At 36.1% G+C, this 64471-nt stretch overlaps 3 protein-coding genes and 1 long non-coding RNA gene across 5 annotated transcripts in view; 1 reads left to right on the forward strand and 3 right to left on the reverse strand.

Moving 5' to 3' along the window:
- Positions 1-6479: 6479 nt before the first annotated feature.
- LOC142608581 (putative CoA ligase CCL10) lies at positions 6480-14618 on the reverse strand. The gene is made up of 6 exons (XM_075780272.1): positions 13599-14618; positions 9758-9947; positions 9073-9218; positions 8227-8294; positions 7993-8095; positions 6480-6593 (listed from the first exon to the last, which is right to left on the reverse strand). Exons 1-6 carry the CDS (start codon positions 14616-14618, stop codon positions 6480-6482), a joined length of 1641 nt encoding a protein of 546 aa, XP_075636387.1.
- Positions 14619-28692: 14074 nt separating this feature from the next.
- LOC142611243 (uncharacterized) lies at positions 28693-34492 on the forward strand. Its single transcript, XM_075783301.1, has 6 exons — positions 28693-29008; positions 31346-31446; positions 32357-32473; positions 32554-32655; positions 33523-33666; positions 33838-34492. The coding sequence occupies exons 1-6, from the start codon at positions 28798-28800 to the stop codon at positions 33865-33867; spliced, it is 705 nt and encodes a 234-aa protein (XP_075639416.1). The 5' UTR covers positions 28693-28797; the 3' UTR covers positions 33868-34492.
- A 6850-nt stretch (positions 34493-41342) lies between these two features.
- LOC142610973 (transcription factor RAX2) lies at positions 41343-43901 on the reverse strand. 2 transcript variants are annotated; one of them, XM_075782961.1, is made up of 4 exons: positions 43313-43901; positions 42947-43076; positions 42460-42548; positions 41343-42273 (listed from the first exon to the last, which is right to left on the reverse strand). In XM_075782961.1, exons 1-4 carry the CDS (start codon positions 43446-43448, stop codon positions 41831-41833), a joined length of 798 nt encoding a protein of 265 aa, XP_075639076.1. In that variant the 5' UTR covers positions 43449-43901; the 3' UTR covers positions 41343-41830. The 2 variants fall into 2 exon arrangements, with proteins under 2 accessions (XP_075639076.1, XP_075639075.1); XM_075782960.1 differs by having other exon boundaries at positions 41343-42548.
- Positions 43902-63963: 20062 nt separating this feature from the next.
- The window catches only part of LOC142611171 (uncharacterized), a 14120-nt gene continuing 13612 nt past the window's right edge, over positions 63964-64471 (reverse strand). The window contains exon 4 of the long non-coding RNA XR_012839969.1: positions 63964-64104. This is a non-coding gene — a long non-coding RNA (uncharacterized LOC142611171). The remainder of the gene's footprint in view (positions 64105-64471) is intronic.

Genomic DNA, 64471 nt, shown 5'->3' on the forward strand with positions numbered 1-64471 from the left:
TCCACAATAGTGGCGCTAAAAATTTAGCTATTTAGTTTCACAAAAAATTACTTTATTTATTTTACCTACTCACTTTACAAAGCATACTGCAGCAGTAAATCTATTTTAGCTTTCAGCAAAATAAAATAATATAAATATCACAATAAAATAATATATCTACTATAATAAAATAATATATCCACTACAATAAACAACAATCACAACTACCTGCAACCGCAACCGCTACCGCTACCGCTGCCACTACCACCACTACTACTGCCGCCACCGCCGCAATAATCTTTATTTTTTCTTCCTTTATTGATTCTCAACAATTATATTTTTTAACAAAAAGTGTTACATCCACAATATTTTTTGTAATACTTTCGCAAAAATCATAACAAAATCTTATATTTTTTGAACCCACCACTAAAATTATATTTTTACTCACCAATATTAGCTAATTACTTAAATTTATTGTGAAAATATTGTGGTAGTATTTTTAAATTGTGATTTCTTATTCTTTGCCTTTCTTTCATCCATACGTTTCTTTTTTTTTCTTTTTTTTTTTCCTCTTGCATTTTGTCGACTACACATGTATACCCATAGGATTCCATCCTATCCTTTTTTTTCTTTACTTTCCACTTGATTCCAAAAGACCAGAACCTCCCTCCCTCTTTCTTCCTTCAGCTCTCTCATTTTCTACTCTTTTTTTTTTTTCTTTTTCTTTTTCTACTTGATTCCATAAATTCTCTAGCTCTCTCTGTGATACATCTCACATAATCTTGCATGCCATTTGGTGTCATTATCTTCAAACACACACAGACATGCATGGAGAGAAAGGAGAAATCGCCTTTGCTCCACCACACCACCATCGCTGCTCCTCCTCCTCACTGCAGAGTGCATGCGACCAGGGGTCATATTGGCTTCTATTTTTTTTCCTTGTTCTTGATTAGTTGTGTTTCTGATTTTAGATTTGTTAGATCGGCTTCTTTTTTTTTTTCTTGATTTTTTATTGTTGTTCTAATTTTTTTTTCTATTCTTGATCTGCTGTTGTTGTTGTTGTTTTGATTTTAGATTTGTTGTTGAAATTATACCAATTTTATGAGAGCAAGAATTGTTTTGTGAGAGAATGAGAGAAAAAAAGAAATCCAGAGGAGAGAGAAAGAATTGATATAATAAGAAGCTGGTATAATTTTAATCCGGGCTTGAATAAAAACTTTTTTTTTTTTTTTAGCTCTCAGCTACAGTGCACATCTATAGATACATGTGCACTATAACAATGAAGCAAAAAAAAAAAAAAAAAGCTTTAGCTCCACTGTTGGATGGTGGTTTTTTGTGTTTTGGTGGAGCTAAAATAGCTATATAGCTATTTAGCTCTACTGCTGCAAGTGCTCTAACAATCAATAAAGGATAAGTTACTTGAAAGGCATTGCACTTGATGAGCTCCTTAATTCGGTCCACAACAAATAATTGTCCTTCTTCATCGAAATATCCAAGATCTCCTGTGTGCAGCCATCCTTGTCCATCTATTGTTAGCTTTGTTGCTTGTGGGTTATTAAAATAATCTGAAAGAAGGATTTTGAGATATTGCATGAATCATACTAGCTATATTTAATCTATAAGGAAAAAGTAATTTAACCAATGAGTCTCTCAAGCTGTTTTCTCCCTGACATACTCAAGTAACTCTATCCCAAAGGTTTGCAAGCTGTTAGAACTTGGAATTATGGTTAATCGATTAAATTCACAATTTTTTAACAATTTAAACTTTTGGTAATTTAACATTGTATTATAGTAAGAGATCTTGAGTTCAATCTTTGACTCCACTCTACCTCCACGACCAAAAGAGAAGTCCTTGTAAGAAAAGCAAGAAGCTTTTGGAATAATAGTTAATTTAACACAAGCAAATGTATATAAAATCCCTAGTCACATACTTTGTTATTTAAACATTAGCAATGTGCAAAATTAGTGACACAAACTTTCTTGACTACTGGATGGATTAAGGGGAAAAAAAGTCTGTAAGGTACTTTGGATTGAGAAATCAACATATGCCCTGTCAAATCTAGGAATCTAGTAAGCAACATTGATCCAAAAACTCAACCTTGCATCATATTAGGTCCTCGAAACCAGATTTCTCCCAATTGATTAGGTGGAAGAAATACTTGGTGATCAAGTCGCATACTGGGATCCACGCATCTATTGGTTAGTCACGTACTGGGAGCCGTGCAATACAAGGAGAGATTATCACTACAGAACAAGTTCAATTGGATATTAGGAGGGTTCAACTGTAAGTTGGTATAAGGTATTGGAATTCCTTTACCTGTAACCGTTTGTTTTGATAATAGTGGATTCTCGGGAGTGGTGATCTTAAAATCATCCGGTGGGGTTTTTGCCTCGGAGGTTTTCCCCATTCATAAACAAATCACTGTGTCAATTTATTTTCCACTACATATTTATTTAGTTGGTGATTTGTTTATGTTTCCACGTACATTGCATGATAATTTGGTTAATTTATTAAACTTGGCTAATTAATCAATTAATCCATTACAAGGGGTCAATACGTTTTTGGCCTATCAAGGACCACTGTCTACTAACTTGTTTGAGGCCATAAAATGACTTTGTAAGCTTGCAGACCATGTTGCTATTCTCCCCCTTGCTACCAAACCCTGGTGGAGGCAGCATATACACCTCTTCCTCCAAATCTCTATGGAGGAAGACATTGTTCACATCTAGTTGAGCCAAATGCCAATTTTGAGCTACTGCAATTGCCAAAAGAATCCTGACAGTAACAGACTTCACAATTGGACTAAAAGTTTCATAATAGTCCAAACCCTCCTACTGTGTGTAGCCTCTGGCCACTAATCTGGCTTTGAATCTTTCAACACTTCCATTAGCCTTAAGCTTAATTTTTTAGACCCATTTACATCCAATGGAGACTTTACTAGCATAAGGAGTAAGGAACCAAGTTTGATTTGCCTCAAGAGCTGCTATTTTTGCATTCATAGCTACTTGCCATCTTGGATCTTGACAAGCCCCAAGATATGACTTAGGTTCAGAAGCAACAAAGAGAGCTAAGGTGAAAGCTCAAAGTGTGGAAGACAGATTGTCATAGGAAAGGGCTGACTCAATTGGAAATTCAGGTAGAGTGAGAGTGGCAGAGACAGCTTGACAATGAAAGTCATTGAGATAAGCAGGTGTCTTATGTTGTCTTGTGGAATGTCTTGTAGGTTGAGGGGGTGGAGGTGGAGGTGATGGAGAAGGTGTATCAAAAGGAAGGGAAGTGGAAGTAGAAAGATCAGATGAAGAGTCATGAGTAACAAAAGAGGAAAGATCAGAGATAGACTCTGGTGAATTTGGAACTAGAGGAGGTGGTGTAGGGAAAACAGAACCAGTGACAGAAGAAGTGGACTGAAGATGGAAATCCATGGACTGAAAAGGGAAAATACTTTCATGAAAAATGACATCTCTAGAAATGAAGATGGTTTTAGTATCTAAAGCATAGAATTTTGTAACCCTTAACTCCATATGGATAGCCAAGGAAGACACAAGGAGTGGCCCTAGGATCAAACTTAGACCTATTTCTAGATAGAGTTGAAGCATAACAAAGGCAACCTAGGACTCTAAGATGAGAATAAGAAGGAACAATGCCTAAAAGAACTTCATAAGGACTTTTGTTTTGAAGTAAAGGACTAGGCAATCTATTGATGAGGTAAAATGTAGTAAGTATGTAGTCACCCCAAAATCTTAAGGGCAGATTGACCTGAAATCTAAGGGCCTTAGCAACACTAAGAATGTACTAGTGCTTTCTTTCAACCATAGAATTCTATTGAGGAGTATCCACACATGTGAGTTGGTGAACAACACCCTTAGCAGAATAAAACTCAGGCATGTCAAATTCAAGACCATCATCAGACTTGAAAGACTTGATGCAAGTGTGGAACTAGGTTTCAACAAAAGAAAAGAAAGAATACAAAATGTCTTGTGTATTAGATTTGAATATCATTAAGTAAAACCAAGTGCATCTGCTGCAATCATCCACAATTGTGAGAAAATATCGAAAACCAATGATAGTAGGAAAAAAAATGGACCCCAAATATCACAATGAATAAGGTCAAAAATTGAGGAACACTTATTATTCTCATTAGGAAAAGCAAGTATTTTCTATTTTGCAAGTGGACAGATATTACATGTAGGAAAATCTGAAGAATTGAAAGTAACATCTATACAATAGAATCTAACAATTGTAACCTAGATGGAGAGGGATGACCCATTCTATTATGCCATAAAATTGATTTAGAAATAGAAACACTAGAGGTAGCAATGCTGAAAGCTAAATTGCATGAAGAAGAAACAGCAGATGGGCTGTATACACTAGGAAATGAAAGAACAGTAGGCATGAAGGTAGAGAATTGAATTGGAATAAAGAGAGTAGCATTGCTGGTTTGCTGTAAGAGATACAAACAAACATGCTTTCTACCCAATCCAATCATTCTCCATAGTTGTAAGTCCTAGACAAAGAAAAAATGAGACAAGAATATACAACAAAACTTCAAATGATGTGTTAACTTCCCAATAGAAATGATGTTGAAAGAAAAAGATGCAACACACAGCACAATATCAAGAATTAGATTAGTACAGAGTTGAACTTCACCAATATGAGTGGCAAACACAGATCCCCCATTAGGAACTTAGTATGAAATACCAAGCTACCTACATACCCCTTGAAAGGGATCAAGTCATTACATAGTTCAAAAAATTTTTTTTTACTCTAACTTTTGCCTAGGCCACCTTTTTAAAGGTTTCCAACCTTGCAAGCTTTTTATACCCTAACTTTTGCTTAGGTTGCATTTTTGAAGGTTTTCAACCTATCTAGCTTTTTGATACTCTAACTTTTGCCTAGGTCACCTTTTTAAAGGTTTTCAACCTAGCATAATTAGGATAGCATTATTAAATTAAAATTGAGAAACATGCAAGAATGTCAAAATTCTTGGTTAAGATTTTTCTATTTCCTCCTAAAATGCTAAAATTGTCCTTATTACTAGACTAAAAATGCTATCAATAACAACTAACTTACAAAAATGTTAAAATGCTAAAAATGCTATCAATAACAACTAACACACAAAAAACACACTACATCAAAGAAGCTAATGCTAAAAAATTTTACACCCAGCTACAATGAGTTGCTATAGTGAGCTACCATCTCTAGCAGCTCACTATAGCTGAGTGTCAAAACCAAATATTATTTTTTAATCCCCACACGTGTCCTCTCCTTCTTTCTTTCTTTCTCACACACTGCCTCTTTCTCTTCTCCGGCAACCCACGCCTCTTTCTCTCTTCTGGTTTTCCCTTCCCTTCTCTCATGCCTCATCACACTGCCTCTTTTTTTTTTTTCCCTCCTGTTGGTTCTCCATCAACCCAAGGTCTTCTCTTCTCTCTATGACCGATTCCAAAAACCCAAGCTTAAAACCTATCTGTTCTCCCTTATCTCTTGAGTTGTCATTCTTGAGGGTTCGTGGTTAGTGTGCTTGGCAGGGATTGAGATCGAAGAGGCTAGGCCGCTGGGGGGGGGGGGTGTCATCGGAAAGGCTGGGGAGGGTATTGGCTAGGGTTTTGTGGTGGGTTCAGATCGGGTTTTGTGGTGGGTTTTAGGTGGTGACTTGGGTTTCAATCTTATAGTGGGTGGTGGCTTGGTGGTGGATGCTGTTGTGGTTTTGGGTTTGTGATTTTGGTGGTTAGAGGTTGTTGTTGTGGGTAACGGTGGCAGTGGCAGTGGCAGTGATTGTTGTGGCTATGATGATGGTGGTTGGAAGTAGTGGGTGTGGGTGTGGGTGTGGGTTTGAGTTTGATTTGATTTGGGTTTGTGATTCGGTTTTGGATTTGTTTTTGCTTGTGATTTTGGTGGTTAGGGGTGGAGGTTATGGGTGGTGGTGGCTGTGACAGTGGGTGTGGGCGATGGTGGCTGGTAGTAATGGGTGTGGGCGACAGCAGTGGTTGGCTTTTTAATGGGTTGGATGTTTTTATTTGGGAGAAGAGAGATACACAGAGAAAGAAAGAGGAAGAGATGATATTAAGAATAAAAAATAATAAACAAATCATATTTTAACGAAGTGGTAAAAAAAATAAAATCTTTGACGTTGAGTATGTTATAAAGTATGGTGTTAAAATAGATAAAATAGTATTTTGAATTGCTAAAAGTTATAATTTTTAGCATTCTTGATGCAAATGCTCTAATAAAATGTTTGGGTTTGCAGTGGGTTGGATGTTTTTGTTTAGGAGAAGAGAGATACATAGAGAAAGAGAGAGGAAGAGATGAAATTGAGAATAAAAAATAATAAAGAAATAATATTTTAATGAAGTGGTAAAAAATATAAAACTTTTGATGTTGGGTATCTTATAAAGTGTGGTGTTAAAATAGATAAAACAGTGTTTTAAATTGCTAAAAGTTATCATTTTTAGCATTCTTGATGTAAATGCTCTAATACAAGTATACAACCTTTGTTCCTTTATATCTTGGATCGGACTTTCTTTACGAGCTCTCTTCTCAAGATCTTTCCAGAAGCAGACTTAGGGACACTGTTTACAAAAGTTACTGCTCGTAACCTTTTGTTTGGCGCCACCTATATTAAGCAGAAAAAAAAAATCAAAGTTTAAAGAATGAAAAATCCAAAAGATTTTATAAGTTTTATCACATAATGCTTACGAACTATGTGATTCATGGGTTTCAACCACTTCATGATAAATTTTGAATTTCCTTATTGAGAGTAATGACATATTAGTTTGTAAGCTTCATATGGTAAAACTTGTAGTATTTGTAGCACTACTCTTTAAGAATATACATTCATTTACAAAACATTGTGACAAACTTTTTTATTTATTTTTAAATAATTCAATACTTATAATGATTGAGGAAGAAATATTTGAACAATTTCGTTGTAAATACTAATAGGTGTCAATAAGTTCTTGGCAATATGGTGGCAAAAATTAAAGCTTATGAACTAATGTGAGTGACATCTGAGAATGAATGTGATTGATTGGTTTCAACCACTTCATAATAAATTTTGAATTATCACTTTGAGATTGATGACATATCAGTTTGTAAGCTTTATATGGTAAAATTTGTAGTATTTATAGCACTACTTTTTAAGAATATGCAACATTGTGATAGATTTTTTTTTAAAAAATAATTCAATACTTATAATGATGGAGGAAGAAATATTTGAACATTTTCGTTGAAAATACTAATAGATGTCGGTAAGTTCTTGGCAATATGGTGACAAACTTAATTACACATCTTTAGCACATTTGTTTTTTGGGGTGTTTTTCATTTTGTTCTTAGGGACACATCTATAGATTGGCCCCTGTTTCATTCAATGTTTCTTATTTTGGTGTAGGTTGTTTTGGAGCTTATTATTTTCAGCTATTTGGCTTAGGTGCTCTTTTGTACATGACTTTTCAATTATTTTGAAATTAATTGCTCAATCATCTAAAAAGGACATGACCAGCCAATAGGAGTTGAGCTTGGCAATGTACACAAGCTTCCTTGTAAGGGATTGAGTTCGAGTGCAATAATATTAGATGGCTGGAGCTCATAAGTCACAATTGACAAGATGATGTACTTTATTACTTTCCATCTTAACCTCTCTCTCTCTCTCTCATCCGGTTCTCTCTATTTTCTTGGAAGAAAGATTCCCTCATAGCAATCCCTAATCAGCACTCTATTGTCCCATTCATCCCACACACAAACATCTCCACCATTATTAAAAAAATTCACTCATACTCGAAACCTATCAACCTTAACTCACAAACTCATAAGCACTTATCCTATTCACCCTAGAGCTAAATAGACACATAACCCTTTTATCATATATTAGGTTTTCAGATTGATGTATAAACATATATGATACACTAGATAAGTAATTTAGGAGTGGATGTTCCTCACTGAAATGACTATTCCCTCAAAGATATACAGCATACTGTCATCACTGCAATTAAAATCATCCCCAAAAAAAAAGATACCTGCTTTACAATGAATTTTTGAACATCTTTTTCTTCTAGCAAGCTGTTTGGTGCACGCACAACAAATGCAATTGGGACCTCACCGGCTTTGGCATCAGGAAATCTACGAAAGTTGAAATTGTGATTAAACTGTTGTGCATTGATTCAAAGATAAGGCAACAGATGGACATGTATAACTGCTTATAAAGCATTAGGAAAATTATGACAGAGTACTTATATGACTCTCCTACTTACGGGATCACAACAGCATCTAATATTTCAGGGTGAGAAAGCAGCAGCCCTTCAAGCTCTGCCGGTGCCACCTAACAAACAGTCAAGTAAAAGATGATACACTACCTTTTATAGTAATAATAAGAAACAAAATTTAGTTTACATTGTACTAACAAAATGTGTATAACATTGTAAACATTTTGTGTATCTACAATGTAAGTTTATATTGTTAATATAAAGTAAAAAGTAAGCCTATAAAAGTCCTAATAATAATTCATAATGAAGTGACTAAATTTTAATTTAACTGCCAACCTATAGCAAGTCTCATTTTTTTCTAACTTGGGATTGGCTGTAGTCGATGTATATGACACTGAACACAAGTACAAGCTAATTTATATACTCACCTAACAAAAGGTAAAAAAAATCATACGGAGAAACAGAGACACTGATAAATTAATGACTCATAGGAGAAAGTGTTTTCTGATTTCCAAGCTAATCAGATGACTGGAGAGACATGGTGACAAGTCATCAGTAGTAAAAGTTATATAGCACTTTGGGGGATATTTTCTCAGTAAAGAAAAGTACTTGACAATAGTATCAAATGAAGCAGATTAGCTAATTTTCATTAATCATTAAAGTGATCTAAGAGGCTCATGGATTATTTGCTCACTTGGGAAGAATATGTCTAATTTCTCCAATACTGCTATATGAGCAAATGTAAACTTTCCCAGGGTCAGATGCTTGCACTGTTAGGATAAGTATTGCCAATATAAAATGTAAAGGAAACAAGAAGCTTTAATCTTCTCACAAAAAATGGTTGGAAATATTACATACGCCTTCTCTTTTAACAATCAATAAAGGATAAGTTACCTGAAAGGCATTACACTTGATGAGCTCCTTAATTCGGTCCACAACAAATAATTGTCCTTTTTCATTGAAATATCCAAGATCTCCTGTGTGCAGCCATCCTTGTCCATCAATTGTTACCTTTGTTGCTTGTGGATTATTAAAATAACCTGAAAGAAGGATTTTGAGATATTGCATGAATCATACTAGCTATATTTAATCTATATGGAAAAAGTAATATAACCAATGAGTCTCTCAAGGTGTTTTCTCCCTAACATACTCAAGTAAATCTATCCCAAAGGTTTGCAAAATGTTAGAACTTGGGGTTATTGTTAATTGATTAAATTCACAATTTCTAACAATTTAAACTTTTAGAAAAATCAGTAATTTAACATTGTATCATAGTAAAAAATCTTGAGTTCAATCTCTGACTCTACTCTATCTCCATGACCAAAAGAGGAGTCCCTACAAGAAAAGCAAAAAGTTTTTGGGATAATAGTTAATTTAACACAAGCAAATGTATATATAATCCCTAGTCACATACTTTGTTATTTAAACATTAGCAATGTGCAAATTCAGTGACAAAATTTCTTGACTACTGGATGGATTAAGGGGGAAAAAAGTCTGTAAGGTACTTTGGATTGAGAAATCAACATATGCCCTGTCAAAACTAGGAATCTAGCAAGAAACATTGATCCAAAAACTCAACCTTGCATCATATTAGGTCCTCGAAACCAGATTTCTCCTAATTGATTAGGTGGAAGAGGCTGTAATGTATCCATGCTAACTATTTGGCACTCAACTCCCGAAAGGAGTGTTCCGGTTGAGCAAGAAAGGTGAGATCCTTCTTTTGGATTTGCCAATGAGATGTCTCCACAAGCTTCTGTCATTCCATAGCCCTGCCAGAATACAACATAATGCACTTGAAATCAAGATGTGAACTTTCTCGCTACAAACTACCACAGAGAAGCTTCAATGCTTTATTCTACATGTATTGCTTATCATAAGCTTTTTTTTTTATTGATACCAAATTTAAAAACTTATCCCTTTTATTATAATATGCTTCCATGATAGATGAAGAAATATAAGTTTGTTGAAAATTTGTGAATAAAGTTCGCCTTTTCAGCTTATGGGCTTATCATAAAAAAGTTTGAGCAGGCTTAAAAGATAGCCTAATTCGTTTGGGACGTAAACAAATTTTTTTGTGGAAAAGAGGGGGTGAATTTAGAAAAAAAGTGAATGTAAAATAGAAAAAGTGGCTAATTTTGCACATTTAGCCCCAAAATTTTCCTACATCAGATAGGCTAAAATTGTGTAAATTTACATAGTTGCTACAGTAACCATGTAAATATGCGGGTGATTATTGAGTACTCCCGGAGTACCATAAATGTGTACTCTCCCATTTCACATAATTGTGAGTCCCACTAATTAAATTTATGGTGGGACTTACAATTCATGTGAAATGAGGGAGTACATATTTATAGTACTTCCGGAATATTCAATAATATTTCTAAATATATATGGTTACTATGGCTTTGTATTTAATATTTTATTAATTTCTCTCTCTCTCTCTCTCTCTCTCTCTCTCTCTCTCTCTCTCTCTCTCTCTCTCTCTCAACAACAAAGAACTTTTCTGCAAATCCACCCCACCATCCAACCACCACAACCACAACTTATTACATTACATGATATTCCAATCACAAAATCAACCCAAAATCAAATTCAAAATCAATATAAAATCAAATAAAAAATCAATCCAAACTCATCATTGAAAAACCCAAAATCAAATATTCAATGGAAAACCCATCAACCCAAATCCAAATCGGCACCATCGCCAAGTATGCTGTCATCATCGCCTTGATTAATGACCGTTTCAAAGAGGATATCAACTATCCGGTGAGGAATAGAGAGGTGTAGGTTGTGGCTCTTTGTGAAAGAGAGCTCAAAGGAAGGAGAATATGAGGGAAATTCTTAAGTGAAAGAGAAAATGTGACTTTGTGTGAATGGATGAAATGAGAAAGAGAGAGATGAGAAAAAAAAAACGGTGTATTTGTGGTTTGGGATGAGAGAGAGAGCTAAGAGGTGAGATACTATATAAGAGAGAAGATGAGATAAAATTAATAATAATAAAAAGAATGAAAATTTATTATTTAAATAGAATAATGTAGAATAGATAAATAGAATGGTGTAGAATTATGTGAATAGTTTTGAAAAATGATTATGTAAAATTAAAAAAATTAAGTTATTATACTAAAATACACAAATTTTTATACAGATTAATGCGAATGTTCCAAGACATTCCCACAAACTCTTCTAGGGGAACACATTTTATTACAATTTGTTTAAGTATACATTGCAATCCTCAATTGATATACCACAATCCTCAATTGATACGAAACATGGCAAATATTTTACTGGACAATATATGATCCTATAATTTTTGCATTCTTAAAAATGAATTAGGATCCGGTGCAATACCCAATTCACCTCATTTGTCTCACAATTTTTTTTTTTTACTTTTTACTTTTTGCTTTTCATAAAGTTTTTTTTAACTTTTTTTAATCAATGATTGAAATTGAAAGTAGGAATACCATACCTATTTTACCTCTTGTTAGAAGTAAAAAGTAAGATGTCATTATTGCTCAAGAGGAATAGCTTATCTTTGGTAAGCATTTAAAAGTTTAATTCAAAAGAAATAAATATAGTACATGGAGAGGATATTAATTAATTAATTACCTTTATTAGCCAAGAGCATATTAAAAAAAATGTGTAAATACACATTTAGTCCCTACATTTTGACTTTTTTCCATTTTGGTTCCTATATTTTATTTTTACTACTTTTAGTCCCTAAACCAATTAGTCATTTCCGTCAGCCAACTAGCAGAAAATGTTGACGTGGCTGACGAAGCGAATATAAAATGCCACATCAACATCTATTTTTTTTTTATATAAATAATTTATCAATTTTAACCAAATAAAAAAAGAAAAAACATAATTAAAAACAATAAAATACATCAATTTAAATCTAATTCATTTGAACAAGAACACACAAGAAGAACATGATCACAAATTTAAACATCAACACAAGAATATAAGAGCACAAACCTAGAAACAAACACAAACTTAAATTTAAAAACACAATAACAAACATAAACTATATACTCTCAAAACACTGACTTGCTGTTCATACCAAAAGTCTCAGACTCACAACCATGTGCACTTTAGAAAAACGCGGCAACCACTTCATCCTAACACTCATCGACGACGATCACGAGCATCGTCTTGGCCAACACCTCATCGACTCTCTCCTCTTCGCTCTCTCCCAATTCAATACCTAATCCATCAATGGCAGCTCCGCTCTCATCACCACCGCTCATGGCAAGTTCTTTTGCAATGGCGGACTCGTCCTCGCTCTCGTCGTAGGTGGTGGGTAGATCTGGGTTTTCTGGATCTGGATCGGCTAGGTCCATTGATGTGAAACCCATAGACCAAGCCCAGAAAGGACTCACTGCCGTTCGTGGCTATCGTGGTCAACAAAGAAGGATTGAAGCTTGAAGAGCTTCGGCCTGGGTTCTTTGCAATGAAATAGAGGTGATGGATCTGGTGGGTTTGGAGGTTTCGAATCAGTGGTTTGAGTTGAGTTTCAGATTGGTGGGTCGTTGATCATTGGGTTTCAGATCGTTGAGTTTTGTGTTAGTTTAAGTTGATTTTGTGTTGGTTTCTCAGAAAGATAAGAGAATCATACTCTTTCTTTTCTTCTATTTTCTTTGGTGCCAAATTTTTGGGTTTAAAGTTTAGCGTTTTTGTGTTTGGGGGATAGAAATTCTGGATTTGAGTTTTGTGTTTGATGCTTTGGTGGTGTGGGGGTTTGATTTTTCGAATTTGTTCATGTTTAATTTTGTGTTGATGTGGATCCAATGCTAATTTTTTGGGTTTTAAATTTTTTGGGTTTGTCTTATTGTTCAAATGTTTAATGTGTTCGTGTTTAATCTCTTGTTCATGTTTAATATGACGTGGATTTGATTTTTCTGGGTTTGTATGATTTTTTTGGATTTGTGCTCTTGTGTGTTCTTGATGGATTTGTGTATGATTTTCTGGATTTGACTTCTCAGTGTTTTTGGAGTAATTTTGTTTTTTTTTTTATTTAGTTAAAATTGATAAATTATTTTTAAAAAAAATTAGATGCTGATGTGACATTTTATATTTTTTTTTATTCGCTTCGTCAACCACGTTTTCCTTTTCTGCTAGTTGGCTGACGAAAATGATTAAAATGAGACGCGATAATTGATTTAGGGACTAAAAATAGTAAAAATAAAATGTAGAAATCAAAATATAAAAAAGTCAAAATATAGAAACTAAAATTGCATTTAAAACTAAAAAAAAAAAAAAAAATGATATGATTAATCCATACCAACATATTTCGTTTTTAATTTTTTATTACCCCCATTGGCCGTGCAGTATCTTATTTTATACGTCATGCCCAAACGATACGACCTAAAACAAAACAAAAAGAAAGAAAGACATATCAGAGACTATTATAATATTATTACCTGACAGATATCAGCACGAGGGATATTTCTTGCACACTCCTCCATCACATCTCTCCCAAGAGGTGCTGCACCGGACCTGACCTGTTTCAACGACGATAAATCATACCTCTTCATCACCGCACTCTGTTTCACCAGCTCAACCATCACCGGCGGAACCACGCACAAATGGGTCACCCCATACTTCTCCACCGCCCGCAACACCTTCTCCAAATCAAACTTTCCCATCGAAACCACCGTGTTCCCTCTCCGAAGCTGCGAATACATCGCCACCGACAGCCCAAACATATGAAACATCGGCACGAAACACAGGAACACGTTTCTCGGATCCCCGTATCGGTCCTGATCGGCTGTCACCATCAGCGAAGTCGCGATTAAGTTCTTGTGCAAAGCAATCACTCCCTTACTCATCCCGGTCGTGCCGGACGAGTACATAAGCGCCGCTATATCGCTCTGTGCCACGGTTTTATCCGGTAATTCACACTCCATGTTCGACATTTCTATCAGTTCAGGGTAATACCAAATCTTCGAACTCGGCGTTTCTGTAAAAGTCATAGATTTCGAAGAACCTATAATTATGGAAGGCAAGTTTAGTTCTTTGATTTTGCGCCAGAGTTCAGGGACGGTGATAACGAGCTTAGGGTTACAGTCTTGGACTTGCTTTGAGATCTCGGAAACGGTATACGAAGGATTACAGGTTGAAGCAATTGCACCGAGAGCGACAATGGCGAGGAAACACACGGGGAAGTGGATTGAGTTGGGAGCGACGATGAGGACGACGTCGTTTTTGTGAGTGTTGAGATGGAGCAAAGAGTGGGCGAGCTTGGAGACCTGGAGTTTGAGCTGGTGGAAGGTTAGGGTTTCGTCAGTATCGGCGTCGATGAGAGCGAGGCTGTGTGGGAAAGAAGAGGAGTTTTGGAAGAGGAAAGTGGTGAGAGAGAGGTTGGGATTGGTGGGGAGGTGAATTGGGGGTCTTGGGGATGTGTAGGTTTGGGTTTTGGGGTTGAAGGTGGCTGCTGCCATGGGTGTTTGGAGAGTGGGAAAATGTGGGAATTGCTTGTTTCCCCGGAAAGTAAAGGTTTGAACTTTGGAGATGGGAGGTTAATAAGGCAAGGTGAGAGTTGAGACGTTTTTGATGGATTGTTAAGTGGGTCAGTAATATATATTCGCATGGCCGGTGGAGAAATCTTTCCTCCCCGAAAATGAAGGATAAGAAGAAAATAAAATGCAAAAAGGGGTGTGCACATGTGATTAATGCAAGGATCGTGGCATTGTCTTCTATTCATTTCTTTTTTTAATGGGGACTTTATATGTTATATTATATCATTTCTTATTTAAGTCAAATTTTCTTACTTCTTTTTAAGATAAAAAAAATTACTAACTATTTTTTCATATCATAAATTAGCTAATATTTCTTTCAATTGGCTTGTTTCACAAAAAAATTGTTTATGTTAGGATTTGTGCCCTTAAATCTTATTGTATGATGCTATGTATGATATTATGTATGACATTATGTAAGATATGATGTATGACTTAATATTGTGATTGATAAAATTATTTTATTATTATCTAAAATAATGGTAACATGAATATGAGACATTATCATATAGTCCATGAGATGCATTGTATGTGATTTATGTGAAAAGTCACAGAAGATGTAAATCACAAGTTCTTTGTAAACTCAGAATTTATAGTTCGTAGTCGGTGATGAAATTGGGCATTTCATCTACGAAGACTATAATGTGTCAACTACGATGATTTGTCTTGATCATGGAAGTGGAGACTTCTAGTTGATATGTTGATATGTTTTAAGAGTTAAAACATATTGAACAGGACCGCTGTGAGATTTATTGTTCTCCTAATGACTGTCAAATGAATAATAAATCTCACAACTTCTATTTGCATGAACTCTTAATCCTGAGAGAATAATGGACCTGATCATGAAGTGTAGGTTACTTTGATATATCAGGAGTGAGATCTGAAGTGACGGTCAAAATCTCAGTATGTTGGGCAACTACATTTAGTGTTGATGGAACATATATTCTCAAAATGGAATTCATAGTCTCTTGATGGAGATATAAAATATTCCCTTGAGATAAGTTTAATGGTTTCAGTTATTCAGAGAGTTAGGCCTAACCACTTTAGTAAGAAATTACTAAAGTATATATTTATGAAATTGGATTTCATAAATATATAATGAATAACTTTAAAGAATTAAACCGGGTACTCAAGGATAAGATGTAGTAATTTACAAAGTGGCAGTCTACATTTATGACTTTGTGTTACTACGAATATTTTATGAAGGGGTTACGTGCATAATAAAGTATTGGGATATAATTTATTAATAAGGCCTAGAGTGCAATTATATTTATATAGTGGTATTAAATATAATTAATGGTAACTTTGGACTTGTCAAGAGTTGACGAAAAAGCCCAAGGCCCATTGGAGCTAGTGTCTTATTGGTCCCTTTTGGTCTCACTCCAAGCCACATACTAAAGCCCAATTGGAAAGGCCCAATAGGCCAGACCAATTAGATAATCAATTAGTTATAAAGGAAGAAACATACAGAATTTTTATTAGAAGAGATTAGAAAAGAAAAAGAAACGGTGTGTGAGAGAGTGTGAGACATACTTTCATTCTCCCTTGAAAACTGATTGAGAGACCACACATCTTGGGCGTAAAGTGGAATTGGAGTGAAGATTAAAAGTGTTCCCAAGTGCTTCTAATATTTGTTTTGAATTTCTCCACACCAAGGTACACTATCTTGTTCTTAAATTCTGAAATTTACATTGTGCACGTTATCAATTATGAATGAAATAAATCCTTATTCGTTGCTTCCGCTATGTGTTTTGTATGAGACACAAAACCAGATTTTTTCCTTCAATTGGTATCAGAGCCAAGTTTTCATATCATGATGGTATAGCGTGTGATTGAATTTTAGAATTTAAGAAAATCGTTATCATTGTCTTTCAATTTTATACATCAAGTTATGATGTGGTGTCATGGGTTTTAATATTCATGAAGTTTGATATGAAAAACGTTGAATCCGTATGAAATCTTTTTCATGCTTTGATCTATATGGATTCAATGCATTTATTCCATATTATTGCATCAAGTCCATAACTGTTTGTGAGTGTGTTAACTGTTTGTGTGTGTGTTAACTGTTTGCACCGCTTGGCATTAAAAGTTTTGGCTTGATGGCCATATTGAATATACGGATTCTTTATGGCTAAGAATGAGCATCTTTTTGGTATAGCCATTGACTTGTGAATGTAACCGTACTGTGCTTGGAATGGGAATTGTTGATGGCCGAATATTATATAATGCATGTATTTTTTGGCCGAATGGGTTTTGTGAATGCATCTTTTTGGGGTCCACGAGATCATGCATAAAGCCAAACCTTTTGAATGCAATAGTTGTTGAACTAGCATACACGGATTGAATGCAATAACTGTCATGTCCATTTGTTAATGCACTGCTTGGTTTTTTGCTTGCACCTTTTGGACTACATGACAATGGTTTGACCATTTTATTTATTTTGAAGAAAGTGAATCCGTGTGGATTCTAATCTTCTGACAATAATATATATATATATATATATATATATATATATTATATTATAATATATTTAATACATATATATAATATAATATTATATAACGTAATGTAATTAAATATATATTATATATATTAATTTGTATAGATTTTTATATATAATAAAGTTTTTTATTACGTTATATATATTTATATATGTTAATGTTAGTTTAATGAAATTTATTCCTAACGAGATTAGGACTATATTTTTTCACGTGTCTAGCATTATTATTGTGGTTCTTAATCTTAAAAACCTTTATTTTAAAATATCTAGTGGGAGAGAGATTCAAGGGTTGGATCTCACGGCCTCCATTGTTGGTTCATAATAGTGTGAAATATATACTTTGTCTTTGCCTCGAGCTTAGCATTCCATGCGGAGAGTATCTATTTCATGGTCCTACAAGATTGAATTTCCTGGTTTATAGTGGTTTGATAAACACCTTGTCTTAGCTTCGAGCTTTGCATTCCATGCGAAGGGTGTTTTATCATGGTACTACAAAATAAGCCTGTTAAAGGGATGAAATGTGGTTACACATAATTCTAGACAATGGTATACATTAGACTAAGTATTATAGTATCCTCTAGGCTGAGTTCTTACTATTATTACTTAGAGGCTAAATGTAAAACATCATATTATTAATGTTTGATAAGAGTTATCATGATAGCACTAATAATGAGAATAGTTCTCAATCAATCATAGTATTTTATGTTCACTCTATGCTGAGGGATATTGAATATGAGATTGGGTTGTCGTTGCATATGTTATTTTATGGTTTTATTTAGGTTCCATATTATATGCTTTTATGCTAAATTGATAATGTCCAATTTACTTATTATATTCATGTTTATTATTTTCAGATTTTGTCATGGCATCATTTAGCCCACTTGTTTCTATTCTTAACCAAAACAAACTGACTGGATCCAACTATGTTGACTAGAAAAGAAATTTGGACATTGTTCTTACTGCTGAAGAGCACAAGTATGTGCTTACTCAACCATGTCCTAAATTTCCTTCATTAGATGCTCCTCTTGAGGAAAAACAGTGATATGATCGTTGGCAGAAATCTAATGAGATGGCCAAGTGCTACATCCTAGCATCTATCTCAAATGTTCTACAGCATCAAATGCAGGATGTAGAACTTGCTTCGGACATAATGCATAGTCTGAAGGAGATGTTTGGTGAGCAAGGCCGTTTTGCAAGGCAAGAAACCATGAGACAAATTTATAATACCAAAATGGCTGTAGGAAGTTCAGTGAAAGAGCATTGTCTTAGGATGATTGCTAATCTGAACACATTAGAAGTTTTAGGTACCGACATTGATGGAGAATCCCAAGTGGATATGATACTCCAGTCACTACCAGAATCATTCAAGGAATTCAGACTCAATTATAATATGAACAAAAAGATTTATTCTTTGTCTGAATTAATGAATGAGTTAGTGGCGGCGGAAGGCATCCTTGGTACTTCTAGTGTTGAAGCCAATGTGGGTGAAGCTTCTACTTCTCAACCTAAGTCGAAAGGCAAGGGTAAGAAGAAGAAGAAGAAGAAGAAGGACTTCACTAGGAAAGATGGTAAACAAATTGTCTTAGGGGTTGCCAACAAAGGAAAGAAAACCAAAGGAAAGTGTTTCCATTGTGGTGAGAAATGACATTGGAAGAGGAATTGTCCAACATTCAAGGCTGCCAAGAATAAGGGTATGAAAAGTTCATTTCTTCTTGAAATATGTTTGATACAGAATCCAACAGATTCCTGGTGTGTGGATTCAGGTTGTACTAATCATATCTGCAATTCTTTGCAGGGATTCCAGGAGACCAGAAAGTTGAATGAGGGAGAACTATTTCTTACTTTGGTTGATGGGAGTAAGATTCCGGTTGAAACTGTTGGAGTGTTTAATTTGTGTTTTAAGTCTAGAGTTTTAATATTGGAAGACTGTTTGTATGTACCTAATGTTCGTAGGAATTTAATTTCTGCAATTTACTTAGGTAAACATGGATATTGTGTTATCCTGAAAGACAATGTTGTAATAAAGAAGGATAAAGTGTTTATCTGTTCTGGCAATATTATGGATGATCTTTATATTTTAACTCCTGATAAGCATGAATTATACAATTCTGAATTAGATAGTAGCTCTCATGTAAAATCATTAAAGAGAAAGTTTCCTTCTACTAGTGATGCATATCTATGGCACTTGTGTTTAGGTCATATCAATTCAAGTAGGATTCAAAGACTAATCAAAGATGGACTTTTACAGCCCATGGACTTTGATGATTTCCCAGTTTGCGAATCTTGTTTGGAAGGTAAGATGACCAAACGACCTTTTAATGCAAAAGGTAGAAGAGCGCAAGATTTGCTAGAACTAGTACATTCAGATGTATGTGGTCCTATGTCAATCCAAGCAAGAGGTGGCTATGAGTATTTCATTACTTTCACTAATGATTACTATAGATTTGGTTATGTGTACCTAATGAAACGGAAGTCCGAAGCCTTTGAAAAGTTCAAAGAGTTTAGGGCTGAAGTTGAAAATCAATTGGGTAAACACATAAAGGCTATTCGATCTGATCGAGGTGGCGAATACCTTCTTGGTGATTTTAAGGATTACTTGACTGAAAATGGGATTATATCCCAGTTGACTGCACCTGGAACTCCATAGCAAAATGGTGTAGCAGAAAGAAGGAATAGGACTCTTTTAGATATGGTTTGGTCCATGTTGAGTTATTCGACTCTACCAATTTCTTTTTGGGGATATGCCTTAAATACTGCAATGTATCTTCTGAATTTAGTACCTTCGAAGTCTATTCCTAAAACACCTGTAGAGTTGTGAAATGGGCGTAAGCCTAGTATGAGACATCTCCACATTTGGGGTTGTCCAACACATGTGTTGAAAGAAAAGCCTGACAAGTTACAGTCTAAAACAGAAGTGGTATTTTTTGTAGGGTATCCAAAAGGAACAGTTGAAGGTTTATTCTATGGTCATAAGGATAACAAAGTGTTTATTAGCACAAATGCCAAATTCTTGAAAAATGACTATATGAATAATTTTACTCCTAGAAGTAGAGTTGTCTTGGCTGAAATGAATGAACCGATAGTTGAACAACCAATGGATGAAACTAGGGATGATGTGACTGTATTAGATACACCACAAGATACTACTCATGAGATATCTAGTACACAGGTGCCTCGTCGTAGTGGGAGAATTGTTCGGCCTCCTATAAGATTCATAGGTTTGGGAGAAACTTATGAGGCTATCTCAGAAGAGGCTGAATCGGATCCTTACACTTATGATGAAGCAATGAATGATATAGATGCACATCATTGAGTCCAAGCTATGAAATCTGAATTGGATTCTATGGATTCCAATCATGTATGAGATCTTGTAAAGGCGCCTTACGGCATTAAACCTGTTGGTTGCAAATGGGTTTACAAGAGAAAGAGAGGGATAGATGGAAAGGTTGAAACCTTTAAAGCAAGACTAGTGGCGAAAGGGTATACACAAAAAGAAGGTATTGATTATGATGAAACTTTTTCGCCAGTAGCCATGCTTAAATCTATCAGAATTCTCTTATCCATTGCTGCTCATTATGATTATGAGATTTGGCAAATGGATGTCAAGACTGCATTTCTTAATGGCAATCTTGAAGAAGAAATATACATGTTGCAACCAGAAGGTTTCATAGCAAAGAACCAAGAGCATATGGTATGCAAGTTGAATAGGTCCATTTATGGACTTAAACAAGCATCTAGGTCATGGAACATTAGATTTGATCAAGCAATCAAGTCATTTGGTTTTGAACAAAATCTTGATGAACCATGTGTGTACAAAAGACATCGAGACAAAGTAGTAATGTTCCTAGTGCTTTATGTTGATGATATTCTACTCATTGGGAATGATGTAGGGGTAATGTCATCGGTTAAAGTTTGGTTGTCAAGCCAATTTGATATGAAGGACTTGGGTGAGGCTAACTTTATTCTAGGGATCAAGCTTTAGCGAGATCGCAAGAATAAGATGTTAGGCTTATCACAAGCTGGATATATAGATAAGGTCCTAGAACGGTTTAGCATGCAAAACTCCAAGAAAGGATTGCTTCCTTTTAGACATGGAGTTCCTCTGTCTGATGACCAAAGGCCTAAAACTCAAGAGGAAGAAAATATGATGAGACAAGTTCGTTATGCTTCTACAGTGGGAAGTCTCATGTATGCCATGCTTTGTACTAGACCATATATTTGTTATTCAGTTGGCATGGTCAGCCGATATCAATCAAATCCAAGACCAAAACATTGGCAAGCTGTAAAGCATATTCTCAAGTATCTTAGGAGAACGAGAGATTATATGCTTGTTTACCATAGTGAGGATTTGATTCCCATTGGCTATACAGATTCAGACTTTCAGTCAGATCTAGATTTCAGAAAATCCACTTCAGGATGTGTTTTCACCTTGGGAGGTGGAGCCATAAGTTGGAGGAGCGTTAAGCAATCTTGTATTGCGGACTCCACCATGGAAGCCGAGTACGTTGCTGCTTGTGAAGCAGCAAAGAAGGCTGTTTGGCTCAAGAAATTCCTTTCTGATCTTGGTGTTGTGAGAATGGAGCAAGTTCCCATCACATTGTTTTGTGACAATAGTGGAGCGGTTGCACAATCCAAAGATCCAAGGAATCATAAGAAAGGAAAGCACATTGAAAGGAAGTACTACATCATTCGAGACATTGTTGCTCGTGGAGATGTTGTGGTAGCAAAGATTGAAAGTGCAAATAATCTAGCAGATCCCTTTACCAAAGCCTTGCCTCAAAGGACTTTCGAGTCACATTTGAAAGGAATGGGAGTTAGATTAGTACACAATAGTCTTTAGGGCAAGTGGGAGATTGTTAGGATTTGTGCCCTTAAATCCTATTGTATGATGCTATGTATGATATTATGTATGACATTATGTAAGATATGATGTATGACTTAATATTGTGATTGATAAAATTATTTTATTATTATCTAAAATAATGGTAACATGAATATGGGACATTATCATATAGTCCATGAGATGCATTGTATGTGATTTATGTGAAAAGTCACAGAAGATGTAAATCACAAGTTCTTTGTAAACTCAGAATTTATAGTTCGTAATCAGTGATGAAATTGGGCATTTCATCTACGAAGACTATAATGTGTCAACTACGATGATTTGTCTTGATCATGGAAGTGGAGACTTCTAGTTGATATGTTGATATGTTTTAAGAGTTAAAACATATTGAACAGGACCGCTGTGAGATTTATTGTTCTCCTAATGACTGTCAAATGAATAATAAATCTCACGACTTCTATTTGCATGAACTCTTAATCCTGAGAGAATAATGGACCTGATCATGAAGTGTAGGTTACTTTGATATATCAGGAGTGAGATCTGAAGTGACGGTCAAAATCTCAGTATGTTGGGCAACTACATTTAGTGTTGATGGAACATATATTCTCAAAATGGAATTCATAGTCTCTTGATGGAGATATAAAATATTCCCTTGAGATAAGTTTAATGGTTTCAGTTATTCAGAGAGTTAGGCCTAACCACTTTAGTAAGAAATTACTAAAGTATATATTTATGAAATTGGATTTCATAAATATATAATGAATAACTTTAAAGAATTAAACCGGGTACTCAAGGATAAGATGTAGTAATTTACAAAGTGGCAGTCTACATTTATGACTTTGTGTTACTACGAATATTTTATGAAGGGGTTACGTGCATAATAAAGTCTTGGGATATAATTTATTAATAAGGCCTAGAGTGCAATTATATTTATAAAGTGGTATTAAATATAATTAATGGTAACTTTGAACTTGTCAAGAGTTGACGAAAAAGCCCAAGGCCCATTGAAGCTAGTGTCTTATTGGTCCCTTTTGGTCCCACTCCAAGCCACACACTAAAGCCCAATTGGAAAGGCCTAATAGGCCAGCCCAATTAGATAATCAGTTAGTTATAAAGGGAGAAACATACAGAATTTTTATTAGAAAAGATTAGAAGAGAAAAAGAAACGGTGTGTGAGAGAATGTGAGACACACTTTCATTCTCCCTTGAAAACTGATTGAGAAACCACACATCTTGGGCGTAAAGTGGAATTAGAGTGAAGATTAAAAATGTTCCCAAGTGCTTCTAATCTTTGTTTTGAATTTCTCCACACCAAGGTACGCTATCTTGTTCTTAAATTCTGAAATTTACATTGTGCACGTTATCAATCACGAATGAAATAGATCCTTGTTCGTTGCTTCCGCTATGTGTTTTGTATGAGATACAAAACCAGATTTTTTCCTTCAGTTTACAACAATGATAATATAGTAAAAAAGAAGTATATATAAAAGTTTGGGCGTTAACACCTAACTATAAATAAGAGAGAGATAGAGAGTGATTTTCAACTTCAGTGCAGAGATGTTTTATGCGAGTCCAAATCTTTTGTCTCATATTTTCTGCTCCACTCTATACTCCACCAATAAAAATTTGTCACGTGTTCACCTAATTAATTAAATACTATCATTATTGACTTATTAATTCTACTATTATTAATTAATAATAGTATTTAATTAATTAGGTGAACACGTAACAAGTTTTTATTGGTGGAGTATAGAGTGAAACAAGAAAAATGGGATAGAAGATTTGGACTCGTTTTATACTTCATTTGTTTTGACATTAATAAATTTTTTATAATTTATTAAAAAAATTATCTTATTTTTTTTATATTTAGCAACAACTTTTAAAATGAGTCCGAAAACAATCTTTTAACTTACTTTATTTAATTTGACGTAAGATACAATTGTTTTCATTTTATGAAAAACAACTTTATTTCACTTCAAACTAAATAAGAGAAGTTGATAGATAATTTCCGCATAAAGTTTTTTGTTGAAAAAAAAAAATTGAGCGCTAATGGAAAAACTTATGTGAAAATAGTTTTTCGTATTTTCCTGTAATTGGTAGTATAAAAAATTGGTCTTAGAAAAACCATTTCTTCACTTCCTTTATTTTTCTTGGCATGAGATAGACTCATTTTCCACTAAAATTTTATGGAAAACAACCCTATCTAACTTTATCTTACTCAAAGCTAAATAAGAGAAGCCGAGAAATAATTTTTTAACTCATTATGTGGTCGTTACCAAACATAAAAAATGAGATAAATTTCTAAAAAATACTTTTTGAAAAATGTTAATGTTGAAATAAACATAGCAAATCCAAAAGATTTTTATTTTAGAAAATGCTAAAGGTACTAGTAATTTTATAACATAAGCATGCACAAACTATTTCATAACATATTTACAAACTGTTAATATGACAAATTATTACTAGTTTTCATTTGGATCTACTACTAACATCATTTTTTTTTTTTACTTATTAATAATCATTCATCATATCAGCAAATTGTAAAATAGGTTGTGACTTTAACATTTTCCTTATAACATTACGTTTACAAAGTCACAAGGCAATTAAAATGGTTGGTAGATTTTAAAAATATAATAAATGAATGTTGACTGACTAATTAACTTGTCTATGATTAGTGACACATTAAATGGTAAAATATCATGTAGTAAAATTTGTAATATTCTTTGTATTACTTTTTTTTTCTTTAATAATTTTTTTTATTGATTAATATTTAGAGCTTAATTAATATTATGCTCTTACTTATAAAGACAAGAATTTAGGCCTTAGTTGATTGCCTAGCTAATATATGGTTGAGCTGACACTGAGTATAAGTGTCCGTTTGGGACAAGTTGAAAATTTCAGCTTATTTGTAATTTCAACTTATTTTTACTACTATTTATGAATCCCACTTCAGGGAGTCAATTTCGTACCGGGGTTGTACTGGTTTGATAAGTGAAACGATATATTTCGGAATCAGGTAAACCGGTGTACCGTTTTGAATTTACCGCAACTTACATATATGTGTGTGTGTGTGAATTTATATAAATAATTAGAGTTTATTAATCTTAAAAGATAACTTAATATATTTAATTAGAACTTAAATTCCTATTTATTTTGTTTATGCTACTAGCCCATGTCCAAGCTATTTTAAACCTCTATCCAAGCACAATATTTTATTTGCCTACCCAATAAAACTTTGAGAGTACAAGCCTATAATATTGATATTGAATGATAAACAATTTCCCATGAAACAAGAGTGGGGGACAGCTATTGGAGTAATATTTGACTATTTGTACAATTTCTTATAGTTCCAAGAAAGCTTTTTAACCATTCACTTCAATTCAAAAACAATTAGCCATCACGTGTAGGTTCAGTAGAATCAGACTCACGCTAGTCACACACTCACATGGCAAGCAACACATAAATTAAGACCTGTATAAAACAAAAATAGAGAAGAAAATAAACCAGAGGAGCAGACCAAATGAATAAGAAAAAGATGGGAGATAGATCAACAAGGTGAGGGTGACAAAGAAGCATGTTTACTGCATAGGCGACGTGATCGACGCTAATGCAGTAAGTTATTGAAAGGAGGGAGAGTGACTTTTAGATTTGATAGTTAGCTTCTTGTTTTTTTTTTTTTTTTTGGTCCAGTATTCATTTATCGGCCGGAATCTGGTATTTGGTCCAGTATGACCGGATCAACCTGGTAAGACTGGTACTTAATCCGGCACAAAACATAGGCATTTCTGTACTAGAGTAGGTGCCGGTATGGAAATTACTGGTCATACCGACTGGTATGGTACGAGATTCACTACCTTAGTCTCACTACACTTTTTGATACTATTTATAAGTTACACTATATTATTCAGCTAATTTTTACTTTTATCTACCGTACTTTTAATAAAAAAATTTATGTTTCCAGTTAAATAAGTTGTTTCCAAAGGGACACTAGCCTAACTAAATCTAACTTGGGATGGTCTTCTTGGTTGATTTGAGATCCATGAATTTAGCAAAATTCCTAAAATAAAATAAAAGATTTTGCGATCTATGATGCTGAGAAATCGCCCAATATCATAATTAAGCCACGTTTATATTTCTTTTGAATTAAGGGACTGTACAATATTGACTACTGGGCTAGAGCCATGACAGACGAAGGCTTTACTACCAAGCCAATCCATATGCGTCAACCAGATGGAGGCTTTAACTCCATCCTATATGAAATAAAATAAAGAGGATAGGAGGGAAGCTCTAGGGTATTAACAATGGTGGCATGTAAGAAGCAACAGTCACCAAATCAAATCTTTTGTAATTTTTTCTTTTTTTTTGGGCTCTACTTTATAGTATGTATTGTTTTTACTTTATAAAATTAAAATTAAAATTGGGAAAAAAAAAATCAAACTTATGGCATAAAATTAAGGCAAAATTATATCATGGTCCCTAAACTTTACCTATTAAGCAGTATTAGTCCATTAAATTTCAAGTAAGCATTAAGAAGCTGCACCAAAGTTGTGAACGGGTCAACATAAGATTAGCCAAAGAGTAATTCTAGGACCATAAAATATTATTCCACAACTTTTTTCTCATAATTTTGATGTGGTAGATTGTGAGTAGTTTTCAAAATGTTGACCCGTTCACAACATTTTCAAAATTTTCAAAATGTGACTGAACTATGAACTTAGTATGTTGTTTTCACTTTTAAAAGTTTTCAACTTAGCGGACTTTTTATACCCTAACTTTTGCCTGGGTTGCATTTTCAAAAGTTTTCAACCTGTCTAGATTTTTAATAACTTTTGTTTAGGTTGCATTTTTAAAGGTTTTCAACCTAGCATAATTAAATTAAAATTGAGAAACATGCAAGAAAGTCAAAATTCTTGGTTAAGATTTTTCTATTTCCTCCTAACATTTTATTTTTCATTTGAACTTTTTTCCCCTTTTTTTTTTTTTTTTTTGGAGAGAGTTTCAACTTATAGCGTCCACTCTTGATGATAACAATTTATCATCAGACCAAGACACCAATCAGTTTTTGGTGTCGGCGGGAATTGAACCTCAGATCTCTTATTTCACCATCAGAAACTTTACCAATTGAGTTAACTGGTACTCACTTTTTTTCCCTCCATTTGAACTGATGAATTGGTAGCAGAATGTCAAAATAATGCAGATATAATATAGGAGTGGCCATCGATCTATCAAAGTGTACCTATTTAGAGCAGGGGCCATTGCTATTACAAAGATGCACCAATGTGTAGCATAAAGTATTTTGTGCGCGTTTAGATCAGCTTAGTTTGTTTAAAAATATAATTGTACCTAAAAAAGAAGTTACAAAATGTTGTCCATAAGCTATAATCAGCATATCCAGTAAAAACTTACTCATTAATATTGTATTCAAGAAGTGAAAACAAAATCAAGATTTAAGTGATAATCTAGTAATAAGGACATTTTTTGTAATATCTAATGTTTGTAATTCAAACTTGCTATCCATTCTTTCACTGTCTATCTAATAAATAATTTTTTTTTAAAAAAAGAGTTTATAGAAAAAAATAATAAAAACAGAGAGCAAAATTTAGTCCCACTCTGAACAAGGTTAGCCCATAATAAGAAATTGGGCTGCCAAAACAAAAGCAGTGAAGAGAGCGGGCTGCCTTCAGACCCCAAAATTTTTTCTTCGAGCGTATGTATTGGGCCTATTTTGCTGTCAATTGTTATTTTCTACTATTTTAATTTGGGTTAATATTGTTCTAGTTTCTGTCAAAAAAAAAAAAAAAAGTTCCGAGTAAAATACCAAAATAATTCTCCAAATTTGGGCTAATGCAAATGGAACCGCTTGGGTCCAATGTGTAACGTGGACATTTGTCAAATACTTGCCACCCTTGCCCAATACAAATAGTGCCTTTTTAAAAATAAATAAATAAAAATAAAAATAAAAATTTCAATTAGTTCAATTAATAAAGTTATTTAATCTCTGTTTATAAAAAAAAAAAATCAATTAATATCTTGATCTAATAATAAAGAAAACAATCATTAAAAGTGTGCGCTATATATTGAAATTCTATTAAAAAAAATAACAAATTACAACTTACTCACTTTCATTTGTAGTTTAACTGAAATTTAAGTTGCCTTTTGTAATTTAAAATTTGACATTTTACTTACCTAAGGTTAGCTCAATTAGAGTTTGTAACTCACTTTTATTAAAAATGTAGTTAAATATTTAATTTTACTCCACTTTTATATTTACCTCCTCTAAAAAAAACATAAAAATACAAAATCAAAAAAATAAAAAAAAGAATCCAATTTATTTAAATTTTGGTCAGGTTTCAAATGGATAAAGTATCAAATTTTTTATCCATGTAACTTAAATGTCGTTGAAATAAAAAAATACCAAAAAAAAACTAAAAAGAAAATAAAAAGGAAAGGAAAAAAAAAACACTGTGGATAAATGTTCACAGCCAGATGTGTAATTTCTGTTTAGGACAAGACAACATTGAATATTCTGTTCTGTAGTCGGAAAGACCAAAGGAACACCAGCCCAACCGTCTCAAACGTACCGTTATGCCACGTGGCAGATGTCTCCACACATGTGTCGTCTAAGTCTGAGATCTCTCTCTCTTGTTAGTAGTTTTTCACTTTTCCCTATCTTTCACTTCTTTTTAACTTTCATTCCTCTGTGATTCTGTGATTCATTTCTCTCTCTCTCTCTACAAGGAATCTCTGTCCTTTTCTCTCTAATGGCGGAAACTTCCGCTCTGTGCTTCTCGCCCTTGGCTTCGATCCCATCGATTTCTCGCTCCGCATTCACTTGCTCTTACAAATCCTCAGTTTCTCATTCTCCTCGTCCCTCTCGTCCTCTACGTTTCTCTGTCAAAGCTTCTTCAGATTCCGGCAACTTTTTCGCCGACGATTCATTCGGATTCTTCCCTTGGAGCCAAGGTGATAGCGGTAATAACTCATCTCATCTACTCTTTTCTCATTTTTTCATTTCCCAGATTTTTTTTTTCTTTAATCTCTTGGAAACCCCGTGACTATTAGATCCGAAGATAAGTCAGTTTAATTGAATTAAGCTTTGATTATGGCATTTTAGTTTTGGTTCTTTTGATTAGATTGTAAATTATTTTATTCCTTCTATGGAGTTCTTTGAGATATTTCAAGTATATGAGGAATTGGGTTCTGGAATGTGGTGTTATTAGAGATCGATTTTTTTATGATGGTCGTTACATGGGAAGAAGATGGACAAATTTTCGATTGAATTGTGGGTTTGAGTACTTTAAGGCCACTTTGTTGCTTGCATATGTTACTGAAAATTTAGGATTGTGTTTTCAGTGCATGACCTTATATATGATCCCGATTAGCCCGGTGAGAATCCATAGCCAATCCCAAAAGTTTTGGGAGTAAGGCTTGATTGTTGTTGTTGTTTTTCAAAGCAACGCCTTATATTTGTGTTATTAGGTTCAATTGAATAGAGATCTACAGAGATTTGATGTTAGCCCATTAACAATTTTAGGAAGATGGCATGTGTAACCATACTTAAGTGATTGTATACAATTGTTGGTTGTAGGCAAAACTTTATCTTTTTAAAATTAATGAACATCTTTTACTAACAATTTGTAAAGGACAAAGATTTTCTCCAAATCGGTTTGGAGGAATCTCCTCCAACTCAATATGTGGTTATTTATAAAACCACCCACGTGTATTGTTCATGGCTCATTAAATTATTTAAACAAGTCACATAATTGATTAAAAATAGGTCATGTGCCTAATGCGTGGATGAGCTTAGGGTTGGAATCTTCCTCCAAACGGTTTGGAGGTAAACTCTGTCCATTTGGAAAAGGGGTGTATTAATAGTTTGTTTAATCTGTTGACTGTTGCTTGCTTGGCTTTGGCTTACTCTTCTGCTGCTTTTTTTTGTGATCTCCAGCAAACTGCAAACCATGGTTGGTCTAGCCTACTACACCAGGCTCTGTGCCATGTGAAACTATGATTATACAGCATTTGCATGTTTCATAAATATTAAAGGCTAAATTACAAATTACACCCTTCAGCTTTGGGCCTTTGGCCAAATTTCAAGTCACTCGTGTAACTTTGATTTTTTGTTCCATTGTCTTTCTATCCAATTCAGTTTGTAGGGCTGCCCTTAAGTGCTCCCCCCCCCACCCCCACACCCCCAACCAAAAAAAAATGGTGTAGTTTTGATTTTCCACCTTTAAAATATTAAAAAATTTAATTTAATTTAGGATTCCTAATCTTAAAAAAAGAAGAAGTTGTTTATCTTATTCCTTATTTCTTCCCCATCCTCTCTCTCTCTCTCTCTACATGGACAGCTTCGACTTTGTCTGGTTCCTAGTGCCTCGAAACAAATTTGCTGCCACCAATGCCAACATGACCATTGCTACGAGAACTCGGGCCCATCTGTTGCCAAGCAAGAAGTTTTTTCGTTCAAGCTTCCTTGCTAAACACACGATTCCCCGGTATGCAAAATCGAGGGAGGAGATATTGGGTGAGTCAGTTGGGTCACCGAATTCAGCCAAGGTGGGTTTGGGTTGATTGGGTTTTGAGGGGGTAGAGTGACTAGTTATAGCCAGATTTGGTTAATTTTGCAAGTAGGTGTAGGATCTGTGTATATAAATTTTGTTTTTGGGCACAACATTTTTGGTTAACTCTGCCTATTGAAATATTTTGTATAGAAATTTTTGGACAGATCTGTGTAGTGGGTTTTCTTGTTGAATCTCTCTGTAGAAATTTTGTATTGGGCTAGAAAATTTTGTATATAGAATTTGATGTTTTTTTATTTTATTTTTTATTTACTATAAAATCCCAAATATTTTTCAAAAATTCAGATTTTTTAAAAATAATGGGCCAAAATTCTTACTTTGTTTTTAATCCATGTTTCTCTGTGTTTTTCTTCGTCAATTTGACACACACGCACAAAAATAACTTCTTCTTCTTCCCCCCCCCCCCCCCCAAATTTGTGATTAATTTTCTCAATTTTTTAAATTTAAGAAATTCAAAAAAAATTTTAAAAAAAAACTAAAAACTACGCTGTTTTGGGCGCTTAACAGCGGCCCACCTAATGGAATTGGACAGAAGCACTGAATTAACAACAAATGAAAGTTAAAGGATTCAAATGAAAAAAGTTAAAACTTATAAGACTAACTTGAAAGCTGGCCAAAGTTAGAGGGTGTAATTTGGAAATTACCCAAAATTAAATAATAACAGTTCTGATTTCTTAATTATTTCTGACTTAAAGAACTTGATGTCTTACATTTCACGTGCTTAAAGAAATTGAATGGGTTCCTGAGGAGAGGATAACGTTGTTCACTGCTGATGGGCTTATTCAGATTGGAGGCTCCCTAGTCCCTCAACGTGTCTCTTCTTCAGAGGTTTGTCATTTTTATTCTGGCAGCTTCAATTGTTCTAAAGAATATAAAATAAAATTTTTATTTTCAATTTTTCAAAAAGATCGGCTGCTACTTCAGTGCTTTCGGAATGAGTTCTTTAATGACTAATATCTGCAATAGCATTTTGTGTTTTTTTATTTATTAATTCGATAATTACAATGGGAAGGGGGGATTTGAAACCTGGATGTTTTTGTTGAGAACACCAAGAGGTGCCAATTGAGCTACTAAGCTATTGGCATCTGCTATAACATTTTGTGTTTAGTTGAAACAACATCTTTTGCATAAGGGAGAAACTATGATTAGGTGGCACTCCATCAATGTTGATGGGGTCATACCAATTTTTGTGTATAATAGATTATTAGTGAAGTTTTGTTGTGACTTAGACCATTCAAAAGCTTAAGTATCTTTTATATACTTGATAACTAAGTTTTTTTTTGGCTTATATATGCAATATGGTCACTGTACAAATATAAGTAGCGATCTAGATCTCTACAGTAATTTAGCCAAAATATGAAAATTATCTGCCGTCATGCTTTATAGATTTATTTGAACGCTTTAGATCTATAAATAATATGATTATTTAAATAAAATAAAAGAGGGTGCAGCTCCATCAACTTGGATAGGGCACTGCCCTATCATAGTTTCCTTGTTTGTGTAAGTATTTATGTGTACATAATTAACAACTTTGGGGGTACCTGTTACCTGCCTTTTGATCCTATTGCATGTTGGAAAAAAACCCCTCTTGGCTATTCCTTTCATGTGATAAGAGTATTATGCCCAATGATATGGATACTTGATCATCAAGTTAGACTGTCTTTGATGCTTGTATTTCATTTTCTATTATATGCACTACATTGTAACATGGAATATGTTATTATATTATGCTTCACAGAAGAAGCAAGGGAGATCAAGAACTGCTCAGAGATTTCAACGCTTTCAAGAAAGTGATTACATGGATCCAGAGCAGGGCCTTTGTCTGGGTGCACTCTTTGATATTGCGGCAACAAATGTAAGCAGTCCCTTTGCTGTTATTGAACGTGCCCTTTTTTGACCACTTGGTTTGATGAATGTGGGAACTTTCTTTTCCAGGGACTTGATATGGGCAGAAGACTCTGTATTATTGGGTTTTGCCGTTCCATTGAGATGCTGAGTGATGTTGTGGAGGACACTGTCTTGGAGCATGGTGGGGAGGTACAACCTTTCAAATCAATTTTATGTTCCATTTGATTGTTGCAGTTGCAGATATGGTGCTTCTATATAATTATTGTTTGGTCTGTGGCATCAACAAAAGTAGGCTTAAGATTACACCAAAGCTACCATTGTTGACCCTACTAATTTTTATGAAGCCTACTATAGTAGGCTTGACACTACTAAGCTTAAGATTACACCAAAGAGCTTCAGGAAATGATTTTAGCTCATAACCGTTGCATGGTTTATGGTTTGACAGCAGTACTAATATTGTCCTCCAAAAAGGGATCACGTCTCACTGGGTTCATCTTTGAATCCTGAATGTATTTTTGTTGTGTGTCTTTAGTTTTTGTACTTGCTGAATATTTCTTAGGTTTTATTTATTCAGAGATAGAGCTTGGTCAAAAATGAATTTTCAATTGGAGGATTGGAGTTTTAGTTGGTCCATTTTTCTGTCAATAGATTAAAGTTCTATCGACCTCTTTTTAAGGAATGGGCTCATCTGGCCAGTCGTTGGTATTTGGATTTGATTGGTTGAGCCAATTCCTCTATTGAGTTCCCATAAATTGTACAATATATTTGGCTCACTAACATTATATATCTGGGCCATCTTGGTATTTTGGGAGTGAACAGAACTTGCGCTGAGGTGTTGTTTTATGAGAAAATTTAGAGGCTATGCTAATAAAGATGTGAGAACCATATATCTGGTTCAGTTTTAAAACATATCATTTTGTCTACTTTATGTGGTTCCTTCACATGTTCAACACTGGGCTACATTTTTATGTGTCTTGCACATCTGCTGCCTGTTCAAAGGCTCAGGTTCTGTACCCTGCGGATTAGCCATTAATGTGAATGATGTGTAATGTCCAGATTGTTGCTGCGGAGAAGGCAACCAAAGGTGGTTTGCATGAGAAGCTAACCATGACGGTTGCAGTGCCATTACTTTGGGGGGTTCCTCCTGCATCTGAAACACTTCACCTTGCAGTTCAGAGTGGTGGAGGGATTGTGGATAAGGTTTATTGGCAATGGGATTTTTTGTAGATGCATAATTGAATTCTTCTAACCATCATTAATGCATTCTTGTACATAAATTTGTTATGTTCCTATGTACAAAACCCCAAATTCAATGATTATATGCCTGTCAATATCTAATTGATTACTAAATTCTCTTGTCTGTTCCATCAGCCACCTGGATGTCATTTGGAAGTAACGTGATTTACTTCACTACCTCACAATTCCATAGAAATGGAGAGAGATGGTATTAGAAAAGGCAGGAGAGGAAGAAATGCCATTTAGCCACAAAGGTGGTTTACTTGTGTTGTCTACAAAATGTGGGATAAATATGCCATTTGAGCAAGAATGTTGATTGTAGAGCTGTAAGGATTGACTGGTTGAGTATGAAATGGCCAAAATGGTTACTGCCTTAAGGCAGTCAAAATATGGGAACTTTTTTTCTTTTTCCTCAACAGCCGAAAGAGCATAATTACAAGGATTGCGCTGTCTGAGTGGGCTTTCTTTTAGTTGTTGCCTTGTTGGAAAAAGGCAGGCCGGACTTCTACTTTGAAATTCCATTAGTGTAGGTGCAAAAGAAGAGAAGTGAAGTGGAATTTGATGGCGGCCTCAAAAGGAAGCCGCCGCCTAGTACAATAAAAAGAAAGCCACGCAAATGTTTTTTTTTTTTTTTTGATGGGACCCAAATGTTATTTTAACTTGTTGGTGAGGTCCAAACTTAATTATGACTTTTTATGGGACCCTCCATTTTTTTTTTTGACAGGTAGATAGTAGGGAGTAAAAGATGTGGTTCGAATAGCGTATCTGAGGCACCATAAAAAAAAATGTCATCTATTCTACGCTACATGTAATACATTTTATATACTAGCTTATATACGTCTTTAATAATATTTTACTTCACCATTTGGCATTAAAAATAAAAAATAAAAAGAAAGAAAGAGAAAGCTATATGGTAGAAGTTGGATCAAGATTTAGGGACTGTTTAGTAAAAGATTTCTAGTAACGTTGTTTAGGTATTGTGAAAATACATGTGGGTAAAAAAGTGATGTGAAAATATGTGTCATGTTGTTTAAACAATAATATCAAATAGACCACTAGTTTTTGGGGAACTCACCAAAGAGTTCCTAAAATCTCATCTAAAATGAGTTGTTTGAATTTTACTGTCATTAACATGTAAACATAGGTTGGTTGTCACTAATTTGATGTCTATTTAAATTATTGATGTAGTAAAAATTTAGTTCATTTAATTCAAAATGAATTGATATAATATTATAAATTCTATATTCAAGCTACCGCCACAACTCTAAAGAATCTTTATTCGTAGAAGTCTATGCATGCAACTAAAAGTCTTAATACAATAATCTTTTACTAGCCTCTAGCCTTTTGCTTGTGAGGCGTAATGTGTGTTTGGTTCTAAATTTAAAAGCCAGTTTATTTTACTATTCAACTTACTTTTGCTAATATTCATGGGCCCAATTGCACTTTTTGGTACTATTCACAGATTTTACTGTACTATTTCAGCTAACTTTTACCTTTATTTAAAGTACTTTCAGTAAAAAGTTTTTAATTTCAACAAGATAAGTGGATTCCAAACAGACCCATAAAAGAAAAATACCACTTATTAAATTAACTCAATTCTAATTTTCAACTAGTGTCATTGTTACGTGCCCCACATTTCTTTTAATTGCCTATTCGGTTGTTGAGAATTTCAAATCTTAGAAGTTAATAACTTTTGAATTTAAACTCACAAGAATTAAAATTCATGAGAGTTAACATATATATTGCATTGATAATACCTGATATATTTAGAATTTGGATGTATATATACACACACACACATATGTATGTGTGTGTAAGCAAGTGGAAAATCGATTTTAACTTAAGTTAGATGGAGAGTTGATATATGACGGCTTAATACAATTAATTTGTAAAGAATGAGTTTTCGAGGTAAACCTTAGCATGCCTATATACTTTAGCTTTTAAGTTAATAAAAAAAATATCAAATAGCTCATAAGGGAGAAGTAGATTTTGATGTTAACTCTTCCTTGGGTTAATTTGAGGAGTGCTAGTTCAAATCTCGGTTGCAAGGTAGTGTTACACGGAATATGTTTCTTTTTCAAGTTTTTTCCGTTCCCCAATCTGGAGGCGTTCCCTTCCTTTATATAGCTATCTGAATTGCATCATAGTCCTCCATTTGTACATCTACTGATTTTCCTTTGGATGTCTGTCCCATCAGGGTGTTATTGGAGGTGGTAGAATGTACTGAAAGCTATAAGGGTACTGTTCGGGGGTCATTCTACTATTAATACGACTAGTTGAATTGGTCAGTGCATTGAATGCGAAGGTGATTCATACTTTACATGGATATTTTCCCTTTTCTTTGCTTGCACGTCTCTATTTCCCTCCTCAGTATTTTGTCTTTTGGTTCAAGTGACTTGCTCAATGCCTCCCAAAGAATGCTCGCTCTTCGGACTCCTTGGGCAGTTGGCCTCTATTCTCGAGCTCTCATCTATGTATTGGGTCAAAACTAATGAGAGAATGGGTCCTTCCACCTTCTCAAGCTAGGCCCACGAAACTCTATTTGTACCTAGATCTCACCCCTCTCACAATATATATATTAATAATTTGACTGATATAGATCATTTTTAAATGGCAAAAAAAATTCTTGAGCAGTAAGTAACATTTTATGTGGATGAAAAAAAAAATTCTAAATTAACTCGACGTAGTTTTTTTTTTTTTAGAAGAACTCTCTACGTAGTTAGTTTAAAGAAAGATTCTCAAAAAAAAAAAAAGTTAAAAGAAAGAAAAAGTAATTTGAGATATACAAGATCAGCTGACAATTCCAATATGAGAGAGTTAGAATTCTAACGTTTCACGAGAATTGTAATTCTTGAGAATTTCAATCAAATAACCAAACTTCATGATTTTTTTTATATAAAAAAATTAAAATTTACCATCCCAATTCACTTTGTCTACTACTACACGGACATATATAGTATTTCACAATTTTATTTCTTGCGTAATAATTTTAAAATGACATGACATTACATATATCTTTAAGATTATAATAAGTAACCAAACTATAAAATGAGAAAAACCTAATTCCATTACTTGCATGGAAACTAAAACAATAGGTATATAAATATCTTTTTCATAATTATTGAAGTGATAAGTTGTTAATAGTAGACAAAATAAAGTAATATCAATAACAATCCCATATAAAAATCAATAATAATCTAACATGTCACCAAGTTTGTGAAGAAGATAGTGATTATAATATTACACTAAATAAAATGTTCCCACATCATTGGTTTACAACCACATATTTTCTTAGCTATCAAGGAAGGAAAGGTGCATGATTTTCCATTCAAATTTTAGGATTAATAGAAAAGATCACGACATATCTCCCAACATCTCATTTTATAAAAGATTATTTTAACACTAGTTTTTAAATAGTTTATGCATGACTCCTCACCTTGGAGCATTTACATTGACCTAGGTGTAGTTTTAGAAAAATCATAACTTAATGAGGTACTCTTTCTATTTGAAACATTCACCCTCAAATAGTACCCCACATTAACAATCTATTTCTTTCTTCATTCTATTAAAATACTACTTCTTACACCACCGCACACACTTGGTGCGATGGTCACTCCACAGGTATAAGTGCTTGTGGAGTGTGGGGGGCAAGGGCTGGAGTTCAAGTCTTTAGGAGGGAACTTCACACACATATACACTTAAATTAGGCTAATGTAGAAATTCTATCTTGTATAAAAAAAAATAAAATAAAAAACTACTTCTTACTATTTTTATTTTCTCAGCATTCTCTTGCTTCTTTTTTCTCAGTTTCTTAACCAAAAACCATAAAAATCACTCTAATTGAGAGAGAGAGAGAGAGAGAGAGAGAGAGAGAGAGGCGTGAATCACACCCACAGCCAATATTGACCACCCACAACCTTATTAGTAGGCTTGAAATGTCCGGGACTCACATTGGATGGGGAAAGGTGAGGACAATGAAGCTCTAGCTAGTTTGCATTACAAAAAGGAGGTGGCGTTCATGTGGAGGACCATGATGTCGTCAGGTCTAATGTAGTGGTGGAAGACCTAGTCAATGTCAAATAGATCAATGACCATGCCAATCTTGTAACAGGCTTCAACAATCAGGGTCAGTTTGGGTGTTACCCCCACGCCTCCTCTTGCAGAAATGGACTAATTGTGGTGTTGGGAGGTGGATCTAGCTAGATTGGTTATTGTATGTTCAATTGAGAGAGAGAGAGAGAGAGCTAAGTTATAGTGCTAAGTAAAAAAAAAAAAACGTTGAAAAATATGTATTATTTTGCTAAGTTATAGTGCTAATCAATTTTAACCAAGCACTATATAGCTCAAAGATGTTTTTGAAGTATAGCTTTTTGCTCGCTTTATAGGGGTTTATCAACTAAATTTTAGTTGGACTATCCATCTTTGTTTCCCCTTATAGTTTGATTATTGAGGGAATGAGAATTTAAGTTCTAAATAATTCAATTGAAAACATTAAGAAGTATCAATTCAGTTACACGATTCTTAATGTCTAACCATCCTTACTAATGCTCTTATTATTTGTTTTGAAGGTTTTTTTTTTTTTAATTACATTTTACACTATATTTAGTTTAACAAAAAAACCAAGGGAAAGGAAAGAAAGTAAGAGTAGACAAGAGAATAATTTCATTCTTGAAAGCCCAAAACAAAAAAACAAAAAAAAAAAAGGATTGCTTTCCAACCCACCATTACATTTTCTCTCAAATTGGGAAAAACTTAGAGAGAAGCAAGAATGGTTATTGTGGCCTGTGGCCTGTGGCCTGTGGGTCCTATAATTTGTGTCTTTTTCTTCTCTCCATAATTTGCTTCTAACTCTACCCTTATCTACTAAAATTTCTGCTGGTTCTTTGAACACTATTCATCTAATAATTGCCAACTGTTGATAAGAAGGGATGGTTTCATGATCATTTGTTTATATCAAGGTGATGATTGAATAATGAAGCTCAGTTGGGATTGATTGGATGAGCAACAGTTTTAGTGAAAGGTAATCAAATTTGCTCCATAAATAAAGAGACTATTTATAGAGTCCTCAGACTCTAGGTTTTCTTTTCATTTCTTTTTATCACTATTGCATACAGAATATCCAATCCTCCATCTTTAATTATCCCCAGAAAAACATAGCATTATAAACTTGAAAACACTATTTGCAGAAAAAGTAGCTTGTCAGTAGGTGCCAGACCTTTTGACCTTTTCCACTCCACTAGAAAAGACATTCCCAGAAAACGTTAACCCCATAGCTTAAAGACAAATTGTTTTTCTAATATTATGTATATATAATGCCTATAGCTGGCAAACCCCATTAGTCTAATCCAACATGAGAAAGAAACAAACAAAAAAGGTGAAGAGGTCAATGCGTTTTAATCGTCAACACAGCCTCATCTGTTTTTTTCTTCAAAGATAATTAATTACTTTTTAGTCGAAGCTACCCCGCAAGACCCATCAAACAATGAGACGCCTATGGCATCATTATCTTGGGACCATATATTTTTGGAGACCTTGGACTGCTTCCCCATGAGGATTCTCTATCATTTTTGCACGATGGATGACTAATTACCGTTCAATAATCTCTGTTTCCCACATTAAATCATTTTTTAATGGAAAGATAATTTTTCTGCTACCCGGTAACGACGCAATTTTGCTGGGATCACATGAACAGAAGGCAAGATCCAATCACGCAACAGATATTAGCTTACTAGTTCTTATTCTTGTACAAGAGGTTATGTTTTTTTTTTTTTTCTCTTTTCTTTTCTTAGTTGGGTTTTAAATCAAGATCAAGAATGCAAGAAATCAAAAAGATGAGCAATCATTTCTTCTAACTTTCGGGGTAGAATAAATCAATGAACCAAGTCAAAAATCTTTTTTAATATTTATTATAACAAGAAGCTTGAAAAGATATTTCGAGATAATTGGTCAAACATTGCAAGGTTTAGTGGACTTAGGACTAAACCGTGAGGAGCCTTTAGGTCAGGGCTTAGTCCCAGCCCACAAGCTCTAACATAATAGCCTCGATAAGATATATTAACCCAAAACAAACCATAACTAGATACCATAAGAACTTCTTGGGTCACCATCTTCATAGTATTTAAACCTTTAAATTTCGTTCAGTTACTCGACCACATCTCTCTCTCTCTGAGTCTACCCACTCCAGAATAACTCAAACGCATGCTTAAATATATATTCGTTTTGGTTGGTCCGTACAACTTCCCTAAATAAAAGATCTTGGTGAATGTTATTGACTTCCCCTCATGTAAATATTTATTGCACCTCATCAATTTCTACAATCACATTTAAAGTGGTTGAAACCCCCCCCCCCCCCCCCATCTTGGCACGCATTCCCTTAGCTAATTAGAGGAAAAAATCTCCTAACACGCCAAAAATTTTGATTTTGGGAGATTGTTCACTCCAAATCCAAGCTCATCCTAGCCTATAAACTATAAAGACCCGTTTGTTTCACTAAATAAATTGTCATTTTCAACCATTAATTTTTTATGTAGACAATGTTTGAACCTCCGATTTCTTACCACCTAGAATATATATATATATATATATATATATATATATATATATATATTTTTTTTTTAAATATTTTGTTTACAACAAGTGGTATTGAAGGATTGATGATGAATATTTTTTATTATCATGTGTATAAAGTTTTTGGCCATTTTGTGGATAAGTTTTTGGCCATTTTGTGGATTTGATTGCTTTTCGGAATCCTACCTTCTTAGTTGGCAACTCTAAGCACAACAATTTCCACTCTAGCATGTGAACCAAATTCCAATTAAGATATTAGATCAATGAGATACACATTTAACCTATGATATTCACTCCATGATAACTATTCTTTATTATTAAGCTAAAACAACAATTAATTTTTTATGTAGGCAATGTTTGAACCTTTGATCTCTATTTCAACAAAAAGCTTAGATTTTCTTAATTGACTTAACTAGAACCCACAATATCATTTTTATTAGTATATATTAATAACAGCATAGCTCATTTTAAAGGGTGACACGTGCATATTTTAATTTGTCTGACACGTTAGTGGCAGCAGGATTCTTGTTTCCTGCTGCCACTGGCAGTAGGAAATTAGTTTTCCTTTCCTAATCTTTGCTTCTGCCCGTTATTACCGCTCAAAGGCCTTATCCACCTATGATCAATTATTGTAATCTGTCTTTCAAAAAAAAAATTTATTAATTGAAATCAGGCTCATATGTCATCTTCTAGTTGATTTTTTTTTTTTTCCTTTTTTTCTTTTATACTTCTTTATTTTGGCTAGATGCGTCAGCGCATTGATCATCAAGCATTAAAAATCAGAGACATTTGAATAATTATATATGCTGATAAAATAACATCCTAACTTACAAATTTTCAATTATAAATTTATAATAATCATGTTTTCCTCGTTTCCATGTCATAATCTGTGGTACCAGATTGTCTATGTCTGTGTTAATTAATCATGTTACGTGTTCCACTTGATCATTGTTATAATATACATCCACATGAAATCAATGACACCATCGATTTTGGCTTTATGCGTGCCGTCTCTAGTACACTATAGTGTTTGTTTTATAAGTTAAAGATACACTTGTTTAAGAAGACTAAGATTAAGATTAACATGGAGTCAATTTTTTTTTATTAATTGTTACAAGGAAAAATACCCGCAAAAATCAAAGATTTTAATGTTGGGCTTCGCTACATACGAGTTAAAATATAATATCACAAAGAAAAAAAGTGCTCAAACGGAAAAGGAAGTGAATGAAAAAGAGGAAAAAGAACAAGAAGAAATTTTACTCGAGTCATTGTTATTGTGCATGATTGGATTCGAGGTTGAAATCTTGGAAGATGATGGCTTCTGTAGTTTCCATGACATTTATGCTTGAATGGATGCAGTTAAACCGTACGAACAGATACATTATTTCACAAAAAGAAATGCACAAAGACAAAGGAAACTTTTTACCATGTACTGTCCAAAAAAGTGTTTCCATCAAGAACATTTACCCAATGCCAGAGTTTTGAGAGTCCACTAGTGTAAAATCTTCAGCCCATCCCTTCCTTTCCCTTCAAATCTTTTTGATTTCACCTACAGTCAGCATCAATAGAACATCATCTGCTTTTCCTGATCTGTCTTGTTTTCATCAAACAAGAAGTTGTTGCAATTACTAGTGCTAATTAACTGCTTAATTTCCTCAAGCCCATAGTCTAATGGGTGATCATTCCACATACCATTTTGCTTTTGAATCCAATTACCATTCACATCACCATCACCATTGGAAATCATGAACCTTTGGTTTCCATCAATGTTCCCATTGTAAAGAAAACTCTGCTGCAGGCCACCCATTTGTACTTCACCATAATTTCCACCATATTCATACTCTCTTTCCCCATTGCCATGGTTGATCAGGTTGTTTGAACTTCCATCAGAAGAGCTGCAACTAGCTTCACTTCCAAACATGAGCAAATTATCTTTTATTTGGTAATTTTGTGGTGGACCCACAAAGTTTTCTTGGGCTTGAAGAACTGGAGCTGCTGCTGCTGCTGCATTAGTACAACAATTATTACTGCTTAAAAGACTTGATGCAAATTCAAGATCTGTGAAAGAACTTGCTGAGTTGTAGCCTTTGTATGATGATGTTGGTGATATTGATGATGATGAAGAAGTTTGAAGAAGTGAAGAGAGAGTGGCTGCTTGGTGAGCTTTTCTCTGAGATGGAGGAAATATACCCATGAGTTTCTTCTTAAGCTTGGTGTTCCAATAGTTCTTAATGTCATTGTCAGTCCTGCCTGGCAACTGAGCTGCTATTATTGACCACCTGCACTTTGTTGGGTCAGTTGGTTTGAATAGAAGAAGAAACATAACTGAGCTTCTTATTTAGGCTCTAATCAAGTACTCATGGAAGATCTAAAATTGACATGCATGCAGACCAATTCACCCAAAAAAACAAAAAAGACAGAAAACAGGAATATAAATTTTTTTATATAGCATATTCTTCGAACAAGTAACTTTTTCCTTAAATTCCCAAAAAGAGAGAAAAATTGTACTTTCTTTTATTGCTTTTGATGAATTCACAAAATCTTCACAGTAATTATAAAGGGAAAAGTAATCTGAACCACATAAAACATTGTGAAAAAAAGACTAAAATATGTATGAAAAAATAGAAAATTGTGAAGTAGAAAAGAAGAAAAATTGGAAAAGCAAGATGATTATTACCTGCTTCCAATGTTAGCAAAGAGGCCGCATATTACCCTATCTTCATTTTCAGTGAATTCACCATGTTTAATATTGGGTCTGAGATAGTTAAGCCATCTTAATCTGCAGCTTTTTCCGCATCTCCTAAGACCTGGTGGATGAGAACCAAACAATTATTGAAGATGACCATAAATATAAAAATAAGTGACACCCAAAAAATAAAAATATAAAAGACACAAAGATAAAGAAACCCTACATATTTAAAGCATTATAAAGAAGAGGTTTTCATTTCTCTTGGAATTATCATACTCGTACCAGCTTTCTTTTTCTTTTTTTAAACAAAAAAATATATATACCAAAAGGAAAAGAAAAAAAGAAAATTCTTACCTGCTTTCTGTGGAAGAGCAATCCAATTCCCTCCAGTCCCATATTTATCTATATACTCTTTTAGCTTTGCATCTTCTTCAGGTGACCATGGCCCTTTTTTCACGTTGGCCTTATCACAACAAGGAGCTCTTCCCATCGTTGTGTTTGTGATTTCTCTCACTCTCTCTCTCTCTCTTTCTTTCTCACTCTCAAATATCTCACCTCTGATCCAAGTGGCTCTTTGAAAGTTATAGATGGTTCTGAGGAAGGTGTGCTCTTGTTTCTTCTCACAAGACTTAGGGTGTTGGACACTAGAGATATATATTTATTGAGAGTTAACAGAAGTCAAAGGACAGCCTCTCTAAATTCAATCATCACGTTCCAGCCCTTTCTTATTTGAAGAGAGAAGTTTCCATCATATATAAACAAATCAAGCAATAGGAAGCTTTACTTGGTCTCTGCCTTCTCTCACACAAGGAGAGAATCCAAAGTCTGCTAAAGCAAACCAGCTACTATTTACAATTGAAAATGATAGGCTATTAATTGCTTTGTTTTCCATGCCATAGGGCAAAGTCATAGGTTTACTATTGTCAAATTGCGGGTCCAATTACGACCAGAAAAGAAAAATATTAGAGGTCCAATCATATGCAACAATACAGATATGTCTTTTATATTCATGTACACATGTACATTCAGTGTATGTTGTGTTCATACAGAGGAAGATATACATTTCAAATAGCCACCTTGGTGGCTGTGGCTAGAGTGAATTAAAAATGTTTTGCTTGACGTTTATAGATAAAACTAATATATAGTTGCTCTCTTTGTGGCCATGGCAGCTCTTGCTAATCTTAATTATTAGTATTATATTAATTTATTTAAAAGTGCTTTAAGTAAATAATTTATCTATAGTTTTTGAAAGTTTATGGGTTCACAACTTTTAAAAAATGTACATCTTTTAAGTACTATTGTTTACTTTTGCCAAACTTTTTTTTTTCTTTAAAACCCAGTATTCCCATATAGGCCAGATAGATGACCTTCACTTCAAGCAGGAAAGTGATCTATTGAATGGAGGGAACTCCTTAGTTTTCTAATATGTTCTACTGGTGTTCTTGTATCAACTTGCTTTTGAAATTGAGAACGATTTTAAGTGTAATAAGGGAAAAATATCCGAGGGAATTCTCGGAACATTCAATGAAAATAACCTCTCCTCCAAATGAATTACTTATCACTTTCACATGAATTTTTGAATATTATTTGTTCAAATAATTGGTAGTTCTAGGCACATATAATTTTCTATATTTAGACTTTCTAATTTCAATGTATAAGAATATATTATGATATTATCATCGATATATAAATCATGATTTTGTAAAATACTATGGACTCTTGTCATCTTGAAATACCAAAGATTTACTATGATTTTAGGGCTACTATATTAGACCTAACTTATTCCCACATATATCCTATCTTATATTAGGTTTATTGTAATATACAGTTCATTACATTAGGTTTATTGTAATATACTGTTCAATATATATAGTAAAGAGGTAATCGTTTGGCTTTTCTATTATAGGCGTCGGCTATCAAGCCAAAACACATTAATTAATTATCTAACTTTCGTTTTCTCTTTGCTTCATTTTATTAACATGATATATCATATTATCATATGCAAGTTCTTAAGTAGTTTCCTAATAAAAGATCACTAATTAACTTGCTTAGTGCTTACGCAGCTGATCACCCCAACATCGTCTCTAGGTTGATGTTTTTTGGCCTTCATCAATTGATATCTTTCGGCCAAACAATTGACCGTCACTATTGCCAAAGTCTACCATGTAAAAATTTTATTATAAAATTTTTAAGAAATTTTAAATAATATTCATTTTTTATTTAAATAAATCTACCATAAGTTTTTCATTTAATAATTATCTGGCATTAAAATATGTGTTTCCTTCGCATAAATTTAAATATATTTTTTAATCATTAAACAGATATTATATGTTTAATTAATATGTACATTATATAAACATACTCAAACTTAGCAAAATTGGACTCAAACACGTTAATTTACCTAAACCCCACACAAAAAGTGTTATGGATAATAGAAATAGTAACTTATTTTAGTTTAACTTGTACATGATTTAATTTAACCTGACTCAAATGGGTCAAATTCAGACCTAACTTGACCCAACTTATTCATGTTATAAATTTTAAAATATATATTTTAAAAAAAATTATTTATTGACTCATTTTGAATGTATACATATATAATAATGTTATATTAGGTTTTTTACATCGTAGATAAAAAATCTAATGACATTAGTTTTGTGGGGGGTAAGATTTATAAAATGAACAAATGGGTTGTGGGGCTTGATCAATTGGTACCAGTTTGTTTTTGTCATTGGGCCATTAAGCCCATGAGTCAGCCTACACTACAGACATCCGAGGAACCGTCCGAGGATGAATGTCTCCTCGGATGGGCCCGGCGCACACCCTGGGATTTGCCAAGAAGATTAAAGGCAGAGTTCTGGAAAAACTATTGGGTAAAAGGGGGATCCAAGTACCCTCTAGAAGCAATGGCGTGATAGAAATATCTGGGAAAAAGGCTGCTACCTCCACATTAAAGACCCTACACCTACCTCCCTAGCTGCATTAATGGGAAAATGACCCCTGAACAGTAGAATTAAACTTTCCTGCTGCTATTTGAAGACTTGAAGAAGGTGGTGGAAGGGGGACACCAAAGGATAAGATTTGTGAGACACGTGGATGTAGGAAGGAAGAAGAAGAATATTTAAGGGGAGAAAGGAAAAAAGAAAAGGGAGATCGGTCAGTTAGCAAAAAAGAAACTAAGAACTGTAATTTTTGGCATAAAAGAGAAGCAATATACAAATCGTTCTCGGCTTACGTTCGAGTAGGTTCCCTTGTCATATTTATTTATCATTTGCAAAGATGATGGCATTCTAGCCTGCTTATCAAGTGTCCAGTACCCCTAAACTAGATTTCAAATCCACACTCTACAAATCTTATTGTTTAAGGCTCATTGGGTCTGAGCCCACGTCTATCTTTGGGTCTAGGCGCAATTGTGCACTTACAATTGGCGCCGTCTGTGGGAAATCTAGTGTTGAAGGAACTAGAACACCATGGCAAGCTTAGGCTCACACCATGCAGAATCTCAGGGATCGCAACCTGAGGATCTTTTCGAACGTCTTGAACGCCGAAGGGATTGAGAGGGAAGCGTTCACACTGTATATCCTGGCGCGAGTCATACCCGCGGTGGAGGCAATGCACCTATGAAGATGATGTTGAGGCCATGCAAAGGGAGATAAACCACCTCAAGAAGAAGCTACGCCGTGTTAGACGAAGGCGTGCTTCACCCCCATCTAATCCTTCCTCTGGGGGATCCCGGAGAAGCAGTTACAATTCAAGGTCCTGGTCTCCCCCCAGCAAAATTTCCTCTTGCGAGGAGGGTGACCTACTAGATCGCAGGCACAAGAAGCTCCCCTCCAGGGGCTTGGGGAACGACGCTATGAGCCGAGCGTTACACCAACTCTCCAAATCGCCATTCTCACGTAGGATTGAGAAGGGGAGGCTCCCCAGGCGGTTCACCCAGCCCACCTTTACCATTTATAACGGCCGTACAGACTCGGTGGAACATGTGAGCCACTTTAATCAGAGAATGGTGGTGCATTCTCACAATGAAACCTTGATGTGCAAAGTCTTCCCTTCTAGTTTGGGACCTGTTGCTATGAGATGGTTCAATGGCCTAAAATCGGGGTCTCTCGGTTCGTTTGGGGAACTTACTAGAGCATTTGCGTCACAGTTCATTACATGTAGTAGAGTTCCTCGGCCGTTGGATTCACTTTTATCCATGGCCATGAGGGACGGTGAGACTTTGAAAGCGTACTCCGACAGGTATTGGGAGATGTTTAATGAGATAGATGAAGATTTTGACGAGGTGGCGATTAATACTTTTAAGGTGGGCCTTCCCACTGACCATGATTTAAGGAAATCCCTGACCAAAAAGCCCGTACGGAGTGTACTTCGCCTCATGGACCGCATTGACGAGTACAAAAGGGTGGAAGAAGATCGACAGCAGGGGAAGGGTAAGGCGAAGGTTATCCCACAGGAGAAAAGGGATTTCAGGTCGGACAGATATCACAATAATATGCCGCGAAGAGATTACTCCGGGCAGCATGGTTCGGCAATTCCTCAGGTTGTTAATACTGTATTCCGAGAGCCAGTACACCAGCTGCTGGAGAAAGTTCGTAAGGAACCCTACTTCAGATGGCCTAGTAAGATGGCGGGGGACCCTGCGAAGCAGAATCAGAATCTCTTTTGCCAATACTACTAGGACATGGGTCATACCACCGAGAATTGTCGGACCCTCTAGAACCACTTGGAGCAGCTCGTTAGCGAGGAGAAGTTGAAGCAGCATCTATACCAACCTAACGAGCAAGGCAGTCAGTCCAGCTCGAATAATCAGAAGAATAATTCATCTCAGCCATCCTTGGGAACGATAAACGTTATCTTCGCTGCACTTGGTAGGACCGGTTCATGTCCAACCAGAGTGATGGCAGTTTCACACTCCCAGGCCGAGGAGTCAGGCGTGAAACCGAAGAGGCTGAAAGTGAATTTGCCCGTTTTGGGGTTTTCAGAGGAGGACAAGGTTGGGACCATCCAACCCCATGATGATGCCTTGGTAGTCACTTTGAGGATAGGGAATTATGTCGTCAGGAGGGTGATAATCGACCAGGGCAGCGGGGCAGATATTATGTAGCCTGACTTATTCAAGGGGCTGAAGTTGAAATTGGAGGACCTCACTCTTTACGACTCGACGTTAAAAAGTTTTGAAGGGAAGGCTGTTATACCAAAAGGACAGATTCGGTTGCCCGTGCAATCTGGCTCGGAAACGGTTGAGATGGATTTTATCGTGGTCGATATATATTCCCCATACACTTCCATCCTTGCCAGGCCCTAGCTGCATGCTTTGGGTGTTGTCTCCTCCACCTTGCATGTTAAGGTAAAGTTCCCTTCGAGGGAATACATTGAAGAAATTTGGGCAGCCAATCAGTGGCCAAGCAATGCATATCGGCTGCAATACTACATCAAGCCGAAGTGGAGTCCTCGGCCCCGGTTGTGGACTTATAGCAATTAACGACTCTAGATGCGCCCGACGTGGTGACAGCAGAGGAAGCTACATGCGAAGACTTGGAGAAGTTTCTGATAGCCGATGACCCTGAAAGGTTCTTTCAAGTTGGAGTACGTTTACCGAACCAGGAGAAGATGGAGTTGTTGGAGTTTTTGAAGGACAACATTGATGTCTTTGCCTGGGATCCCTATGAGGCTTCGGGGGTAGACCCAAGCTTCATTTGTCACCATTTGAACGTCAACCCTGCTATTGTTCCTAGAAGGCAGCCACCTCTGCGTTCCTCCAAAGAGCACTCCAAGGCTGTTAAAAAGGAAGTGCTCAAGCTCAAGAAGGTCGGGGTTATAAAGGATGTTTTCTACCCAGAGTGGTTGGCGCATACAATCATGGTGAAAAAGAAGAATGGAAAGTGGAAAGTATGTGTGGACTTTACAGATTTAAACAAAGCTTGCCTAAAAGACTCATTCCCTATGCCACGCATCGATCAGCTTGTGGATGCCACAGTTGGACATCCTCGGATGAGCTTTTTGGATGCCTTTCAGGGTTATCATCAAATTCCATTGGCGGCGAAGGATCAGGAGAAGACTGCTTTTATTACTCCAACAGGGAACTATCACTACAAAGTTATGTCGTTCGGATTGAAGAATGCTGGGACTACTTACCAAAGGATGATGACCAGAATGTTTGAGTTGCAACTTGGAAAGACCATTAAGGTATACGTGGATGATATGGTAGTGAAGAGTAAAACAATACCTTAGCACGTGAAAGATTTGGATGACACCTTTCAAGTACTTAGAAAGTATAAGCTACGCCTTAACGCCTCAAAATGTTCTTTTGGCATGGGTTCCGGAAAGTTCCTAGGTTATATGGTTACTCATAGAGGGATAGAAGTGAACCCAGCACAAGTTAGAGCCATTCAAGGTTTATAGCCACCTCGGAATCCAAAAGAAGTTCAGAAGTTGACTGGAATGATCGCTGCTCTCAGCAGGTTTATCTTTTGGTCAGCTAACAGGTGTAGGCCTTTCTTCCAACTGTTGAATAAGTGGAAAGGGTTCCAGTGGTCTGAGGATTGCGTTGTAGCCTTCCAACAGCTTAAGGAATATCTTTCCCGGCCACCCATCATGTCTCGGCCAGAGGTAGATGAGATCCTATTTGCGTATCTGGCAGTGGCCATCCATGCGGTCAGCCTGGTCCTCATAAGGGACGACGATGGTGTGCAGAGACCGGTCTACTACGTCAGTAAATCCTTGAACGAAGCCGAGCTGCGTTACCTACTCTTGGAGAAGGCACTTCTAGCTGTACTTCATGCCACACGGAAGCTTCCTCACTATTTCCAATCCCACACTGTTGTAGTTTTGACCCAACTGCCTCTCAAGTCAGTGTTACGCAGTGCTGACTACTCTGGAAGGGTGGCTAAATGGGGAACTATTTTAAGAGCCTTTGATATCAAATACATGCCACGCACCTCGGTGAAGGGCCAGGTTCTCGCAGATTTGGTGGCGGAGTTTGCTGAACCATTGTTGGAAGAAACTGCGAAGGAATCACCCATGGATGAAAAATCAGTTGGCATGATTATGAACAAAGGACCTCCGATTTGGAAAGTGTCCGTTGATGGCGCAGCTAACCAGAGAGGGTCTAGTGTCGGACTTGTTTTGATATCCCCTGAGGGAATTGTCTTTGAAAAATCCTTGAGGTTAGCATTCTCGGCGACTAATAACGAGGCCGAGTACGAAGCAGTCTTGATCGGTATGAACATGGTGCGTAGCATGGGCAGAAGGAAAGTTCATATGTTATCGGATTCTCAGTTAGTGGTTGGCCAAGTGACAGGGACCATGGAGGCTAGGGATCCAAGAATGCAAGAATACTTGACCCAGGTCAAACGCTTACAATCTAGATTTGATTCCTTTATCCTTTCCCACGTTTCTAGAAGTGGGAATACACATGCAGACTCGTTGGCTACCTTGGCAACATCCTCGGCTCTGTGTCTACCTAGGATTATCCTAGTCGAGGATGTGCTAGAACCGACTCTCACCACTGTTACTGCAGCCCGTGTCCATCTAATAAGGCCTGGGCCTAGTTGGATTGACCCTGTAATATCTTTTTTGAAAAATGACATTCTTCCAGAGGACAAGTCTGAAGCAGATAAGATCCGTCGAAAGGCCCCTCGTTTCTGGCTATCCGAGGATCATAAATTGTATAAACGCTCCTTCTCCAGACCATACTTATAGTGTGTACACCCCGAGTCAACGGAGACACTTTTGGAAGAACTGAATGAGGGAATTTGCGGAAGCCATACTGGGAGAAGGTCCTTAGCCCATAGGGCCCTGACTCAGGGATATTGGTGGCCCAATATGCAGAGGGAAGCTCAGGACTATGCAAGAAAGTGTGACTAGTGCCAAAGGTTCGCTCCTAACATTCATCAGCCTGGGGGAGCTATCCAGTCCTTGGCCTTTCACTCAATGGGGATTGGACATAGTAGGGTCTTTTCCGAGGGCTGTAGGAAACAAAAGGTGGCTACTCGTGGGAACCGACTACTTCACCAAGTGGGTCGAGACTGAGCCCTTAGCAAATATTAGAGACATCGACTCCAAGAAGTTTATTTGGAAGAATATCATCACTAGGTTTGGAGTTCCATACACACTCATTTCGGAAAATGGCGTTCAATTTGATAGTAAAGCTTTTAGGAAGTATTGTAGTGACATGGGCATCATAAACAGATCCTCTACCCCAGCTTATCCTCAGGAAAATGGGCAGGCCGAGGCCGTTAACAAGGTTATAGTCAGTGGACTCAAGAAGAGGCTGGATGACGCGAAGGGCAGATGGGTAGAAGAGCTACCACATGTTTTATGGACGTATCGAACTACGCCACGCAGATCCACTAGAGAGACACTGTTCTCTATGACCTACAGGGCCGAGGCAGTAATACCTTTGGAATTTGGTTTCCCAACGCTAAGGACGAGTTCTTTTAGTCCAAAAGGTAATGACGACCTCCTGGAGAAAAGCCTTGATTTGGTTAAGGAACGGTAAGAGGCCGCCATGGTCCAAATGGCCTATTATCAGCAGAAGCTTAAATGAGGGTATGACGCCCACATAATGCTAAGGCCGCTAGCGCCTAGGGATCTGGTGTTGAGAAAAGTTGTGGGTACTGCTAAAAACCCAGCTTGGGGAAAGTTAGGACCAAATTGGGAAGGACCATATCGGATCATTTCTGTAGCAGGCATAGAGTCATATCGGCTAGCTGATCTAGATGAAAAAGTTGTACAACGCCCGTGGAATGTAAACAACCTTCGAAAGTATTATTATTAATAAAAGGCACTTTTGTCGTTAGTGGTTTAAATTATGAATGTATTTGGGCTTATAAGTTACAACTTCTAAAATATCAAACAGAAACTTGGTGATGCATGGTCCTCGGACCACATACCTTGTGAAAATTGATATATTATTAAGTATCAAACAGAAATTTGGTCATGGATGGTCGTCGGACCACATACCTTGTGAAAATTGATATCTCATCATTTGTTAAACAGAACCTTAGTTATGCCGGGTCCACAGACCTTCTACTTTGGAGAAATTAACATCTTAAGTTACTATTATTAAGTATCAAACAGAAACTTGGTGATGCATGGTCCTTGGACCACATACCTTGTGAAAATTGATATATTATTAAGTATCAAACAGAAACTTGGTCATGGATGGTCCTCGGACCACATACCTTGTGGAAATTGATATCTCATCATTTGTTAAACAGAACCTTAGTTATGTCGGTCCACAGATCTTCTACTTTGGGGAAATTAACATCTTAAGTTACTATTATTAAGTATCAAACAGAAACTTGGTCAGGGATAGTCCTCGGACCACATACCTTGTGGAAATTGATATCTCATCATTTGTTAAACAGAACCTTAGTTGTGTCGGTCCACAGTCCTTTTACTTTGGCGAAATTAACATCTTAAGTTACTATTATTAAGTATCAAACAGAAACTTGGTCATGGATGGTCCTCGAACCACATACCTTGTGGAAATTGATATCTCATCGTTTGTTAAACAGAACCTTAGTTATGTCGGTCCACAGGCCTTCTACTTTGAGGAAATTAACATCTTAAGTTACTATTATTAAGTATCAAACAGAAACTTGGTCATGGATGGTCCTCATACCATATACCTTGTGAAAATTGATATCTCATCGTTTGTTAAACAGAACCTTAGTTATGTCGGTCCACAGACCTTCTACTTTGGGAAAATTAACATCTTAAGTTACTATTATTAAGTATCAAACAGAAAATTGGCAATGTAGGGTCCTCGGACCCCATACCTCGGCGAAGTTAACATTCCAAGTTACAAATTCTAAGTATTATATTGATATGCGCGGTTCTCGGCCTATATGCCTTGTGCAAATTGTTGTCGTACTTACCATCAGAACAAAGTTTGTTCATGTCAGGTTCTTGAACACTTTAGTTCAGAAATGCTAGCAAAAATTCATGTCGTGTGAATGTTGAGCTTTTGATGAAGTATTCTTGATCACTTCGTGCCTCAAGTTGATTTCTAAGTCAGCCTCTTAAGCGTTATCATTGCGTCGCACATGTTATACTCTTAAATTGTAATTTGTAAAGCACAAGTTAAGCATATGTACTATTGTTTAAAGCTATGATAATTCAACTATTGGAAGTGGAGTTAGTTATTCCATTCATTCTTTCATTGTGTGCTAATGAGAGCTCTTATGGTAAAAACGAAAGTAAAATAAATACAATTCAAATAAAGATCAAACAAGATAGATTTTCATTAATTGTTTTTGGTATACATTACAAAGAAAATCTTAATTACAAAAAAAAAAAAGTCCTAGGTTCGGCCCAAAGCTTTTGGAAAGGGTCTTGCTAGGAAGTACTGGTGGCCTCGGTGCTTTTTAGTTCCACTTCAAAGGAAGACAGGACTTGTTTTCCTTTGTTCGCTGCAGTTGATGGAAGGACGATGGGCTCGGCGCCTTGGCTTGCTACCTTCTCGGCACCTTCACCCTGTTCCTTCTCTTTATTGGAACTTATATGTTCTGTAGGAGCAGGAATGGGCTCTGGGATCACTGGGAGAGGCATGGAAGAAGTCGTCTCAGGGGCAGGGGCAACAGGAGGAAGCTCTTTTATCACCTATATGTCTAGGGGAAGCCAAACATTTTCAGGCCTCCTCAGCTCGGAAGCTGGAGGAACCCCTGCTACGTTTAGGGCCTCACCCCAAACTTGCTGGCAGTATTCCCGGCATAATGCGATGAATTCTTCTGTCAACTGGTCCTCTGTCGCAGCTGCCCCTTCCTTGTAAGCAGCCTTCTTCGCTGCCTCCAGCGAGTCCTTGAAGGCGCGGGCCTCGTCCTTCATCTTTGCAAGCTTCTTCCTCAAGTCGGAGTTCTCCTTTTAGGTCTTGGATAACTCTTCATCCTTATGACGAAGAAGCTTGCGTTGCCCCTCCACCTGGGTCTTTGTCGTCTTCAGGCTGGCCTGGGTACCATCCTTTTCCCTTTTTAGCTCTGCCAGCTGTGTGGTGAGCTTCTCATTTGTTGCAAGGGCCTGGCCTAGGGACTTCTCGGTCTCCAACCGAACCTCCAGCTCTAGTCCTGCCTTCTTCTGAGAATCCTCCACGAACTTCTCGGCGGCAAAGACTTCTTGGATGGCCTGTGACAAAACATCAAAATGTCAAACACATAAAAATGTCTCCTAACAGTTAGATACGGTGAAAAAGTAAAGTGAAGATAAGATTGAAAACTTACCAGGGCCAAGTCCCTTTTTAGCGAAAGGAATGGGTGGGACTGGTTCATTTTTTCCAAGGCTTCCATGCCCTTGGGCAGCAACAGAGGACGTTCCAAGGCATCGGCCAGGTGGAGGGCATGGCCTTGTTGGAACATCCTGATGTTGGACTGGCTAGAGATGGATGCCCCGTCCAGCTTAAGCTCGGGAGACCAGTTAGCCGGTGCACGGCGCACTTCGGCAAGATCCTTGATCTCCCCACTCTCCACTGACGAGGCACACCCCTTGCCCTTGTCAAGTCTTTGCTGTGGGGGTTTTTGTTGTTGTTGTTGTTGTTGTTGTTTTTGCTTTTTTTGTCTCTCCCCATCAGCCTCCTCGACCTCGCCCTTCCTCTTCTTCTGGGGCTCCGCAATAGGAGGCTTAGGGTCGGATGGAGGAGGGGGTGGGGGCAAGGATGGAGGAACCTGGGATCCACCTGCTCCTTTTTTGGCGACTCTCTCGCCCCTCTTCTGCATTAGCCCTTTAAGTACGTCCATCTCTTCCTCTTCAGAGCTGGAGTTAGGGCGAGCAACTATTAGACCTACGATCCCAGAAGCCTCAGCGGGCTCATCCTCCTCGTCTGAGAGTACGACAAACGAGTTCCCTCGGGGCCTTTCAATGTCCTCAAGTTGGAACTGGTCTATCTCCTCGTCCAACAAGTGCGGTGTGGAGGCTTGTTCTTTCGGGACGGCGGTCGTTTGGGAGTGCGCAGAGAGTGGAACTGCCGCAATAGGCCGTGTGTATAGGATGGTATTGGGTTCGTCGGGAATATCGTGGTGGGAGAGAAAATGCGGCCTTGCTACGTGTATCCTCCTGCGTCGCCTGTCCCCCGTGATAATCGCGTTTTCTATCTCCTAGAAGTCCGTTGATATAGGATCGTATCCTAATATCAAATGAGCCGATCTTACTTGTAAGTCTTCACTCACAAAGACTTCTGAGCGGAGAACACAGTTTAGGTCAACAACGGTGCAAAAGCTCAGACGCGGGCGTACGTGCTGTTTATCTGTGAGAAAAGACATCCGAGAAGGACACGGTCAGACTGGTGATAAACATCAAAGAAAAGGGAAACAATGTGCAATAAAAGTTGAAAAATGGTAAAGGTAGTGGGATTGAATTAGGGGTTAGTAAATCTAATTCCTAAGAAGTCACACCTGGATCTCCCCATTCGACTGGACAGTGGGGACCATCATACCAGTTCCCTGAGGCGATGAGGTAGTCGTCCTTCATGCCTTTGTTGGATTTGGGCAGACACGAGATCAACCTAACTACACTAGACCATGACTTAATATAATAACCTACGTTTTTAAGTTTGTGGCATTCGTACATGAAGGCAACATCGTGCCATGTGAGGTTCAAGTCCATCTGCTCATTTAGAGCATCGACACTTCCTAAGACCCTAAACACATTTGGTGCGCACTGATCTGGGCATAACCTATGGTTGCGGAGGTATTCCCTAGTCACACTTTCCATGGGGAGAGTCATTCCACCTTCTATGAAGGCAATCATAGGAATGATGACTTCCCCCGTTTTTCTAGAGCCTCCTACGGCTTCTACTGGGCAGTATTTTAGACCTATGTCATTAGGAATCTGGTATTTGGCTCTAAACCCTTCCATACCAGCGTCGGTATCTACTAGGCACTTGAACCTACCCATGTAGGAGAGGTGAAGATGCAAGTTTTGAGAAGAAAAGAAGTTAAAAGTGGAGCCGAGGACAGAATCCAAGAAGGGAGGAGCAAAGGAAGCAAGAACTGATGGGGTTTGATTATGCAAGTCTTCACGAGTTTCTGGAGAGAAATGGTTACGACTGATGCTTTGATATGATTGAATTCTGAAGAAATGAATGGAGGCGCGGGTTCCCAAGTGTTTTGACGTGCGGGAGGCGACTTCGAAATTAGATTTGTCCCGCTCAAATTTTCAGGGGGGAACCTGGACCCTTAGATGTTCATCTCACCGTTAAACGTGGGAAACATGGTGTAACTTGCGGTCATAAATGCGCGCGTTCCGAGATTCAAAGCGCCAAACGACATTTTCTGGGAAATGTAAGGACCCCCACACGCGTGGCGATATACAAAACGTGTGGGAGGTATTTTGGTCGGATTAAAACTCTATTTCTCTCCTCGAATGGGGGAAAAATAAAGTTTTGAGGGGCTATTGTGGGGGGTAAGATTTATAAAATGAACAAATGGGTTGTAGGCTTGATCAATTGGTACCAGTTTGTTTTTGTCATTGGGCCTCTAAGCCCATGAGTCAGCCTACACTACAGACATCCGAGGAACCGTCTGAGGATGAATGTCTCCTCGGATGGGCCCGGTGCACACCCTGGGATTTGCCAAGAAGATTAAAAGCAGAGTTCTGGAAAAACTATTGAGTAAAAGGGGGATCCAAGTACCCTCTAGAAGCAACGGCGTGATAGAAATATCTGGGAAAAAGGCTGCTACCTCCACATTAAAGACCCTGCACCTACCTCCCTGGCTGCATTAATGGGGAAATGACCCCTGAACAGTAGAAGTAAACTTTCCTGCTACTATTTGAAGACTTAAAGAAGGTGGTAGAAGGAGGACACCGAAGGATAAGATTTGTGAGACACGTGGATGTAGGAAGGAAGAAGAAGAATATTTAAGGGGAGAAAGGAAAAAAGAAAAGGGAGATCGGTCAGTTAGCAAAAAAGAAACTAAGAACTGTAATTTTTGGCATAAAAGAGAAGCAATATACAAATCGTCATCGGCTTACGTCCGAGGAGGTTCCCTTGTCATATTTGTTTATCATTTGCAAAGATTGTGGCATTCTAGCCTGCTTATCAAGTGTCCAGTATCCCCAAACTAGATTTCAAATCCACACTCTACAAATCTTCTTGTTTAAGGCTCATTGGGCCTGAGCCCATGTCTATCTTTGGGTCCAGGCGCAATTGTGCACTTACAAGTTTCTTTTCTTTTTAGTTTATTTGTTTATGTACAACATTTTAAAGACTCATATGTTTATTTTAAGTACAACTCTACTTTTGCCAATTTTTAGCAATTATATTTTCAACAAAATATAAATCCAAATTTGCACTTTGTTATTTTTATAAGTGATTTAACTTTATTTCATGTTTTAGGTAGCATGTATATGCATTTTCTTTTCTTATTTTGTGGAGATAAGCATGTTTAGTATGAGAGTCTCAAATTTCTCTCCAGCCATCAACGATGAGTTAATGACTAAGCAACTGGATCCGCTTGAAGAACGCCGAAAGATGGTAACTATTCGGTTAGCAAATTATCAATAAAATATGGTTCAAAGGTATGACAAAGGGTTGAGATCGAGGGAATTCAGTGCTGGAGACTTGGTGTTGTGTAGGGCATTGGGAAATGCTAGGGATACAAGCGCCGGGAAGTTAGCTCTGGACTGGAGGGGGGCCTGAGGGCGCTTTAGTGGGGCACTCGGTGGATTCAAATGTGTCCCATGGCCTTTTGCGTCCACGGGGAGCTGGGGGGAGGAAGAGCATGTTGCTGAGGAGATGACCGTCCCCTGGGTAGAAAACAGTCAACTGTCATCTTCCTTCTAACCACCATCTCGACTGATGACCCCTCGAATTTTGTCTCTTTAGACAAGGAGTCAACGGGCTCTACTACAATTGGTCCCTCGATTGGATCTGCTACGGCTGGTTCCTCAATATAGATATGTTCAACTCAGCCATGAAATACTCGGTAAGCCGAACCGTCCCTCACCAGAAGTAGTGATCCCTCTCTTACCTGTCGAGGACTGAGTCACCGAGCTTCACCAAGCGTCAAGCCTTTCAAAAGAAAGTTGTGAAGGTGAACATCGATGTAGGATAGCAAAGAACTGTCGAGTATAAGAGCTTGCACGGGGTCTTGGTAATTGGTGTATGAAAGGACGCAGTTAAAAATGAGGTGGAATGCAATCAGTTGGCTGTCAAAGTGAGCAAAAATCTTTGACTGCAGCACAAAGTTCAAGTCCCAGGAATGTGCGGTGTTCAGGTCACACTTAAGACTTTTGGTTTCTGCATGGACAAAGAAATACGTTCTGTTAGAAAGAAGTGTAAAATATTAATGTATGATACAGTGGAATAAAACAAGAAGTGGAAGGAATCTTCTAGAAGCACTAGCAGAATAGTGCTGAGCAATAATGACCTACGTAGAAAATAAAATAAAAAAAGGGGAAAGAGAAAAAGAGAGAATAGGGAGAATAAAAGAAAGGGATATCGACCAATTTCCTAGGGTGAGGTCAGGTAGGTGTGTTCGCCAGCAAACCAATTTCCACTCACTTTGACATCCTTTCCAGCCGAGTTCCTGTTAAAGTCGGGGAGGCACAATATAAGTCGATCTACAGTGTCTCGGACTTTTAGGTAGTACCCCGAAAGGGTGTTACCACACATGTTGTACATAAAGTTGATATCATAATGGTCAAGGCATAGGCCATACAGATGGTTGAGCCAACTCACGGAACTCAACACTCTGTAGAAATTTGGTGAAAGTTGGTCGAGGCAAAGACCTTAGAAACTATAGGTTCTAAGCAATAAGGGATTCACAAGAAATCTAACCCTTCCTCTAAAATAGCCATCAAAGGAAAAAAAAAAAAAAAAACACTATCCGGGGATGCCTATCATTCTCTATATTGCCTTCATGGCAGTACTCTATATCTACGTCTAATGGAACATCGAATCTAGCCCTAAAGGTTGCTAAAGCAGCCTCGGTTCTAAAAAGGTATGCAAAACCCATTTGTCTATAAGGAAATGTGAGGAGAATTTAAATGAGAGAGTAAAGAATAGGGAACTTACAGTAATACGCTAAGAAAAATGATCTCAGGAAGAAGAGGTGCTCGAGGAATTTGAGTGCTGAAATGGAAAGGAGAGAAGTAAGCAATGTTCAGAGAGAGAGAGAGAGAAATTTAATTTATAAGGGGTACCTATAGAAGCATTAAATGGGTTAAGCGGGAAAAGTATTAACTCTGCTTTTTGTAACTATTGCATGCATAGCCTCGGTCAAGAACCGTTAAACAATGATGACCATCTGATTTGACATCTTGTTGCTCTGCGTGCCAAAGGCACAGGCTATTTTGTCTATAATTAATGACTGACAATTAAATTGCCCAAGCAATCGTTTAGCCAATAATGATCCTTGATTCCATCCCCGAGATATGGGAAGGAATCAAAGGGGGGCTATTGTACAGTTATCGGCCCGTTGTTAGGAAGCCCATGGGCCACAGTTTGGATAAATGTCCTTCATCAAATCCAGTCCATGATGCTCGACAAAGATAACTATGGGTTTTCTCATTCTCAGGGTCTGATATAGCTCGGGCCCTGCTCCGCAGTACCTTGGTAATGCCTTAGGAGAGGTCGCCATCAAGCAGCGTTCGATATCTATTGCAAGTCCCTAAACTGCGGCACCTATTTCCAAAGTGGGGCCCCTTCTTGTCAGGAATAAACCTGTAGGGCCCCACCTGCACGAAAAATCATGGAAAGTGATCATTACTTACCCACTTAGAAAGCCTATAAATGGTAGGAAAATGAAAGAGAAGGGATTAGACACTAAAGAGAAAGAAACGAGAGAATTAAAACAAAGAAGAGGAGAAACTAAGAGCAAGCTTGCTCGGGAGGACCAGTTAATTGCACCTTACGTACGGGCTTTCGCTTTTAGGAGCTTCTCATTGTATGATATCCATATACCCACTACAATAAATAGATTGTGAGCCCAAATAGATAGTGAGCCCATTAACCGAGTTGTGCCTCCACATGTACATTACATAAACATACTCAAACTTGGAAAAATTGGACTCAAATACGTTAATCTATTGAAACCCACACAAAAAGTGGTATGAATAATAGAAATGGTAACTCATTTTAGTTTAACTCATACCTGATTTAATTTAACCTGACTCAATCGAGTCAAATTCGGACCTAACTTGGTCCGACTTATTCATGTTATAAATTTTAAAATACTTTTTTTTAAAAAACTTATTTATTGACTCATTTTGAATGTACACATATATAATAATGTTATATTAGGTTTTTTACCTCATAGATAAAAGTTCTAATGATATTAGTTTTTTTTTTCTTTTTAGTTTATTTGTTTATGTACAACATTTTAAAAACTCATATCTATTTTAAGTACCACTCTACTTTTGCCAATTTTTAGCAATTATATTTTCAACAAAATATTAATCCAAATTTGCACTTTGTTATTTTTATAAGTGATTTAACTTTATTTCATATTTTAGGTAGCATTTATATGCATTTTCTTTTCTTATTTTGAGGAATTAATGGACTAGCAAACTATTAAAATTAATTATTGGACTACAAACTTAAGGATTTATGTATTATTCAATTTTTATGTTTTAGTTTTTCTTTATTCTTTTATTTGCATAGAAAAAAATAGGGAAATTTTTTTAAAATATATATTTTAAAATTATTTTTTAGGTACGTGAATAAAATACGAGCCATACGATGTTGACTCTACGCGTTAAAGACCGTAAGGGTTATATGAATAACAATCCATTTTAACATAACAATTAAGTTTTTTTTACTCATACTCAACTGGGTCGAACCTGAGCTTGTTCAACCTGACTTGTTTGATAGGTCTAGATATCCTAGTCTAATACTAAAGTTTGGCATTCAATAATGGCTTCAATGTGCACAGCTTTCAATTTCTTTGACTAGCAGAAGAGACTGGTCACGAATTTAGACATTGATAAGGTTATATATATATATAGGCAGGTTGTCAATATGGTCCTTCATCATGCTATAGGGGGGACACTTATTGAAGAGTAGTACTGGTATTCACACATTGGTTCAATTAGAAGTTACATCTGCTTCAAGATTTTTCCCTAATTCAATGCCCGAAGACGACCAGATTTTTCATATGTTGAATTTGGAGTTTGCTTAATCATATTCATAGATTATTAGGTTGGACCAGCAAAAAAAAAAAAAAAAGAAGACGGAGAGGAAGAAGGGTCTTTACTCTTTAGGCCTATGAGAGACGTGTTTTGATTAGCTTCTTTTTTTTTGCCGTCATCGTAGTTGAACCTAGTATGGTCGGGGACGTTGTTTTTAGCCAAAAGGAGAAAACTACTTGTTTAGTGTTCTTTTAGATAGATTGATGGTATGAACTAAGAATAAAGGATTTTTTCATGTATGTAAACTGTATTTACCCATATAAAAGAAGACACTTAATGCAACAAATTTCTGGTCATATACGTGTCTATCAATATCTATAATAATCTATAACTGTCGATGTATGATTCAATGAATATTGAGAAAACTAGATGTGGACCAATCGGCTGCATTAGTTGGTGAGTTCAAGTACCATATAATAATTGTAATTTTATTGTGTCGGTCTTTGATCCATAAATTTTCCACATAATTAGTTAATTACCTTCCCCTTTGAGCCTCATAAATGAAAGGGATTGAATTCCTTGAAAATTCATGGCTTTTCCCACTCTCTTTCCTTCCCTCATTATTATACCCATGAAGATTTCATAAATTTAAGCTACCTATATTTAATATAAAACTATATAAAAATGTATGCATGTGTGTGTGTTCATATATATCCCTTTGGCCTAATTGATTCAAGCTTATGATCATTAGGTTTCACTGTTGGATTTCATAAGATAAGTATTATTTGATTTTCAAATGAACCAAATTAATCTGTAGTACCTTCCGAGAAAAGTAAGTTTATATTAAAAAAATATTATTATTGTTGGTCTAGCATTTGGGCATCATATTCACCTTTGTCGTGCAGGTTGTATATACCTATAGCTCATTGGTTACTGCTTTTTTCTTGATTATGACACAGGAAACCACGTGAAAATGTATTTGGACATAAGCATTGCATAATAGGCAAATTGTAATCTCCAAGCCTTTTGCTTTTTGATGGAGAAAAGCAAAACATGAGGGAGGCTATTTAGAGATTATTAACTTTATTTGGGCCCATCTAAATACTTTTTTAGAAGAAGTAAAATATCATCGCTGACCTAAAGGTTTATATATATAAATGATTATGATTCACGTATTTCCCACCATACATAGAAATTTCTAGTAAAGTTGATTGTGGTCCAAAGAAGAAATTGCAATGTAAAATGAAATGGCCAATTATACCATATTTTTTAAATTTTCTTGAGGGTGACACAAACAAAAAAGTGTCACATCGATTCAATTTTTCAACAATCTTAATATAAGTTATTGAAATGTGCTTGGTGCTTTGCTGTCTGTCATGCTTTTCTTCCAAGGCTGTAAGCAGGATGTTTTGACCTCTGTCCCTTAAGTTCAAAAATTTCTACTCCCATAATTAATTATTTCTAGTGACTTTACAAAAATCATTTCTTAAGTTAGATCTGTGTTTGTTGACGATTCCCAACCATACTTCTTTTTCAATTGAGTAAACGATGCACCAATGGAATTTTTTTTTTTTTTATTTTAAATGTGACCATTTATATATTTTTCTCCAATAAAAATGTTAAAGAAATTGGGTTTCATGCTCAATCAATTTTAAAAGCATAAATGATTTAATGGCTATGACAGCCACAAATGTATGTTAGCAAATGCAAAAAAAAAAGTCGCTAACACCATTAATGCAATAGATAAATCGTGAAAGGACTAAAAGCAAGTGTGGGGATCTTAATTGTCTACCGCTTCAAATTTATTGGTAGAAATTTGTCTATTTCCCTTGTAACCTTAAGTCGTCACATTAGACTTTTAAGCTTGATCTTTTGAAAAGTTCATAAACCAGCCAGGTTAGTGTATTACCGTCCAAGGGATTATTTATTCTACTGCATATGTAATGTATCACTCTTGAACAGGCAACAATCAAATAGTTGAAACTTGAACAGGGAATTAATAACAACTAGGGTTGTTGTGGCTCTTTAAACAAATGGATAGGTTAACAATATAAGTAGATGAGCTCTGTATTCTTATATTCCATAGTCATGTAACTTCATTATCTTTACCTAACTATACATGTAACTTCGTTATTAATTAAGGATATATGTTTTTTAGTATCTAAACAGCGATTTTTTGCATAAGAGCAATGCTACCGACACAATAAATTTTACAATTTTTTTCACAACTTACTAAGCTTATAGAGTATAATTGGTGACAATGTTATTTTCAAATGAAATCACTGCTATCATCACTTTATAGCACACTAATTACAGGCTCAAGTATGAAATTTGTTGTCAAATTGTTTGTTAACTTATACTTTCTTGTTTGAATAATCCTTATTTCTTTGACAGCCCTACTTCATATTAATAATAATTGTGTATAGTTACCAAATCAATCACTGCACTGATCCTTAATTTTGACATGCACGTCAATTGTCTAGTGATGTGTGCAGTATGCGTATTACACACTCCTATATGTCATGCTTACGTGTACTGTGCTTACAAGAGTTTAATCATATTAGCCAAGCTAGAATATGGTGCATAAAATAATTTTTGAAGTGTTCCCATTGTTACCAAACTTTATCCAACATGAACCTTTCTTTCCTCATTTGTGCCTTCCATTTTGAAATTTTGGGCATCTAGGCGAATACATTCCTGCCAAGAAAAGTAGAAAATCCGAGGAAGCAAAATTCCAAGAATTTGACTAAAAAAACAAGTCACAATATTGACTAGAACTCAAAAATTTTGAATACAATCCAGAAGGGTTGGCTTAACGATTTTTAAGACCTCATGATATATATTCATGAGATTCTGAATATAAAACCTCTTACCAGTATTTTGGAGCCATCTCATGAAATTTTTCTTTGTAATAACTTGATGCATATATGGCAAGAGATTACATACACTAAAAAGAATAGTCAAATACTCGAAGAAATCTTAATATCCTCGTTAAGTAAAAAAAAAAGACTTCATTGAATAGAACCATATATGTAGCTCACTTCTTAAAACCACGACAGTGCCAATAGCATCCTATTCTGCAAAGTATATCATTAATTCATTATTCATGCGTTCAGGTTGTAGATATGAATTAGTATAATTTGAAAATGCGTAATGCTTCTTTACGAATTTATTCATTTTTTATGTGCATAGAACAATCAACAATGTATTTAAAATAAAGATTTCAAATTTAAAATTCACGCTCTATAGATGTATATACCCAAGTGAGAGAACAGCATAAAAGCCAACTCTTGTTCTAGAAAAGTATCATAAAGTGCATTATGCAGAAGGGAAAGAGTAATTGACTCGTAAACCGAAGATTCAGATATCAAAAATCCTCATTAATTAAAGTCGATCAAGTTAGGTACAAATCTTACTCACCTTTTGTGCATGTTTTTCTTCATT

This window comes from Castanea sativa, chromosome 9, assembly GCF_040712315.1.
Source record: "Castanea sativa cultivar Marrone di Chiusa Pesio chromosome 9, ASM4071231v1".
Taxonomy (NCBI): domain Eukaryota; kingdom Viridiplantae; phylum Streptophyta; class Magnoliopsida; order Fagales; family Fagaceae; genus Castanea; species Castanea sativa.

Coding starts and splice junctions, on each gene's coding strand:
- LOC142610973 (XM_075782960.1), bottom strand. CDS start 43,448: ATGGGAAGAGCTCCTTGTTGTGATAAGGCCAACGTGAAAAAAGGGCCA. Junction 43,077..43,312: donor TGCTCTTCCACAGAAAGCAG/GTAAGAATTTTC, acceptor CTCATCCACCAG/GTCTTAGGAGATGCGGAAAA. Junction 42,549..42,946: donor TTTGCTAACATTGGAAGCAG/GTAATAATCATC, acceptor AACAAAGTGCAG/GTGGTCAATAATAGCAGCTC.
- LOC142608581 (XM_075780272.1), bottom strand. CDS start 14,618: ATGGCAGCAGCCACCTTCAACCCCAAAACCCAAACCTACACATCCCCA. Junction 8,295..9,072: donor TCAAGTGTAATGCCTTTCAG/GTAACTTATCCT, acceptor ACTGTTTGTTAG/GTGGCACCGGCAGAGCTTGA. Junction 8,096..8,226: donor TTAGATGCTGTTGTGATCCC/GTAAGTAGGAGA, acceptor CAACTTTCGTAG/ATTTCCTGATGCCAAAGCCG.
- LOC142611243 (XM_075783301.1), top strand. CDS start 28,798: ATGGCGGAAACTTCCGCTCTGTGCTTCTCGCCCTTGGCTTCGATCCCA. Junction 32,474..32,553: donor TTGATATTGCGGCAACAAAT/GTAAGCAGTCCC, acceptor TTTCTTTTCCAG/GGACTTGATATGGGCAGAAG. Junction 32,656..33,522: donor TCTTGGAGCATGGTGGGGAG/GTACAACCTTTC, acceptor TGTAATGTCCAG/ATTGTTGCTGCGGAGAAGGC.